General features: G+C 37.5%; 1 pseudogene; it reads right to left on the bottom strand.

The window, feature by feature from the left end:
* Positions 1–34,522: 34,522 nt before the first annotated feature.
* On the bottom strand, positions 34,523–58,524 carry LOC149142934 (PI-PLC X domain-containing protein At5g67130-like; annotated as a pseudogene).
* Between the last annotated feature and the right edge of the window lie 13,565 nt (positions 58,525–72,089).

Below are 72,089 nucleotides of genomic sequence, written 5' to 3'. Positions count from 1 at the left end.
GATGATGTTGGTGATGGAATTATTTCCAAAGGTTGCATCCTCTAAATTAGTATCATCAGTGGTCGAATTTTATGAATTCATATACAGAGGCCCTCTGTTAGGGAAGATTGGTTCAAATATTTAGGAGCTCACTAATACTATCGATTGGCGGTTTTAGTATGTGATCCAACATTGTCCCCTTCTCATGTTTAATGAGCTTCTTCTAACAAAGGAGTACAAGGTTAGGGCTTATCATTATTATGTACCAGCCCATTTTTTGTGTGAGCATGACTTGTTGAAGAATAGGTCCAAGTTCAAAGATGAGGTAATAGAAAGCACATCTTAAAACTCTGGAATTGCCTTGTTCTAGTAATATTTTGTTCTGTAGCATTCCTTTCATGTGCCTGAGATCTATCTTAATAATGAAATGGACACTTTTAAGGAATAACCTGAATCTTTTTATACCTTTCTTTACTATTAGAATTTCTTTAAGGGAAGGATAAATTTTCCTAGCGTCTGAGAATGTGCCAGAGGCATATGCACACACTTCTTCCATTCTGCCATGTTTTTGCAATAAGATTGCTACCCAACAGTAATCTGAGGCATCTGTTTCAAGAATGAATGGTAGATCACTGTGGGGAAGAGCCAAAAGGTGGTAGCTATTTGATTTTATGCTTTATTTTTCTGACTGCTTTGGTCAACTGATCACTCCAACTGCTGCCTTTTTATAATCTTTGTTGCAGAAGCTTTGTATCTGCTACCTTCTCTAGATAAAATTGCCTGATGTAATTCAAACATCCTAGAAATATTTGCACAGTCTTAACATCTGGCAGATAGTCTGGAAAATTTGATAGAGAATTCAATACATGTGGTCCTAATTCTATTTTCCCTTGGGATATGATTAAACCCAAGTACTCAATCCGGGTTTGTGCAATGATGAACTTATCTCGAGAGGTAGAGAGAACTAGACCATGCTTGAAAACAACTTGATAAAATATCTCTAAGTGTTTCTTATGTTCACTAATATCTTTGTTGAAATTAACAAATCATCTATGTAGACAATAAGAATAATCTTTGAAAAGATCTTCCATTCTCTTTTGAAATTCTGATGGAGCATTCTTCAAACCAAATGGCATAATTCTCCATTGAAATTGTCATCCAGGTACGACGAATGTTGTTTTATATCTATCCTCAAGATTAATGCCAATTTGCCAAAACCCACTTTTAAGGTCAAACTTACTAAACATATTTTCTTTGGCGATCTTTGATAACAACATTTCTTCATTAGGCAGAGGATATTTAATGGGCACAAGAGCTTCATTCAGATATTTGTAGTTGATAACTAAACTCTTTTTTCCACGTTTTTGTTCTGAGTGCTTGTTGACATAAAATGTTGGACATGCCCAAGAACTCTTGCATGGTTCTATCAGTTTTCCTTCTATCAAACTGTTAATTCCTGCTTTGCAAAGCTCTTGTGCAAACGGGCTCATGTGATTTGTTGATGCCTTTTGTTCTTTAACAAAGCTTTCTTTTTGAAATGGAAATGAAACAAAATATTTTCCTTGAACTAGAATGTTTCAGGGAGTTCTGTTGTACAATCATTTTTCAATTTGTTTACAATATCAAACAAAATGACAAGGCCATGGATTTCTGCATGCTTGACAATTTTTTGTATCTTGGAAATATTTGTTACTACTTCATCAACATTCTTACCTCATCAGGTTTTACCCTGAGTGTGTATTTACTCTTAGCAGGGACTTGCACCTTTTCACCTTGAATGCTGAAAATTATCAAATTCTCTTCAATGGTGATTGGCATGAATTTCTTCATAGAATTTGTCCAAGTAACATATCAGCATTAGTATCATAATTATATAAAGTGACATATACTTCCTATGAACCTAAGAGTTTTGGAAATTCTGGAGCAATATATGTAATTTTTATTAGTTGTTTGTTAACTGCTCTAAATTGGACTTGAGTGGGTTTCAATAGTAAGCAGGAATGGCCTTGAATTTTCAACAACTACTCATAGCTTCAGTATCAATCTGAACATTAAGAGTATATTCTTTGTAGCCTGGAACTCTTTTTTTTACATGGATGACCATCTTATCATCAATACCACTAATGTCATGAATGTCTTTATTAATGTATTGATTAGATGACTATTACACAATAATTTGTCAGTGTCCTCATCTCAGTCCCTCTACTGTGTCATGTGTCAAATAAACATGTTCATATTTTCCCACCAATGTAAGAAGATTAAGCAAATGCTCTCTAATGCTGCAAATTGACCCTCATTCCCTAAGTTTCTACCTCATCACGCGTAAAACGTTAATATCTGTGATGGTCCTCTGTAAAAAATAGTCTCATCGTGACCCCGTCGAAGGTGTACACCAGTTTCCCACAACGGTCGATTTTTAAGTCCCGGTGCGAGGCTATTAACTATGTATTGCGACAATCAGTCTGCATGCATTGCCTCCTAGTGATGCCATTGCTAAGACTTAGTTCACAGCCAAAGACGATCCAGATTGCGCGAATTTGTTCCAATAGTCAGCCTTATGGATGTCTCTAGACCTGGTTGTTGGGTAAGTTTGGGTCGCTTTTCCCCCTCTAGGATGGTAGTTCCGTCTTTTGTGCTACCTTCTTTGAGGATAAGCTCCCTCTCCCTCATTTCATGGAGGATCCTTCTCCTATAAAATCACTCACCATTGCTATGATCTACTAGTTCTTTTGGTTGGGGCAGTGCTGCTAGTGCTTTTGAGTTTGGTAGATAGCTTTGGTGTGAGTGTGACAAGTGTGGGCTTGTTGAATAGTTTGCAAGAGGTTGTGGAGTGCCCTTAACCTTCTATTAAAGCTTGTGAGTGAGAGAGAGATATTATTCATTTGGGAGACTGTCTAGTCAATTTAGTGTCTTAAATTTCTCTACATAAATTATCAATCCAGGTATCATAAACTGATGAAGTGTGGTGCACCATATGTGCTTAGTTAACTTTTTTCTTACTTCATTGTTTTATAGATTTTATTTTGTTTTGGGGTTTTGTTCTTGTTGATCTCCTAAAGTGTCTAATGCAAATGGACATCCTATTTTAAGGTCTTAAGAATACTTTTAAAAGTCAAGTATGTATGTAGATTTCAAGACAAGGTTTATGTCCCTAATGGTAACTTCCAAAACTTAGCACTTCAAAAGATCTTGTGATGCAGGAAAGTGTTCCCTCTACGGACAAAGGTAACTCCTCTAGCCCTAGAGTGGGTCTAGTCACAAACAAGGACAAATCAACAATAGCTTTCCTTAAATAGTCATATTTGGAGGCCTACCTCAACTGGTGGTCGATGGAGTTCCGTTGCGCTGCTCCAGCTCCCACTTCCTTCTCCTAATGAGTAATCAATCTGAAACAATGCAAAGGAAATACAACAAAGCACATAACTGGAACAACAATGATCTATTTACTCACAAAGTCAAGAAGTCATGAGCTATCAAGTACATTGCATACAAGACATAGGAAAACATCATTGATTGCATTAATTATGAAAAAAGAGTAAGCTTACAACCAAAGTCTTGACATCACAAGCCTTCTTAGAGGGATCCAGCCAACATGTTCCTCAAGCATTCACTCTTTGAAGATGGATCTCCCAACATACAAGTCTCTCTCACTCACAAGTTTTACACAAGATTAATGGCACTTCACAACCTTCCTCAAGCTATCAACAATCCCACACTTGTCACACTCACACCAGCTATCTAGAAAAATCACAAACACTAACAGCACTGCTCCACTAGCCCACTATCAGCAACCATTCCAAAAAACTCTCCAAAAAATAGCAGTGCATAGCAATGGTGAGAGTTTAAATAGGAGAAGGAGTCTCCATGAAAGGTGGAAGACTGAGCTTATCTCCAAGGAAGGTAGCACAAATGATGGAACAGTCACGCCAGAGAAAGGAGGGCGACATAAACTATGCCAACAACCAGGTCTAGAGTCGTATGGAAGGCCGACTGTTGGAACAAATTCGCCCAATCTGGATTATCGCGGGTACATAACTGGTCTTCCGCGCTGACATCACTATTGAATAACGTATCTAGTCAGGTCATCGCCAAAGATTACAAACGATAGTCGTGCTGGCATATAAAATCGAACCATCATAGGAATCAGGTGTACTTCCGTGATGGCAGCGCTTCTGGGCTGTTTTGGAGTGCCCTTCAATGCGTTTATTTAGCCAACAGACGCGATGAGGCAGAAACCTTTGGAAAAGTGGGTCATTTGGCAACATCAGAGAGCATTTGTCTAACATGAGCATGAATGAATTTGGACACATGACACAGTAGGAAGACTGGGATGAAGACAGTGACAAATTACTGTGTAACAAATGCCCCCTAAAGTATGAAGCCTGAGAGAGAGGGAGGGGTGAAATGCTTTACGAAACTGACTGAGCTGTAACACCATCTGGAAGAACCTGCATGCAAGTACAACTGATATCGCTAATAATGAAATACATGTAGTCTAGGCATGAGTGCAACCATCCAAAAGACATACAAAATAGGTCTGTGGTATGGACGCAACCATCCAGCCAATGTGACCATGATGATGATAAAGGTATGGTTGCAGCCATCCATGAAGACTCAAGTATGGTCGTAGCCATCCATTAGTGAGTCATGTAATCATAAACCAATCCACGCAGCCCGAACATATGTAATCTGAGTTTGGGGTCTTGAACCCATCCGATCATAATACAAATCCTAACATGCGAATATATGTGCTGAGGTCGAGCATGATAGAAAGTTCCTTGATTACCGGTCAATGATGAAAACCTTTAACAAGCGTGAGAGAAACCACCAATAATGCCAATGGTTCTCAAGGTACTAGCTAGCACAATACATGAAGTGTGAAGAAGGAGCTAAAGTCGAACACTTGTGGAATCACCCAATCAACGACCAATGATGAAAGTCGATCGTCAAGTGCGAAGAACTTGCCATTAAGGCATGCAAGCTCTAAGGTACCAAAGGGGATCTCTAGATCAATCTCCTGGATAATGAGCTGATTTCGACAGGAGACGACCCATCGCAGGAGGGCCATAATGTTTCCCCCATCAATGACATGAGATAAGGAACAAGTGGAAAATGGTGAAACAGAGTATCGGAGGAGAAGGCGAAGGTGTAAACTACAAAAGGATTAAACTCTTGAACATGTCGATGACACGACTTCAAAGGGTGGCAGCATTTAGATACCAAGGAATCAGAGGCTCGATGGAGATGACATGAATCAGATGGAATGAGGCTAAATGACAACCAAAACCCACGGAGGCCAAATGACGATGTATGGATGTCCCAACCCGACAAGAAGCAAAAGTGTCGATGTTCAAGAGTGACTAGCTGCCATAGACAATCAATGATAAACCTGTTGTTGAGTTCAACCTAGTAATATTTTAACGAGCCCTAGGAAGGAGAAGCTCGAGTCTCGTCATGGTGATGAATCCAATGTCGTCAGGGTTTAATGAGTCTGACATAGGTAAAACTCGGAGACTTTTTCATTTTTAGAGAGTTTGAAAAAGACACGGAAAAGAAAACTCCAGGGGGGTCCTTTTTCGTAAATTTGTGTCTCTTGAGCCCGAAAAAGTATAAAGTGATACTCGAAAGAACCGCCTGACCATTACGATCAAGGAGTACTTTTCATAACTAGTGATCTCGACCCGAAAGAGTAGAAAAGCAATCGAAACCACGTCGGTTCGTAACCAATAACAAACTCGAAACGACAAAGGCCCGGCAATCTTTTCGTTTTTACACGATCGGAAAAGAGCTTAAATTCAACCACCTCTTATTTCTTTTAATGAGTCAAGAGGGAAAACTCGGCAATCTTTTTGTCTTTAAAGTTGGAAAAGAGCTTAAATTAGACCTCCATTTTTATTCTCTTTAACGAGTCAGAAAGGGAAAAATACTCGGCAATCTTTTCACCACTCATCACTACAGTTCCTTAGGAAAGGATAAACAATCAAGTGAAAGCATATGATTAGCCAAAGAGATGGTGGCGATGGAATGAAACAACCAAGGCTCATCTAGCAAAATTTAGTGGATAAACGGAAATCATGAGGTGTAAATCAAGTATGGGTTTATTTTTACACAAGCTTGAACCATGGAGAACTCTGCTTGGATTCAGTTTCATGTTTACACAAGCTTGAAATGAAAAACTATGCTTGTTATAAGTTCGCATGCCCCTAGCATAATGACATAAATTGAGGTACATGCCCCCCAAGCTTCATTGCATTCATCGAGGTGGATGGACTGAAGGTTCACTTTCAAGATCTTGGAAAGACTCAACTTGGATTTTACGAGATCTTAAGCAAAGACTCGATTTGGAAAGGGAGGTGTTTCATTTTTTAATGAGGTTGACAAAGTGAAAAAGAACTATCCTCATAAGACTTGTTTCATTTTTTAACGAGCTTGACACAAGACAAGGAACTATGCTCAAGACTCCTTGTTTCATTTTTGAACGAGGTTGACACAAGATAAGAACCATCCTCAGACACCTTGTTTCGTTTTTTAACGAGGTCAACACAAGATCAGAACTATCCTTGGGGCTCTTTGCTTATGGGCCATACGAGAACATGGCTCCCAAGAGGTCATCACGGGATGGAAGAAATGCACTCTGGGAGGAATACATGTCATGAGGCACTAATGACAGATTAGGTTCCAATGCCTCCAGTACATGATGTACGAGACCATCTACATGATCATTAGCAGAGGCGGGGACAGAACGGGTAGCCACATAATTGACCTGTGGCAAGGAAGGCACTGCTTGCGAGCAAGAACTGAGAGGGGATGACAACTACACAGGAGGCATCGGGGGACTAAAGAATGATAATTGATCTATGGTCAACATTCTTCCGTCGTGTGGAAAATAGACCACACGGAAAAGTGAAGAGACGAGGGCCCCCATGGCATAAACATAGTCATGGCCAAGGAGAAGACTGAAATCTAAAGCACCCTTGACAACCATGATGTCTATATAGACGGTTTTGCCCCCCAAAGTAACAGGAAACTTTGGGAGGATCCCTAAATGTTGACTGGTTCCTCCGTCAAATGCCAACAGATGCTGTGTGACTGGCACAAGCTGTGGGGAGCCCAAAGCTTGCCAAGTAGTGGAAGGCATAAGACTGACAGATGCACCCTCATCCAAGACAGTGCCAGGTACTGCCTTATCATAGGAATGTACTGTAATCTAAAAAGGAACATGGGATGGAAGGCAGAATGTAGTCAAATGACTCCAGTCAAAGGAAACAACCGAACTACTTGGTGGGGGAATTGTATGATTTCCCCCCTGCTCTACAGGAACCGATGAAGGACTCTCTTGATCAGCGAGGATAGGAGGGTCGTTCTCGGAATTTGATGAGATGAGGAGAACATGAGCATGATGCTCTTCCGAAACAGAGTGATCAATAGGTGGTGAACCCAAGTCGAGACTCTCTCCAACCAATGGTTGGTCTGGAATAGGCTTAGCATAGCCAGGCTTAGAAGGAGGAGGACGGACAAGAGAAGAAGCTAAGTCAATCTCTTTGGCAATCGGGAGAGGGTCTGAAGAGAGCCTCTGATAACCAACGAGAAGTTGGGGTGAAGAAGCTGTAAGACTTTCGAAAACGGCAGAAGCTTTATCCATGAGCAGACAAAGGTGAAGGGGATGGTTGCCTTCACATAGGCTACAGGGGAATCAAATCTTCCCTTTCTTCTTACCACTGCCAGTTGATAGGGTGGCATCGTCATGAGATTCAGAGGACAATGAGGGATGAGCCGGATCGCGAGACCATACGTCTAAGATCCTAGGAATACCAAGACAATCACGAAGAATATAGTCACCCTTGCACAATTTACAAGGAAACTTAACCTTACGCATAGGAGCAAAAGGTGGCCTGACCTAAGATGTACTCAGAGCAATAGCTACACAGATGGCCTTGCATTTATCGGACTTCTTCTTCTTCTTCTTCTTCTTAGTCTCCTGGTTACTAGATGTGAAACTTTCACCAGGCAAAGGAGGAGAGGAGGAGGAAGAAACAGGGGAAGAAGGCGTAGGCTCAACCTTGGAATCATCGTGTCATGGTTCAGACGAAGAAAATGGTGGAATAGGAGTCATGACACTCGGGACCACCAAGGTTGAAAACAACCATACGGGCAAACCGATGGTTAACCCAGGCAAAGACAATGTTGCCATATACGGAGCACCGACATTTCCAAAAGGCAGAAATTGACCAGGATTTCCATCTAGGGGAAGACCTTGGCCGGTAGACTCGGGGAATGTTGCCATTGAGAAGAAGCCTGAAAAACACTCTTCTCACAACCAAGAACTCGAACTATTTCCAGGAATATTTCGTGGGCAGTAAATTTTATGACGCAGGAACAAAACTTGACCTTTTCATGTTTCAAGAGTCAAGAAAAGGACGAAAAGGTGACTCTCTCTCTTTCAAGGTTTAATGAGCCTGAAAGGACAAGTGCTCATATGGACCTTTTCTTTTAAGGAGTCTGAAAAGGAACGAAAGTGACTACTCTAGAGAACTAGGCAAAAGGTTTACCAAACAAACTGTAAAACTGCATATACACCTTGGCAGTCATATGGAAACCAAGGACTTTCCGTACGGCAGTCAATCTTCCCGAATGTTGTGTTCGGTGCATTATGGTTTGTAAGGCGGCAGACACGGCTTCCTAAGGATAAAGGGTGATAACCTAGTGGGGTCTCCCAGCATATACTCGACGGTACATGGGAGCACAATTCCGTGCTAGACCACTATTGAGTCACAGAAGGAGGAATCACCCAACCTTGAGTGGAAACAAAAGTGACTAGGTTTAACGACGTCGGAGCACGTCTCTAGCCTAGAACTCTAAATAGTGTGCGTTATGTTCCAATGCATTGTTAGATTTATTCAGTTCATTTTAAAGTTGATCTTGAATTATGTTTTAGTTTTCAGGCCCTACCGTATGTATTCAACAAATCCTAGGATGTAGCTAGAATGAGTAAAGCATCTTTCATTTCAATGAACACCTGCTCATAGAAAGGTAGAGAGCTCATTCCGAAACCAAGACAAGCAAATTCAAACACTAAGAAACACAATGCATCAATACACTAATCTCACGATGCATTGATACTACTAATGAAAGATTTAAAATTTGCTTTCCAATTTCTCAAATGTGAAAATTCGTAATGCAAATGTACTTTCACTTTTGTATGCTAAATGAATGCAAACTTTTAATTATCCTCCATTTTTTGTGAATTTAAAGAGACAAACAAGCAAGTGTGAACTGATTGATCCAAACAATTGTGATCTATGCTTGGTAGCGAATAAATCGAATCAACATAAAAAATTGGTTCAATAATCGACACTAAAAATCAACCAAAAAGAAAAGAAGCAGTGAAAAAGCCTCAAGCAAATCAATAAGATGGTTGTGGATGAACCTTGAACAGACAAGTAACCCAAGCAAACGGTTTCTCGACGAAACTTCTAAAGGGCTAGGTCACATGGTCTAAAAAACACAAGAATCACTCAAATGAAATCAAAGAGACAGTACCCTAACCAAAAGCAATTAAAACAAGCTAGTGAGAGACAAGAAACAATAGGGGATAAGAAAGATTGATGAATTCAGGAGGTAAAGTCATAAAAACAACTTTATAGGAATCATCGCAAGTGTTACACTAACAATTAGAGATGTCATCGCTAAATGAGATACCATCGCTAGTGATGGACAGACAACTAGAGATGTCAGCGCAAGTTTTACATTGACAACCTGAGATGATCATGGAAATACACCTATTTTCCGCGATGATGTGATTTCGAGAGTCGTCACAAGAATTAAGCTAGCAACCCAAGATCATCGCGGGTAAAAAGCTACAAAGTGGTGATGACATCGCAACTGTTAGGATTTTTTCCGCGATGTTGTTCAAAAACAATGACAAATGAACAAAAACTCCCGAACCAAAGCCAGTCAAGCCTTCAATCAAATAGAGGTATTTCCCAGATCAACCCAGGAAACTCAAAAGACTGATAATTAATCCCCAAACTTCAAAAGAGAGCAAAACACAAATCAAGACAAGAGTAAACAAGAAAAGAACAAAGGCCAAATTTTCTCCCTACCAGAGTCGCCAACTTGTGATGCAGGAAATTGTTCCATCTGCGGACAGAGGCAAACCCTCTAGCCCTAGAGTGGGTCTAGTCACAAACAAGGACAAATCAACAATAGCTTTCCTTAAATAGTCATACTTGGAGGCCTACCTCAACCGGTGGTCGATGGAGTTCCGTTGCGCTGCTCTAGCTTCCGCTTCCTTCTCCTAATGACTAATCAATTTGAAACAATGCAAAGGAAATACAACAAAGCACGTAACCGGAACAACGATGATCTATTTACTCACAAAGTCAAGAAGTCATGAGCTATCAAGTACATTGCATACAAGACATAGGAAAACATCATTGATTGCATTAATTATGAAAAAAGAGTAAGCTTACAACCAAAGTCTTGATGTCACAAGCCTTCTCAGAGGGATCTAGCCAACATGTTCCTCAAGCACTCACTCTTTGAAGATGGATCTCCCAACATACAAGTCTCTCTCACTCACAAGTTTTACACAAGATTAAGGGCACTTCACAACCTTCCTCAAGCTATCAACAATCCCACACTTGTCACACTCACACCAGCTATCTAGCAAACTCACAAACACTAACAACACTGCTCCACTAGCCCACTATCAGCAACCATTCCAAAAAACTCTCCAAAAACTAGCAGTGCATAGCAATGGTGAGAGTTTAAATAGGAGAAGGAGTCTCCACGAAAGGTGGAAGAGTGAGTTTATCTCCAAGGAAGTGTTGACAGCCCGGAAATCGGGTCAACATCAAGGGGGATACCCACCCGGTCCGGAACCTGGTTGGCGGCTCCTTGCCCGTTTGGTGTAGCGGGTCCGACTGGGGATAATGGGACCAGTTTCCCAATCTAAGGGGTGTGTGTGTGTGTAGAGTTTGATGATGCTAATCTAGAAGTAATTTTAAGCTAATTTAATTCTAAACTCTAAACTGACTCTATGCTACTGTAATCTAACAAAAACAAAACATCTAATCTACACTAACCCGGGGTAGAATTATTTCATTATGCGATCTAAAAGGATTTCATACAATAACTGGTAATAAAGATCATTCAGCTATCATAAGAATATAAATCAATTAAGATAAACCATTCTGCATAAGAAGTTAGGCAAAACAGTTGTGAACAACATATCGCATAATAAGTTATTCATATGTCAAGCACAAATAAATGACTCCACCATACAAAAGTGCCAAATGGTAACCCACACATTCATACATTAACATATTAACAACTCAGCTGTATATCACTCTAAGAATATAAGCAGAAATTCGTCAAGAGATAAAAGTACCATTTATGACTGATTTTCACTCACAAACCTCAAGCAATAATGATTTATCTCTACTTACTTCTAACGTCTACTAAGAGTACAGAAGTGCAACATCAGTAGTAGACATTAAAATGCAAACACAAATAAATCTCGATCCATCCATTCATCAAAAACCCCCTCCGAGGGTGCAAAAGTGCATGTTCTGAGGACAAGTTTTTTGACAAATTTCCGGACCCTTCTCCAAATGCCATGAGAAGGGTTAAATACTACTAACTAATTAATCTTAATTACACAAATTTAGGAAACGGCTTCAAATGACCGCCCTTTTACTAAAACAAATTTATTTCTAAAAATTGAATCTAATTTCTAACCGTTTCTGTATCTGCTCCTTAGTGCTGTAAGCAATGCAACGTTCACCTGGAAAGAGTTGGCTGGTTGTCTTTTCCTTTCGTTCGAGCGATAAAAGTAGAAATAACAAGAGCTTGCACCTTTTTCTGACAAACTAGGAGATATTTTTGAAAATCTTTCTCTGGCTAGGTGTATTCGCTGTGTGTATACTTAGTGTAACCCAGATTTCTTTCAAACTGATTGTGCTGTTGCTATTTCGGTTTCCGGCCGTGCGAATGACTCAATGAGTTAGGGATTTCGTTGCCTGAACAATCTTCTGTATTGAAACTTGCTTCCGTTCTTTGTTCCAGGCTTTTCTGGAGCGTCTTCCCTCTTTAGCGTTTTTCTTTTTGCTTTACCCAGTCTGAGCTTCAGGATCTTTTGCAAACATGCTGCTTTTGTCCACGGTTGACTTTGAGTCTTGGATAGTCTATTTCCATCAGTATCTGTTGAGTGATACTTCGGAATCCGCGGTTCTGCTGCATGCGGCAACCATTTGCGAAGGCATCTTCTCTTTGTTCTCCTAGTATTGGCTCTTTCCCCTTTTCCTTAGATGTTTCCTGCATATCGATTTATATTAGTTGCTGCCTTACAGTTTACGTAAAGGAAAAGAAGAATTACGAAAAGATTGACATTAAAGCATTAAGTTCTAATGAATGCATAATCATGACACTCATAATGACTTGACTCTTCAAAAAACGCAACACAATCATTCTTGGATATTCAGGCGTACAATCATTAATTTCCCTTAAGGTGCGCGCTCAATTTTGGGTTTACAGACTATGTCGAGGAAATCTTGCGATGAGTGATTCTGCGATTCGCATCGCAGTATCGAGGATTGTGATGTCAAGAAGTGTCATCGCAGGGATTGATAGTCTCATTCATCGCAGATCGCAAATCGCAGGATCGCAGATCGCGAGATCGCGTTTTTCATTTAACCACTGTGTGCTGCTTATGCGATGTTGCGATATGCGACGTCGCATATCGGCCGTCGGCGATTCCTTCAGATTTTTCATTTAAGGGCGCTTTCAATATATGCGATGCGATGAATTTCGCGTCGCTTCTTCGCAGCTTATTTATGCGCATAGGAAACGCTTCACTCTCTCTTCGCGATGCGATCTAGCTTTAGGGAGTTAAAATACAAAAATTTTGATAAAAATATTTTTTGGATTTTTTGCTAAGGGTCCCCCTTTGCTTGGTGTTATTGCTAATATCAAACAAAGAGGGGGGTTGTTGGTGACCACAACAATGGCGATTCACTGTGAAGAACCAGTTATCTCTGCTTTTCTATTGAATTTCTACTTCCGAAATAGAAAAATTTTCATATGTCTAAATTTTGTTATGGACAGATAGAGTACGTTACCCCTTATCCTATCAACGATACTTTGTCTCAACCTTTTCATATTCCAATTGTCTGCTTCCTCAGGCTTAGTTCTTGCATTCATACCAGACATTAGTTGGTCTTTTTAAAGATAAAATAAGGTCTTCTCTGCGTACTGGCTTTTTAAAATATGCTCATTTGTCATAGGTAGAGCCTCTGTTGCCCGCAAGCGTCCATAGCCTCGACAAGGTTACCATATTATCCAGCAATGATCCTCTTTCCTGCTTGAGGTTATTTACAACATTTCAGAGAAAAAATCCTTTTTGACACTTTTTCCTTTTTTTATTCTCTAAAGAACAATGTCTTGGTTTGGTGGCCAAATTATGACACAGTCATTCACTTGATTTACACTTTTGCTGAACAAGCTGGCTCGTGATGAGACCCCTTGTCTTTTGATTGCAACAATCTTGAGTCGTTGCCCTGTTTTGATAGACAGTATTGGCAAAGTCAGCAAGTTATAATATATGTGATCATGATAAGCCGGCTCGTGATGAGACCTCTTATTCTTTGAGATATTGTGTTTTCTCGGATTGTTCCTCTAAATGCTGCGATTTACTTTAGCAGGGAGGAAGTCATTGTTTTTCCTTAAGAAAGCTCTGGACGACAATAATAGAGTTTGAAAACAGCAGCTTTACAGAGAATATTTATTTTATTATTGATGATACCTTTCATTGTGCTGACATGAAACAATTTTTTTACCAAAGGTTGCTTTCATCAAAGTTTTTCTTTTAAGGTTGAAACTAACATCATATTCAGGCTAAAGTTAACTCTACTTGTCAATAATAAAAATCAGATTTTTCGAAAAGTTTTGCTATTTGTACAAGCGAAATCAAAATCTGATAGAGAATTGGTGTGCTCTTTCATGAATCCTTTTAAATGATCATTTACAACTGGTTTTATTTATAAGAAAGAGAAAAACAAATAAAAACTAAAACTATCCTACAAAAATAGAAGAATGATCTTCTATGGGAAATATATTTTAAGAATCTGTCCATTCACAGGCAAAGAATCTCTTCTACCTGCCAAATCCTGCAACACAAACGTCGATGGGCCTATGACTTCTACAATCTGAAAAGGACCAAGCCATAGCTTCTGAAATTTCGTATTGTTGCCCTTTTCTTCATGAGCCTTATCCCATTTTAAAACTAAATCTCCCATCTGAAAGTTTTTTCTGGTCATTATGCTTGAGTCAAAAGAGGATTTTATTAGCGCTTGGTGGTGAGCATGGGTTTTCTTAGCTTGTTCTCGTTGTTCTTCTAGTTTGATTATTTCCATTTGTCTCAGCTGTAAGGAGGAAGTAGGTACTTCATCGATGTATTGTACTAAAGACAAAGAGGGAATGACTAGGTGAGTTGGAAGAACCACTTCTTTCCCATAAACTAAATTAAAGGGAGAAGTGCCGATTGAAGCTTTCTTCTTAATTCTATCTGCCCATAAAGCATTTACCAGCGCTTTGTGCCAATTTTTTTGGTTTTGGTCGACTGTCTTTTTAATAATCCTGATTAGGTTCTTGTTTGTCGATTCAGCCAACCCATTACCTTGTGGATAGTAGTTGGCAGAATACTTCAGTTTGAACCCTCTTTTAAGTGCAAACTCAGTCATTGTATTTCCAGAAAAGTATGAGGCATTATCAAACATTAAGGCCGTTGGCAATCCAAACCTAGTGATGATAAATTGATCTATGAATTCAATAATGTTTTCAGAATTAGTTGTCTTGAGAGGAAATGCTTCTACCCATTTAGTAAAATAATCTGTTGCCATGAGGATATACCTATGCTGCTTAGAAGAGTGAGGAACGATCTCACCTATTATGTCCAAGCCCCATTGGCTGAATGGTTGCTCGATGTTAACCAGCTGCAGTGGCATGGACGATTTCTTTTGTCTCCCTGCAGCAGTCTGGCAGACTTGGCATTTCCTTACATAATTGTATGTGTCTTTGAACAGCGTGGGCCAATAATATCCTGCACGTAAAATTTTATGTGCAGTAGCTTCTCTAGCATAGTGTCCACCTGCTGGTCCATCGTGGAGTTCCTGCAAAACCTTTTCGGCTTCAGTTTTCTCAAGACACCTAAGAAGTATAGAATCGTAATTCCTTTTAAACAGAACATCATTTATGAGCTGGTATTGTTTAGCTTTCAATCTCAGAGCTCTTTTCTTAGTGTGGTCCAGGTGTGATGGAGCATACCCGTTCTTAAGATAATAAATGGTGTCAGCATATAAGGATTCTGCGTCGTTTAGGTTTACCTCATATGTATGTACCTCTTCAGATGAGTTCTCAGGAATTTGCGATGCTCCAGCTAACATCGTGCATAAGCCTTGACCTCTTACGATGTTTGCTGGCTTGATCTCAAGATCGTATTCTTGTAAAGCGGTAATCCAATTTGCTCTCTTTTCGCCCACATCCTTCTGTACCAGAAGGTTTCTTACCGCTGGAAACGGTACTATGACTTTGGTATGGGCTTTAAGTAAGAAAGGTCTGAAATATTTGATCGCTTTGAAAACAGCATATGCCTGTTTCTCCACGTCTGAATAATTGAGCTCAGCACCTTGTAAGTTCGAGCTAAAGAATGCGATTTGAGCTTCCGCCTTCTCTTGATTTGCTTGAGTTAAAATCGCAGCATAAGATTTCTCTGAGGCAAAAGTGTATAAGATAAAAGATTCTGAAAAATTTGGGGTAGCTAAAGATGGAGCGTTAATGATAGCTTGTTTGATCAAGTTGAATGCTTCGTGCTCATCTTGACACCATTTAAAATTTGAATTCTTTTTTATCATATTTTGTAAAGGAGAAATAATACGTGAAAAATCCGGGACAAACCTTTTTACAAAATTGATTTGTCCAAGGAAAGATTGCATGGCCTTTTTGTTATGGGGCATGGATATTTCGGAAATTTCTTTGATTCTATCAGGTTCAATGTGAATACCAGATTTCGACACTATGAATCCTAGCAGTTTCCCTTCACTTAATGCAAAAAAAGATTTCTTTGGGTTAAGTGAAATCCCATACCTTAAACATCTTTGAAAGATTTGTTTCAAGTCTTTGATATGGTTGCTTCGCTTCTTAGAGTACACTGTTATATCATCCAGGTAAATCACTACCGATTTATTGACTAAACCTTTAAACGTGATGTCCATGGCTCTCTGAAAGGTAGCGCCAGCATTGATTAGACCAAATGGCATCTTTCGATATGCATATGTGCCCCATTTGGTTCGGAATGTGGTTTTCAACTGATCATCGGGATGTATCCTGAAAATCCATCCAGAAAAGACATTAATTCTGAGCCTGCTACTGCCTGTAATATTTGCTCCATAGGTGGGAGGGGAAAATTGTCTTTTTGACAGGCTTTGTTGAGATTCCGGAAATCGATACAGATCCTAATATCTCCGTTTTTCTTTCTAACGGGCACCATATTGGATACCCATTTGGAAAGTCTGATGGGGAAAATTATTCTGGCTCTCAACAACTTATTTAACTCAGTCTTTATCTGATTTTCTAAGTTGGGGTGGATTTTTCTGAGCTTCTGCTGGACAAGTTTTTCATTGTCAATCATAGGGATAGTGTGTTGAATGATAGAAGTGTTGTATATCTTCAGCTCATCGTAATTCCATGCAAAAACGTTTTTGTATTGTCTCAGAAGACGGATATATGCTGATTTTTCTTCAGGGGCTAGGCCGTGGCCTAGATTAACGTTTTGTGGCTTCTGATCGGTCCCTAGGTTCACTAATTCATAGTTCAGAGTAGAACTGTAGAGTTTAGAATTGGCGGACCTTTTAAACCGACTTTTCAAATCATATAAGTCTTCTAACTTAACCACAGATTTAGGTATAGCATTATCAGTGCTATTTTGTTGTATTTGGTGATCATGATGGTCTTCGTCAATTATTTGATTTGAGTAGGATCCTTCAGAAGTGAGGAAGTTTACAATGTCAGGATCGTCGTTGAATACTCTCCAGTTGGTGATGTTGTCAGGGATGGATGGTCTAAAGATTAATTCTATTGAGAATCTATCTAGACTAAAATCTTCGGAGGGAATAAGTCTAGAGGCTACGTTAGCTAACAGGTCTGTGCTTGCATTTTGGAGTCTTGGGATTGACGAAATATTGAATGCTATGACATGTGTAGTCAGATCTTGTACTAAAGATTGATAGTGCTTTAAATGACTTGACAGGCAATGTATGGTGTTACGTACCTGTTTGACGACAATCTCAGAATCTCCAAAGACTTGAAGATACTTAACATTCAACCCGATTGCTTTGTATAGGCCTTGCACCAAGGCTTCGTACTCCGCTGTATTGTTTGTGCAATCGAACTCAAGTCTGCATGTAAGAATGATCTTGTTTCCGTCTAGGCTAATCAGAATGCATCCTGCTCCTGCTCCCTCGTTAGATTTGGAGCCATCAAAATATAATTTCCAAAACAAAGATGTATTTACAGGGTTATCTAAAAAATTAAAACACTTTGAATCATCAGTTTGGGAAAAACTTTCAACTTGGGACAAAACTGAATTTTCTAAGTAAGGTGAGGTGTGAGCATTGAAATTTCCGAGGAAAGAATCTACCGAGTAATTTCCTATGATGCTGCTATTGTATGCTATTGCTTCATTCTCTCCTTCCAATTCTGTCCTATGTACTTTTGGTGCAACTCTCGTTCAACCTTTATCTGATTCGGTTTACCGTTGTAGGGTAACCACATGTGCGACCAGTCGGCTGAGAAATATCCGCAGAGTTTTTCGGACCAATCCCTGCTAAGAATCAAACCATAGAATTCAGGGATATCAGCTACTAGAATGTCGATAAATTGGCATACCTTCGGGTTAGACGACAATCTTATGGTCACTTGATTAAGTTCACCAATCACTTCGACTTGAGATCGATCAAGTTGAACTATGCGCACTGCGTATTTTTGTGGTTGAACATTCAATTTGGCACATATTGATCTGAATAAAATATTCGTTGAAGCACCAGAATCAACCAAGCAATTGTGCACATTTTTATTGAAAATTTCATAAGTGAGAAGAAAAGGAGGAGTATGAGATCTTGATCTTCCTCCAATCAAGGCGATGTCATTTGGATCAATCTTATTGATTGTGTTGGTTGGAGGTCTTCCCATGTTGTGGGAAGCTACGGCTGTAGGTAAAGATGTAGTAGGCACGACGTGTAATTCCTTCATCATTATTTTCTGTTGATGTTTCAATTTGCTCAACTCGTAAAGAGTGATATTAGCCCTAGTCTTTTTCATGTCATCGATAATGTTATACTCCATTTCATCCGACACTATCAGTGTTCTTGATGGAGGTGCTTGATCTGATTGGACTGGGCTAAAATGGGTCGCTCTAGCGGTTGTTTTCTTTGTTGCGACCTTATCTTTTGTTGCAGGGCTTGCGCCCTTCTGTTTAGGGGTAGTTTGGGGAGGATCAAGCTGGTTTTTGCTTCGTGTGCTAACCGGGAATGCTTCTTGATCTTCTTCTTGTGGGAGGATGAAATCCCACATTCCTTGTAGTTCCACAACTTCTTCATCATCGGTCTGCCCTTCAGTGGCATTCTCTTCTTCTTGTTCTTCTTCAGATTCAACGTTTGAGACAGCATTGGGTGGTCTGACATCCATGGGAGGATTTCTTTTAAAAGCTCTGTAGGGCTTTTTTGAAGAAGTTTCTGCTACTTGTTTTTTATGTCAATCATCTCATTGGACATGGCCTTTAACACTTTTTTTAATCCTTCCAAATCGAAAGGATCTTTCGTTTGTTTCTTCTTAGTGTCTTCTTTGAAAGAGATTTTCTTAGATTTACGTTCTTCTATTGCAGATCTCTTTTCTAGGGCCACTACGCGCTTTTCTACTGCTAACGCCTCCGTCAAGTTTTCAACTAAGGTCGTCTTGTTTGCCCTATCTACGAAGATAGCCAAGTTTGATGGTAAGGCCGTGATATACCATTCACATCTTACTTCCTCGCTGGGTTGAGAAGCAGCGGGAATTTTGTTGAGGATCTTATTGAACCGTAAATTGAAATCTTTAATGGGTTCTCTAGCCTTAGCTTTAAGATTGGATAGGTCATTAATCAATGTCGTTGCTGATCTATCATCACTGAACTTGGTAAGGAATTGACTTTGAAAAATGTCCCAACTTGTGATGGACCTAGAAGGTAACGAAAAGTACCATGACCCAGCTGTTCCTTGCATTGTATAGGGAAAAAGTCGAACAACAGCATCTTCGTTGGTAACTCCATTTAGATTAACAGAAAGCATGAAATTATTGATATGCTCTTCAGCTAGCATGCCTGTTTCTGGATTGAATTTAGGTAGCCATTTCTCAGGATGGGCCGGTATTGGACTCAGGGGTGGAGGCATTAAAACCGCCCCAGGGTTGTTCCATGGAGACTGGGCCATCGTTGAGCTGCTAGTTAATGAAAGTGCAGGGGATGATCCCTTATGCTGAGAAGATGAAGATATTATGATCTTTGATGATTGAAGAGGAAGGGTTGTGGAAGATGGATGGGTGATTTGGGATGAAGATGTGGGTGGTTGACTTCGCAGAGAGGGAGTTGAAATGGACGAAGTAGATGAAAGAGTCGCACTGTCAGACTCTGGTGGTGTTTTCATTGCTCTTTTCCTTGTGGGGAGAGGAAGTTCAGTTGGCTGGATGCTAAACTTTTCACTCTTCAATCTGGTCAGGGGATGAGCAGGATGTATTGCGAAGTCACGCTGATTTGAGATTTATCAGACCACTGATTGAAAATAGAGAATCCCTGGAGTTTACGAATCAGAGTTTGAATTTCAGGGGGTTCAATGATAAGTTGGTCTGATATATTAGGGTATGTAGCAGTGGTGGATATTCGAGCGACTTCTAACTCCGGGTTTAACCGTAGTGGAGAAGTCGGGGGAGTTGATGAGGGTGATTTACTCTCAGAATGGTATTTAGATTTTGATTTAGGTGCCATTCATAGTTCGTGCCCTCCTTCTAGCGCCAAATATGTTGAGGGCCCGGAAATCGGGTCAACAACAAGGGGGATACCCACCCGGTCCGGAACCTGGTTGGCGGCTCCTTGCCCGTTTGGTGTAGAGGGTCCGACTGGGGATAATGGGACCAGTTTCCCAATCTAAGGGGTGTGTGTGTGTGTAGAGTTTGATGATGCTAATCTAGAAGTAATTTTAAGCTAATTTAATTCTAAACTCTAAACTGACTCTATGCTACTGTAATCTAACAAAAACAAAACATCTTATCTACACTAACCCGGGGTAGAATTCTTTCATTATGCGATCTAAAAAGATTTCATACAATAACTGGTAATAAAGATCATTCAGCTATCATAAGAATATAAATCAATTAAGATAAACCATTCTGCATAAGAAGTTAGGCAAAACAGTTGTGAACAGCATATCGCATAATAAGTTATTCATATGTCAAGCACAAATAAATGACTCCACCGTACAAAAGTGCCAAATGGTAACCCACACATTCATACATTAACATATCAACAACTCAGCTGTATATCACTCTAAGAATATAAGCAGAAATTCATCAAGAGATAAAAGTACCATTTATGACTGATTTTCACTCACAAACCTCAAGCAATAATGATTTATCTCTACTTACTTCTAACGTCTACTAAGAGTACAGAAGTGCAACATCAGTAGCAGACATTAAAATGCAAACACAAATAAATCTCGATCCATCCATTCATCAAAAACCCCCTCCGAGGGTGCAAAAGTGCATGTTCTGAGGACAAGTTTTTTGACAAATTTCCGGACCCTTCTCCAAATGCCATGAGAAGGGTTAAATACTACTAACTAATTAATCTTAATTACACAAATTTAGGAAACGGCTTCAAATGACTACCCTTTTACTAAAACAAATTTATTTCTAAAAATTGAATCTAATTTCTAACTGTTTCTGTATCTGCTCCTTAGTGCTGTAAGCAATGCAACGTTCGCCTGGAAAGAGTCGGCTGGTTGTCTTTTCCTTTCGTTCGAGCGATAAAAGTAGAAATAACAAGAGCTGGCACCTTTTTCTGACAAACTAGGAGATATTTTTGAAAATCTTTCTCTGGCTGGGTGTATTCGCTGTGTGTATACTTAGTGTAACCCAGATTTCTTTCAAACTGATTGTGCTGTTGCTATTTCGGTTTCCGGCCGTGCGAATGACTCAATGAGTTAGGGATTTCGTTGCCTGAACAATCTTCTGTATTGAAACTTGCTTCCGTTCTTTGTTCCAGGCTTTTCTGGAGCGTCTTCCCTCTTTAGCATTTTTCTTTTTGCTTTACCCAGTCTGAGCTTCAGGATCTTTTGCAAACATGCTTCTTTTGTGCGCCTTTGACTCTGAGTCTTGGATAGTCTATTTCCATCAGTATCTGTTGAGTGGTACTTCGGAATCCGCAGTTCTGCTACATGCGGCAACCATTTGCGAAGGCATCTTCTCTCTGTTCTCCTAGTATTGGCGCTTTCCCCTTTTCCTTAGATGTTTCCTGCATATCGATTTATATTAGTTGCTGCCTTACAGTTTACGCAAAGGAAAAGAAGAATTATGAAAAGATTGACATGAAAACATTAAGTTCTAATGAATGCATAATCATGACACTCATAATGACTTGACTCTTCGAAAAACGCAACACAATAATTCTTGGATATTCAGGCGTACAATCATTAATTTCCCTTAAGGTGCGCGCTCAATTTTGGGTTTACAGACTATGTCAAGGAAATCTTGCGATGAGTGATTCTGCGATTCGCATCGCAGTATCGAGGATTGTGATGTCAAGAAGTGTCATCACAGGGATTGATAGTCTCATTCATCGCAGATCGCAAATCGCAGGATCGCAGATCGCAGATCGCAGATCGCGAGATCGCGTTTTTCACTTAACCACTGTGTGCTGCTTATGCGATGTTGCGATATGCGACGTCGCATATCGGCCGTCGGCGATTCCTTCAGATTTTTCATTTAAGGGTGCTTTTAATATATGCGATGCGATGAATTTTGCGTCGCTTCTTCGCAGCTTATTTATGCGCATAGGAAATGCTTCACTCTCTCTTCACGATGCGAACTAGCTTTAGGGAGTTAAAATACAAAAATTTTGATAAAAATATTTTTTGGATTTTTTGTTAAGGGTCCCCCTTTGCTTGGTGTTATTGCTAATATCAAACAAAGAGGGGGGTTGTTGGTGACCACAACAGGAAGGTAGCACAAATGACGAAACAACCACGCCAAAGAACGGAGGACAACATAAACTATGCCAACAACCAGGTTTGGAGTCATCTGGAAGGCCAACTGTTGGAACAAATTCACCCAATGTGGATCATCGCGGATACATAACTGGTCTTCCACGCTGACATCTCTATTGAATAATGTAGCTAGTCAGGTCATCACCAAAGATTACAAACGACAGTCGCGCTGGCCTATAAAATCGAACCATCGCGGGAATCAGGTGTACTTCCACGATGGCAGTGCTTCTGGGCTATTTTGGAGCGCCCTTAAGCGCATTTATTTAGCCAACAGACACGATGAGGCGGAAACCTTTGGAAAAGTGGGTCATTTGGCAACATCAGAGAGCATTTGTCTAACATGAGCATGAATGACTTTGGACACATGACACAGTAGGAAGACTGGGATGAAGACAATGACAAATTACTGTGTAACAAATCTCAAAACATGTTATCGATGAAATTAGTACTTAAACAAGAATGGAAATGTGCTGCTATTCATATCAAACAAATGATGAACTACTGATCATGAAATCACTATCTCTACTATTTATCTAAATACAGAAATAATAGTTAAGCTATTGCACTCAACAAATCAAAAACTGCAAACTAATACAAGTAAAATCAAATCACACCATTCACAGTCCGATAGCTCACCAGGTAGTCTAAGCTATGGCTTTAGGAGATAACGTCAATGATATGAGGAATTTGATATCTAATTGCAAAAAAATAAAGCTAAAATCAAATCACATCATTCATAGTTCGATAGCTCGCTAGGTAGTCTAAGCTATGGCTTTAGGAGATAACGTCAATGATATGAGGAATTTGATATCTAATTGCAAAAAAATAAAGCTAAAATCAAATCACATCATTCATAGTCCGATAGCTCGCTAGGTAGTCTAAGCTATGGCTTTAGGAGATAACGTCAATGATATGAGGAATTTGATATCTAATTGCAGAAAAATAAAGCTAAAATCAAATCACATCATTCATAGTCCGATAGCTTGCCAGGTAGTCTAAGCTATGGCTTTAGGAGATAATGTCAATGATATGAGGAATTTGATATCTAATTGCAGAAAAATAAAGCTAAAATCAAATCACATCATTCATAGCCTGATAGCTTGCCAAGTAGTCTAAGCTATGGCTTTAGGAGATAACGTCAATGATATGAGGAATTTGATATCTAAACAAACTAACAAAGCAAATGAATAAGAATGAAATCAAAGCATAACTGAAATTGAAAAGCTAAAAAGCCAAAGTCAGCAGAGAGGAAAATCTCATGTCACTATTTGATGCAAAAACATGTAAAGAAAAACTAATCTACAATCAACCAGTTGAACACACTTACATGAATTAAAATTGCATGAATGGAAAATTTAATCTATCAAACTTGAAAGCAATCAAATGACATAATGAAATCAAAGCAAGATTACAAAATGAAATCTACTCTACCTTACATTCTAATATGCTCTATGACATCTACTTCACATCTCCTTCCATGTTGAGAACATCAAAGCTTTATTCAAATTCTTCAAAATTACAAAGTACAACAAAGCTCTCCAAAGCTTTCAAAAGCCATCAAGGAAGAACTACAAACTCCAAGCTAAGCTAAGACTCACAAGCTAAGCTCTAAACTCTAAGCTAACAAATGAAGGAGAAAGATCTCCTATTTATACAAAAAAATGAGAAGCCATCTCATTAATGAGAGTCCATGAATCTCTCCCTCTACCTCTAGAGTCCTAATCAAAATAGGAACTGATAAGACACATGTCTTCTTAGAGTTTCAATACAATTAGGAGATGTGACACATATCCTCATGATCCCATGATTCTTTCCACTCAAATTCGAATTTGGCCTTAGAGTGCCACATAAGGGTCTTCTAGAAGTTTCCTTTTGACCTACACATGTCAACAATCTCAACCCACTTGTTAGGTATAAGCATATGCACATTATTTTCTAATTTTTAACCACAAATTCACTTAAAAAGGCTAAGAATTAATAAAGTTTGGAAAAACATAAATGTGGCCCAATGATAATGAAAGTGGGATGAATGTAGTGACATAGTAGTGAAATGGAGGTGAAATGGAGGTGATTTAATGGACATAATAGTGAAAGTGTAATGGAAATGAATGACATTTTCAAGACCCAACAGAGACCCATCTTTGAGAGTGAATGCTTGAAGAAACATACTAGCTGGACCCTCCGATGAGGCTTGCGACATCAAGACATGGTTGTAAGATTTGCTCTTGATTCATTATTAATACAATCAATGATGTTTTCCTATGTCTTGTATGTAATTTACTTGATAGCTCATGATTTCTTGACTTTATGAGTAAATAGAACATTGTTGTTCTTGGTTACATGCTTAGTTGTTTCCTTGTGGTGTTTCAGGTTGATTTCTCATTAAGGAGAAGGAAACGGAAGCTAGAGTAGTGCAATGGAACTTCATCAACCACCGGTTTGAGGTAGGCCTCCAACGATGACTATTTAAGGGAATCAATTGTTGTTTTGTCTTTGCTGTGACTAGACCCACTCTAGGGCTAGAAGGGTTGCCTCTATCTACAGAGGGAACACTTTTCTACTTCACAAGTTGGCCACTCCACTGGGGAGTCCCTTGTATGTTTTTTCTTGTTTGCATTTGCTTGGTTTTGATTTAGTGTCTCTTGAATTTTGGGGTCAAACCATTAGTCTTTTGGGTCACCTAGGTCAATCTAGGAAATCCCTTTACTATCTGGGAGAATAGTCTGGTCTTTGTTTGGGAGTTTTCATTCATTCTCCATCGTTTTTAAGTTCGTCACTGAAAAAAGCTTAACAGTTGCACTGAAGCCACCCTGTCTCTATTTTACAATCCTGTGCATTGCTGAAACCTATCGTATAGCTGTGACGATTCCTGAAATCGGCTCATCATAGAAGAGACATGTACTCTCGTGACGACGTCGCTCTGTTGCTACAGCTAGTGGCTGATCATCCCTAGTTGCTGGTGTTACGCTCGCAATGATTCCTGTAGAGTTGTTTTTTCAATTCTACCTCCTAAATTCACCAGTCTTGTTAATCCCCTGCTGTCTTTCTCTTGCCCATTAGTTTGTTTTAATTGCTTCTGGTTAAGATACTCTCTCTTTGGTTTCATTGAGTGAATCTTGTATTTTTGGCTTTGTGACCTAGTTTTTTCAAATTTTTGAATTATTTGGCTTGGTTGCTTGTCTGTCCAAGGTTCATCTGCAACCGTCTTGTTGATTTGTTTGAGGATTTTTCATTGCTTGTCTCTTGCTGGTTGATTTTTAGTGACAATTATTGAACCAATTTTTGGTGTTGATTTGATTTTTTCACTACCAAGCATAGATCACAATTGTTTGGATCGATCAGTTTACGCTTGCTTGTTTGTCTTTTTGAAATCAAAGCTATCAAAATCAAAAGATTGCATTCATTTAGTATATGAAAGTGAAAGTATATTTGCATTTCAAAGTTTTCATGTTTGAGAAATTGGAAAGCAAACTTAAAATCTATCATTAGTAGTATCGATGCACTATAGGATTGATGTGTTTATGCATTGTGTCTCTTAGCTGATCTTGGTTTTACCTTGGTTTGGGAATGATCTCTCTACCCTCTTGTAAGTAGGTGTTCATTGAAATGAAAGATGCTTTATTCATTCTAGCTGCATCCAAGGTTTTTGATATACATACGGTAAGGCCTGGAAACTAAAACATAATTCAAGATCAACTCTAAAATGAACTGAATGAACTTAACAACGCATTGGAACATAACACACATTATTTAGAGGTCTAGGCTAGAGACGTGCTCCATCATCGTTAAACCTAGTTACTATTGCTTTCACTTAAGGTTGGGTGATTCCTCCTTTTGTGACTCAATAGCTGCTAGTACAGACTTGTGCTCCCAGTACCATCGAGTATATGTTGGGAGACCCCACTAGGTTATCATCCTATATCCTTAGGAAGTCGTGTCTGCCGCCTTGCAAACCGTAACGCACCGAACACAACATTCGGGAAGATTGATTGTCATACGGGAAGTCCTTGGTTTTCATATGATCACCAAGGTGTATATGCAGTTTTACGGGTTGTTTGGTAAACCTTTTGCCTAGTTCTCCAGAGTAGTCACTTTTGTTCCTTTTCAAACTCCTTAAAAGAAAAGGTCCATCTGAGCACTTGTCCTTTTAGGCTCATTAAATATTCGAAGGCAACTAGAGTCATATTTTTGTCCTTTTCTCGACTCTCTAAAGGTGAAAAGGTCAAGTTTTGTTCCTGTGTCTTAAAATTTATTCGGCCACGTTCACACTTACCCTGTTAGATCTTGTTGCGTTTTAGTTTGCGTAGGGTTGTCTCCCTTACTTGATTAGTTTTTCCCTAGGGTTTTTGAGTTAAATCATCCTGGCAGAATCACTGATCCCATCTCCCATTCCAGGTGACCAAGGATCTCCATTTTCTATCGCTTCTAAGGTATCGGTTGCTAGTGATACTCTTCCTATCTTTCCGAGTGTCCAACCACTTAACTCTCACGCTCCAGAAGATGAGTCTTATGATATTCATTGGAACCCTGTTTGGGAGCCTTCTGAAGAAGACTTTCCCGTTACTCCTTCTGGTGTTTTGGTCCCGATGTCTTCCTCCGACATGGATGAGATGAACCCCATCCCAGGTGAAGAGACCTTTATGGCGAGTGGTGAAATCCCTATACCTACGGAGACTTCACCCTTTTGTGTCACCCCTCTTGGTATCACGTTGCCTCTATGCTATAATGCTTTGGCTGATATCATAGGTTCTAGATCTCCCCTTACAAGTTCCATGTGGTCTCGTACCATCACTCCGACTTCGGAGCCTTTTACACCCCAGATTCACAATGTGACTATCACATCTGTTCTGACTATTCCAACCATTTGTGTGGCTTCCTCAGCCCCCCGTTGTTAGTGCCATCATTGCATCTTTAGTTGTGACCACTATTGCCGGACCTTCAGCTGGTCCTCCAAATAGTGGCCCATCGGCCTCCACATCTGGGGTTGTTAATCCTAGCCTTAGTGCCCCACCTTCTTCTGGTTCCATTCCAGCAAGGGGGGCATATGATCAATATTTCCAAGCTCTTCAGAATCCGGATCCACAAAATCTGTTTCATTATTATGATTCTCGAGGAACCCATATTTATCACCCTGGACCCATAGCATCTCAACCTGCGGTTGAGGTTTCGGTTCCATTATCTGTTGCTTAGGGTACCACCACTTATCATGGTGGCCAAGCATAGCCTTCAAATTTTCAAGGTCCTCCCTACCAAGGTCAGTCGTCTTATGGGCATCCATCTCATGGACAACCATCTTACGGGCCACCTTATCCAAGGCAACCTGTTGGCCCACAAGGACAACCCTTCCAGGGACAACCTTCGGCCTTCAGTGGTTCCTCTTTCACATATTTCGGGCAACCTTCTGGTAACCCAGGACAACCTTACATCCAACAAGGCCAACCTGGTGCTCAGCAAGGTCACCCCTCTGGGCAAGTTGGTCAGCCTCAAATCCAACAAGGCCAACCAATTGTTCAGCCTGTTCAACCATCTGGTCAGTCAGGACAACCTTCGGTTGTGCAAGGTCAACCCAACACCCAGCAAGCTCAACCTTCTGGGAAAATGGGTCAGCCTCAATCTCAACCAGGTCAACCTTCTCTCCAGATGGCTCAACCTCAGTTTTCCCAAGGACATCCGTCTGGGCCCGCTCAATCGGGCACTCAAATGCTCGTTTCTTCTCAAGCTCCACCTGGTTTTCAGCCCTAGTCTGGGCTCTAGACCCAATCCGGTCCTCAAACTCAAGTTGGGTTCCAAACCCAACCTGCTTATCAGTTTGGAGCTCAGCCACCTTATGGTTTCCAACAGCCCCAAGGGAAAACTCAAATTGCCCCATACCAAAACTATCAACAGCAGCAGGTTAATCCTTATCAGAATTTTCAGCAACCGTATGTTTCTCCTGCGGGTCAAGTTGGTAATCAGTGGAACACTGGGGGTCAAATCCAAGGTCAATCATTTAGTTACATTTATAACCCCTATGGACAAAATCCCTATGGACAAAACCCTTATGGGCTGAATCTGTCCGGACAAAATCAACGAGGGAAACCAAGAACTGGATAGAACTCTGGCACTGTTTCTTACCCGCAGCCTTAGATGTCCTTCAATCCTCAATTACCCTTTTTGGCGACATCGAAATTGTCAGATGTGTCCAAACTGACCAATGACCCCATTCTTCATAATCCGTATTGGCCACCGGTTCCAACTAAGATCCCCGGTGATTTTCCCAAATTCGACGATAAGGCTGGGGAAGATCGCCAAGCTCATGTCATGACTTATCACCTATGGTGTTCATCAAATTCATGGCTTGATGATTCAATCCAACTCTGCCTATTCCAACGGACTCTCACTGGCTTTGCCGCAAAATGGTATATTGAGCTAGCTCGTAGAACTTTTCAGGACTTTAACTCGCTGGCTATGGCATTTTTAACTCATTTTCAATTGCCGATTCGATATGAAATAGGCACACATCTCCTGACATCCTTGAAACAAGATACGACCACGCATATCTCCAATCATATCCATGAATGGAGGAGGCGTCGTCATTTGATTAAGTTCTGGATCCCCGATCAGCTTCTGACTGACTGGTTCACGACCTCATTCGTCGGTCCGATAGCCCGGGACATTGCTATGGGGGCATGTGTAACTGAAGAGAAAGCTATCGCGCATGCTCAGTATCTCGACTTGGTTTACTCCCAGTCCGGTACGCTATATGATTATTTTCTTGATGCTCCGTGACTTGGAACTTCCAAAGCCCTACCAACACCATCTGTTGATGGTGTCATCGATTCTGTTAATGCGTCCTCCAAAAAATTTTCCGCGAACCCTGGGAAGCAAAAGTCTAACGCTCTGAATGAAAATGCTTCTTAAGATGTATCCAATTTTGGTAAAACTTCTGAGGTTAACGCCATTCAGTCCACCGCGGCGGACAAAACTTCAAAAGGAAAGAAGAAGGGAAAAGGAAAGAATAAAGCCGATCAACCAAAGCAGGATTCCCCTAAACCTCCGACCGAGGAAGGTGCCAAGCGCAAACCTAAGTATCCTTGTCTTATTTGTGATGAGGATCACTATACTAAAGACTACCCAAGGCGGTCTGAAGTTAGTCGTTTGTTAAAAGGTGCCCCTGGGACTCCTGCCATGCTGAAAGAGCCTTTTCCCTCACAGCAGACTCAAATGGTGGCTGATCCATCCTCTTCTCCCTTCGGCTCTCAAGTATTTATGGTTGGGAAAATTCCCATCCATATTAGTACACGGTCAAAAGAGTATCCTTCGCCTGCCAGGAAGGAAACTGAGGTCCCCTCCAGTGCTCCTTCGTCTAGTTCTGGTCTGCTCCATATCGAGCGACCTAGTACTGAGTCAGTCATTCGACCTCCTCCTAAAGGAGTGCTCCAGAAGTCTTCTTACAACCCTAATGCTCGTGCTGCACAACACTATAGCATCGTTGAGGACTTAGCCCAAGCTCCTTCAGCTATGTCTGCATTAGAGGTCCTCCAGAGTTGCCCCTCCCAGAGGAAGTCGTTGCTATCGGCCATCAGTGGCATTGACCCGACCGACTTGGATTTGATCACTTTTGACCTAGATAATCATGTACCGAGACTGCCTCACCAAATCGCCTTCCTTATTCAAGTCATCATCAATTCTAAGACTATTCACTGCACTGTTATTGATGAAGGTGCTTCTACTTGCATTATGTCTATTGCTTGTTGGAAGGCTATTGGTTCTCCGACTCTGAGTCAGTCTCCCAATACCTTGGAAGCCTTCGATGGGAGAGATTCCTGTCCTTATGGTATACTCCCGCGCCTTCCTATTACCCTGGAAGGGAAGATGGTCAAAGTGGAGGTCAAAGTTGTTGATACCAATTTAACTTACAACCTCCTTTTAGGACGAAGTTGGACATACACCATGTGAGCCGTGGCTTCATCTCTATTTCGTGTCCTTCATTTTCCCCATCAAGGGAAGATTATCACAGTAGACCAGTTGTCCTTCTTCACTTCTTCTTCTTCCAATCATAACGTGCATTTCGTGGAGCATACCTCCGTTCCATATGAGAGTGTGGGTGCTGGACTTTTTAAAGATCCTGCCCTTATGGGTGTTTTTTCACTCCCACCTCCCAACATCGCTCCCGTTCATATGATTTCTATCTGTTCTGACCCTTGGGTTCTTCCTCCTATTGATCGGATAGAATCTTGGGGCGATGTGATGCCATTGAGTCCTACCGAGCTCAACTATGTCGAGATTGTTTCTGTATCGGCTTCATCTCCTATACCTGCTCCTTCGAGCAGGGCTCTCGACTCGTACGTCCAATCCCCTTGGCTCGGAGATAGCACTTCTTCAAACCCTTTACAAGAAACCTTTCCTTCTGATGAAGCGATTATCGAGACTATGTCTTTTGAGGAACCCCCTTGGTCTGATCATCACCATCGTTCCTCGTTTCTCCCTACCCACAGGGCAATGCTTACTTGTCTTGAGCAGTTTGTTTCCTATGTCCCTCCCAATCCATTCAGACGCCTATTCAAATCCTTCAAGTTTTTTCTGAAGGAAATATGGGGAACATTACACAAACTCAGCCTATCGACATCTCTGTTAAACTAGGGGTTGTCGAGCACATTCATATCGGAGTAACCTGTACTCCAGAGGAGATTCAACTTTATACTAATCTTTTTCGAGAATTTCGTGATGTTTTCGCTTGGTCATACGAAGAGATGCCTGGCATCGATCCTAGCATCATGGTGCATGAAATACCTACGTATCTGGGTGCCAAACCTATTCGACAGTGTCTACGCCCCGTGCACCCCCAAAAGGCTGCAGCTATTAAAGCAGAAGTCAAAAATCTTCTTAAAGCTGGCTTTATTTACCCTATCCCGCTCACAGATTGGGTTTCTAATATTGTCCCTATGACCAAGAAACAGGGCACTATTAGGGTATGTGTTGATTATCGTGACATTAATTGTGCATGTCCCAAAGATAACTACCCTACACCTTTCATTGACCAGCTCATTGATGAGTGTGCCGGGAGTGAGATTTATTCATTTATGGATGGCTTTTCTGGTTATAACCAGATTAATATATCGCTTGCAGATCAACACAAGACCGCCTTTATCTGCCCGTGGGGTACTTTCACTTATAAAAAGCTCCCTTTCGGCCTAAAAAATGCTGGTGCTACCTTCCAGCACGCAATGTCTTACGCATTTCATGATATTCGACACATTATGCAGCCTTACCTGGATGACCTTCTGGCTCATTCAGCGAAACACCAAGACCATCCAAATCACCTTTGCGAAATTTTTCTTCGCTGTCGACACTATCGTATCTGTCTTAATCCGCATAAATGTGTCTTCTGCGTTGAATCTGGCAGACTTCTTGGGTTTTTCGTCTCCAAAGAGGGCATCCGCCTAGATCCCCTTAAGGTTGAAGCCATTCTAAATCTCCCTCCCCTTGCTTCTTTGCAGCAATTGCAGAGTCTGTAGGGCAAAGAGAATTTTTTATGCTGTTTTATTCCACACTATGCTGAAGTGGCCAAAGGCTATACATGGTTATTGAAGCGGGATACCCCTTTTGTTTAGGATACCGTTGCACAAGAGTCATTCTACTCCGTTGTTACGTATGTCTAATTATCACCGTGACTATACTCTTTATTTAACCGCCGCCGATAACACCATCGGCATGGTTCTGGTCCAAGACGATGATGATGGTGCTGAGCATGTGGTATATTATCTCAGTTGCAATCTACTTGATACAGAAACTCGATATGCCTATGTCGAGAAGTTGGCATTGGCTGCTATTCATGCTATCCAACGTTTTTGCCACTATATATTATTGCGCACCATGATGGTGATTTCTGACTGCAACCCAATGACGTACATCTTGTCACGTCAGCTACTAGGGGGCAAGTACTCAAAATGGATTGTCATCCTTCAAGAGTTTGACTTGGAGTTTACTACAGCCAAGTCTAAGAAGTCCCTCATTTTCACTGAGCTGCTTTGCTCCCTACCATCTGCTACTGCACCCTCTCGATCAGAGGACCATATCCTGGATGAATCTCTGTTCTTGATTAGCACCCTCGATCCTTGGTATGGGGATATTATTGTCTACCTTCAGACGTCCTCCTTTCATCCAGATTTGTCCAAGGATGCTCGGTGACATATTCGCCATCATTCTCAACCTTATTGCATTATTAGGGACACCCTGTACCGTCTCGACGTTGACTCTATTCTCCGTCGTTGTCTGACATTCGAGGAAGCCGAACGAGTTTTGAATGACTACCACTCTGGCACCTGTGGTGGTCATATGTCCGGATATGCTACTGCTCAGAAGATCCTCCGTGCTGGTTATTTTTGGCCATCTATTTTTAAGGATTGCATTCTTATCGTCTGCTCTTGTCATGCGTGCCAAATCTACCAACGGAAGCTGTGCGCACCTCTTGCTCCTTTACACCTTGTCATCACTGTCGGCCCTTTTTCCAAATGGGGCATTGATTATATGACCTGTAACCCTCGCTTGGCCGGGGGGCATGGGTATATCATCATTTCCATCGATTATTTCACGAAATGGGCTGAGGCGATGCCTACGCTATCTAATGACGGTAAGACAGCGGCACAATTTTTATTCAATCATGTCATTTCACAATTCGAAGTCCCTCAGGCCATCGTCACTGATCACGGTTCTCATTTCTGTAATCATATGATGATTGAGTTAACAACCCAGCTGGGCTTGCGGCATGATAGTTCAACGTCGTATTATCCTCAGGCCAATGGCCAAGTAGAAGCTATCAACAAAGTTTTGGTCATGATGCTTCAACGCACCATTGGCATGCACAAGTCCAACTGGCATTTGATGTTGTTTTCTACCTTATGGGCCTACCAAAATTCAGTGAAGGATGCTACTGGGTTCACCCCATTCCAATTGGTTTATGGTCTGGAGGCTACCCTTCTGATTGAATGTGAGATCCCTTCTCTTAAATTAGCCATTGAATTACTCTCAAACACTACTCCAGTAGAAGAACGTCTTCTTTACCTAGAACGATTAGACAAGACCCATCCGCTAGCCTCTCTAGTCATTGAAGCGCAGAAGAAGAGAGTGAAAACTCACTTCGACCAAGCTGTCAATCCTCGTTCTTTCGTTGAAGGAGATCTAGTCCTGCTCTATGATCAAGCGAATGATAAGCTGGGGGTAGGAAAATTCGAGCCTATGTGGCATGGGCCTTACATTGTGAAATGTGTTTTGCAAAATGGGGCATATGAGCTAATCGATTACAAAGGGAATCCTCTAGATAAGCCCCGAAATGGGCTTTATCTGAAAAAATATTATGCATGAATTTTGTGCATCTGATTTGTACATACGTGTGTTTTCAGCATGTGTGTTTTCAGTGTGTGTTTGCATGTTTGGCTTGGTGAGTAAGCATAATCACCGCTTATTGTGTCTTTTTACTTCTTGTGCACATGTTTGGTACACCTTACGTTGGTTTCGCTGATGGTGCCTTCCGTAGTACTCGAAATCTTTCTTCTGCGCAGTGGGTGATCTACGATCCTCACGTTGAGTTAGTAAACCTACAAGGGTTTGTTTGGGTTGCACCACAAACAATGTCGCTGAATATAGCGCTATCATTGAATTACTGACTGAGGCTGTCAACCTCGATATTCATGCATTGGTTGTGAACCTGGATTCTCAACTTGTTGTCCACCAGCTTAACGGGCGTTATTCCATCAGAGATCAACGGATTTTAAGGTTGTATTTATGTGTTAAATTACTGGAAAGGAATTTTGATTTTATTACATATCAACATATTCCAAGAAGATTAAACACATTAACTGATGCATTAGCAAATCATGTATTAGACAAAAATTTAAGCAACATGTAATCAAAATATTGTATAGAAGCATTTAGAACACAATAATGAACCATAGATAGCATGTATGTATATGTATATATATATCTATATATATATAGATATATATATATATATATATATATATATATATATATATATATATATATATATATATATATATCGTGTGGCGCACCGAGGCGCTCAAAAAATAAGTGTGTATGTCAAAAATAGAGTCTGTGTCCAATACATCCAAGACACATGTCTCTCAAAAATCAACAGAAAGTAAAACCTAGGTCTACTACAATGGGTTCTGCTTTCTATAATAGACCACTGCCCATGCAACTCATCTCAAGAGGCTAGGCACCCTAGGTGGCACTCCGACCGTATGTCTCTGGTACTCTATTGGGACCTCCTCGATCGCCCTGTAGTCCGAGATCCCATCAGTCAAGCCCTCAAGGTTACGGGCTATCTGCTCTACTGCATTGCCACCAGGACAAACCAGGGCCAGTTCCATGTTGCCCTGCAGGTCCCTCCATGCCTCAGAAGCTAGTCCTACCAGTCTCTTCGGTCCCACATCTGCAAGTTACATAAGAGACATTATTAAGACATATGCATAATAAAATCCAAAAAACATCATAAAAACAAAGCACATAAATAGTGTGGTGTTTCGATCAAGTGTTTTACCTCCTTCATCCCACTACATGCCAATAGGGAGTAGCATGTCGGGGTCTCCGCAGAAATCCGTGCCTGCGTACGGCCAATCCTCGACTATGACCTTCTGACGGTCTAGCCACTCTCAGAACAACATCCCCCATGATACCAGTCGACCGCCACCCCCTCGCGGCATAACATGTGCCCAGCGGGTGATGCGGGTCTCCCGTGGCCCAAGCATGTATAGGTCCATGTCCTGTAGCTAAAGAACTGGTACTCGCTCCAGCATGAGCAGGATCAGGATAGATCCATATTCGAACTATTTCATCTCCCCTCGTTGGCACTTTGTCAGCTGCCTCTTCATGTTAACGGCCACTGCTTCGGCCCAGTTATACATGGTCGAGTTAAGGCAATCAAGAGCTAGCTGAAGGTGAGTCTTTGTTGCCTCATGTTGGGCTTGAGAGCCCACCGTTCTTGTCACCATGAACAATACCGAGCAAAGAGTCAAGTCTTCCACTGTCGGGATTTGCAATTTCCCGCTAGTGGCTGATTTGCGTGCCCCTGGGCACACCCGTGCTATCAGCATATCTAGGGTCTCGCCGGCAACCCATTGACCCTCTAAGATCGGCCTCTCACCGCGACGAGACAACCCAGTCAAAAAATATATGTCCGTAGCATCAAATTCAATATCCTTGCCCCAGATGACGAATTTCCCGTCCGTCGGGTTCCATGAGCGGATTAACAACTCTAGCAGGTCAGGTTATGCTCGAAGATGTGGAGTGAGGAAGAATTTCAGCAATCCACACTCAAGTAGGGCTCTCCTGCACCTGGGATCATTAAATGCTTGTTCGTCATTAATATCATGAGTTCTTTCCTACCACATGAAAGCCATTTTTCCCTGTGTCAAAGGAAAAAATGATTAGAGCCCTTTTCATAAGCTTAAATGCATAAATTATAAAAAAATTTAAACTTTACAGTGCTGTCATAGTTGTTTTTCAAACAACGGCGACGGCTTGAGGTCAATCGTTCATTTTTTCCACGACCGTCATGGGAGTACATCTATCTCCCGTGACGATCCCAATGGTGGTATGTGTTAACACGCTCGGTCGTCACTAACCCGTGCGGATCTTCTGCGATGACCGAGAGGCGGATTTGGATTTTAAAATCCACCCAAAAACCACTTATCTAACATCAAATTGAATGAAAAAAGATTTGAAATGCAGCGCAAAGGGAAGATTACTTACTTGGTAAAGCCTCGGGCAAGATCGTTGACCATCGATGCCGGAATCAAGCTCGGGACCTCGCTCAGTTTTGCACACCAAAGGTAAAAACTCACAAGGTAAATGTAAAAATAAACTTACCATACCCCCCTTTTTATAGTGTTTTTTCAAAAAATTAAAATTTTACACTATATGGTTTGGGTTTTTCCCATTTATTTTGGAGTTTTGATTAGGGTTTTGAGTTTTTTAACCTAATATCCACACATATATTGTATTTATGTCGAATGGATCTTATGATGTGGTGTTTTTGTGCAGAAACACATATGGTGAGTACATGTCCTGATTCGTATACACTTGGTCCATGTTTTTCAAAAGTCCTCTTTAAGCTCTTTTCCGACTTAAAAGATGAAAATATTGCCAAGTTTTCCCTTTTGACTCATTGAACAGAATAAAAGGTGGTCCAGTTTGAGCTCTTTTCTGACCATATAAACATGAAAAGATCACCGGAATTTTGTCGTTTCAGGTTTGATATTAGTTACGAAACAATGTGTCTTCGATCACTTTTTTACTTTTTCGGATCGAGACTACTAATTATTAAAAGTACTCCTTGATCGTACTGGTCAAGCGGTTCTCTCGAGTATTATTTTATACCTTTTCAGGCTCGAGGCACACAAATTTACGAAAAAGGACCCCCTGTAGTTTTCTTTTCCATGTCTTTTTCAAACCCTCTAAACATGAAAAAGACTTCAAGTTTTCCCTATGTCAGACTCGTTAAACCCTGATGACATTGGACTCATCGCCATGAAAAGACTCTAGCTTCTCCTCCCTAGGGCTCATTAAACTATCACTAGGTTGGATTCGTCTGAAGGTCAAACTTGTATTACAAGCATATGCTATCCCCTTCAAGCTTGTTTCCAACAATAATTGGGGTACTCACTAGCAATGGTGGGGGAAAATTTGGAAGTCATCATTGGTTACCTGTGGCAGCTAGTCACTCGGGTTGGGTTATCCATACATCGTCATTTGGCCTTCCAGGGTTTTGGGTTGCCATTTTTCCTCATTCCATTCTAATCCATGTTGCCTCCATCGAGCCTCCGATCCCTTGGTACCTAAATGCTGCCACATTCTGGAGACGTGTCGCCGATATGTTCAAGAGTATAATCCTTCTACAGTTCACACCCTTACCTCCTCCTTTGATACTCCATTTCACCATCTACCACTTGTTCCTTATCTTATGTCATTGATGGGGGAAACATTATGGCCCTCCTACGATGGATCATCTCCTGTCAACATCAGCTCATTATCCAGGAGATTGGTCTAGAGATCCCTTTCGGTACCTTGGAGCTTGCATGCCTCAATGGCAAGTTCTGCGCGCCTAATAATAGGCTCTCACCATTGGTCTTCGATTGGGTGATTCCACGAGTGTTCGACTTCAGCTCATTTTTCACACTTAGTGGATTGTACTGGATAGTACCTTGAGAGCCATTGGCATTATTGGTGGTTTCTCTCGCACTTGTTAACGGTTTTCATCATTGACCGGTACTCAAGCGACTTTCTATCATGCTCGACCTCAGCACATTTGTTCGCATGCTAGAATTTGTACTATGATCGGTTGGGTTTCAAGACCCCGGACTAAGATTACATATGTTCGAGTTGCGTGGATTGGTTCGTGATTACATACATGACTCTTTGATGGATGGCTGCGACCATACCTTTGTCATTATCATGGTCTTGTCAACTGGGTGGCTGCGTCCATACCATAGACCAAGTTTCATATGTCTTTTGGATGGTTGCGCCCATGCCTAGACTACATGTATTTCACTATCAGAGATATCAGTTGTACTTGCGCCTACAGGTTCTTCCAGGTGGTATTCCAGTTCAGACAGTTTCGTAAAGCATTTCACCCCTCCCACTCTCTCGGGCTTCATGCTTTAGGGGGCATCTGTTACACAATAATTTGTCACTGTCCTCATCTCAGTCCCTCTACTATGTCATGTGTCAAATAAACATGTTCATATCTTCCCACCAATGCAAGAAGATTAAGCAAATGCTCTCTAATGCTGCAAATTGACCCTCATTCCCTAAGTTTTTGCCTCGTCGCGAGTAAAACCTTAATATCCACGATGGTCCTCTGTCATAAATGGTCTCATCGCGACCCCATCGCAGGTGTACACCTGTTTCCTGTGACGGTCGATTTTCAAGTCCCGGTGCGAGGCTATTAACTATGTATCGTGATGATCGGTCTGCATGCATTGCCTCCTAGCGATGCCGTCACTGAGACTTAGTTCATGACCAACAACGATCCAGATTGGGTGAATTTGTTCCAACAGTCAGCCTTCTAGATGTCTCTAGACCTAGTTGTTGGGTCAGTTTGGGTCGCTTTTCCCCCTCTAGGATGGTAGTTCCATCTTTTGTGCTACCTTCTTTGAGGATAAGTTGCCTATCCCTCATTTCATGGAGGCTCCTTCTCCTATAAAATCACTCTCCATTGCTATGATCTGCTAGTTCTTTTAGTTGGGGCAATGCTGCTAGTGCTTTTGAGTTTGGTAGATAGCTTTGGTGTGAGTGTGACAAGTGTGGGCTTGCTGAATAGTTTGCAAGAGGTTGTGGAGTGCCCTTAACCTTGTATTAAAGCTTGTGAGTGAGAGAGAGATATTATTCATTTGGGAGACCCATCCTTGAGAGTGAATGCTTGAAGAAACATACTGGCTGGACCCTCCAAGAAGGCTTGCGACGTCAAGACTTGGTTGTAAGCTTTGCTCTTGATTCATTATTAATACAATCAATGATGTTTTCCTATGTCTTGTATGTAAGTTACTTGATAGCTCATGATTTATTGACTTTATGAGTAAATAGATCATTGTTGTTCTCGGTTACGTGCTCTATTGTTTCCTTGTGGTGTTTTAGGTTGACTGCTCATTAAGGAGAAGGAAACGAAAGCTGGAGCATTGCAACGGAACTTCATTAACCACTGGTTTGAGGTAGGCCTCTAACGATGACTATTTAAGGGAATCAATTGTTGTTTTGTCTTTGCTGTGACTAGACCCACTCTAGGGCTAGAGGGGTTGCCTCTGTCCGTAGAGGCAACACTTTCCTACTTCACAATGACAATAATGGAGTTTGAGAGGAAAGGAAAGTAGAAGAAACAAACTATCAATTCAGACTATCAAGTCCTTGCATGTTGGCTTGAATCCATTGTGCAATCTGCTTCATCTGGTTTCTGTCTCTTTGGAGATCTTCTTCTACCCTTTTAATTTAGTCCAATAATTTTTCTATAGTATTATCAGTGGATTCTTGTGATGCTTCTAGTGTTATATGCCAATCTGAAATCTCAAATTCTTCTTCATCAATTATTTTGTGAGGAATAGAAGCCTGCAACTGGTCAATCTTTTCTTAGAGACGTCTCCAAGGAATAATCAAGTTAGGATGAAGAGAGGCCTTTTGTCTCTAGATTTCTTCAATTTGATGTTGGAGATCATAAAATCAAAACATAAAACAATTGGACAGATATGTACATTCGTAGTTGTCACTATTATTATATGAAAGAGAAACTTTTTGGAATTTTTCATCAATGTCATAGCTATTATCTCAATCAGTACTATGTATAGAAAATCATTCAAATCATAATCATTATGAGAAACTAGGTCCCAATCAGCTGGGTCATAAGAGGATTTAAAAAATTCGGCAATATTTTTTTGGATCCCTTTCTTTCCTTTGTTGGGACATCTGTTAGCCCAATGACCAGTTTGACCACAAATAAAACATTTGGACTACTTAGATGGTTTAGACCTTTTCTTGAAAACAAATCGTGATCTTCTGGCTATAGGAGATCTTGAACTATATTGCTTTTTCATAGTAGTAGGAGGTCGAGACCTGCAAGAACACTTACCACTTTGGTCTTTTTGAGAACCCTTTCTAGAATGGTTCTTATAACAGCCAAAATGATATGTTTAAGTAAAGGATTCATAGATGGTGGGGCTAAAATGCAACTGCTTTTCAAAATTCTTACGAGTTTTGTTGGCACACATTCATTCTTGAGAATGGTGAGAATATGTTGGTGAAGTGAAGCTAAAGACAATGTATCTATGGCAATGTGTTGTGTAGACAATGACTGTTGAACTAATTTAGGTATTTTTCCTGGCATGGAGGCTACATAGTGTTGAAGATAAGCCACATTATGGTGATCAAGGATTTTATAATAAATATTTTGCATTGTGCAATAATATTCTAATAATAAATCTAAATTGCACAATCTTTGACTCATAAATATTTGGGCATAATGTTCACTATCAGAGGAAATAAATCCCAGAAATTCATGGGAGAGAGCCATCAAGATATCTTCCAAAGGATCATCATTATCAAGAATTCTTGTTTGCTCTTCTTTCTTAAGCATTTCCCACCATAGTCTGGCATTCCCTATTAGGTTCCATGTGATTAATATGACTACCTCTTTCCATGAAGCTTTAGTGTCTACTTTATTCTAAGAAGCCCATGCATTAATCTGTTGTAGGAGAATTAATGTCTTATCCTTGTCTAGACAATCAAAATTGATAAAGAAAGTATTGTTTTGATTTCCAAATTTTGTTTGGACATTCATGTCATCTCTAACTTCTGCAGAGGCAAGATGTTGAGTCCAAGAATGGAATGGACTCTTTTTATGATGCAGGCTAACACCACATTCTGATGTCTTTGCAGTTTTGTTAGAAAATCTGAAAGAACTTGTTCTTTTCTGCTTCGTTGTAGAGGATCCACCTTCATCCCCTGACTGGCTTTCCATCTTTATTTCTCTCGTGTAAAATTCTAAAATATTCTTTTTCAAAAGGTTTAATTTTTCTCGTGCTAACTCGGTACCCTTTGCAAAGGCTGCAAACTAGATTTCATCTTTTTCATAAACTTTGAGAGAGAGACAGGATGAGGACTGGGAAGCTTTTATCAAGGTGAATTTAGGTCCTTCTTCTTCTATCTCAGAATATCTAGGGGGAGATCTTGGTCTACTCATAGCAGTTTCAAAACTTGTGATTGCTCTACTTATTACCCGTAATTGATCATTCATTGCTCTTAACTAATTTTCATGAGTATTCTTGTGAGCATACATTGTATCTATGCTCTGGTGGATATTTCTGACATTCTCTTTTAATTCTACAATGTCTCTTGCCATATCATCTATGTTTTGGGTCACACATACAAACATGTAGTTAGTATAACTCTGCATTTTTAAGTATTCTACTAGTTCAGACTCGGTGGCTAATCGATAATGCCGAAATTGCATATCGCTCTGTATAACACCATCTCTGAATTTAGGAGCACTATTACCGAGTTCTAGTCTCCTTTCCGAAAATTCTGCTTATGCATCTGTCTTTTCTCTAGGTAGACTGAACATTTTTTGGTCTCGAATAGGGAACATAATGCATTCAGGACAATCTGAATGTTGTCCTTGATGTGATGTAGAAGTGATGGTTTCGTATTTCTTTTTTGAATTTTATTTTTCTTTTTCATGAAAATATACACAATTTGGTAACTGACAATGATTATGGCTAGTTGAAGATACTGACAGTCTGGGTGGTATTTGTACAGAACGAGGGACTCTGACTGACTGACTTCTTGGTAATTTTTTTGTGCGAAGTAGTCGGTTGGAACCGTAAACTGGTACTACGATTAGGGTTTGGAATTAACTTTAATTGGTTTGGAGATGAAGAGCTTGCTAGCTGTGGATACTTCTGAGACATTGAAGTATACTCACTATTCCATTCAAATGGTAGACTTAGTTCACAAAATCCTACTTGCAACGGAGTAGTATTACGAGGACCAGCAATGCCACCTTCTTTTAATGCTCGCTGTGATAGATTGGGATGTAGTGGAGGCTTAGTAGAGGAGACAAATCGAATATAGACATTAGATTTGGAGTTGGTCTATTTGTGTATGAGGGGCAGTATCATATCCATGGAACTGTATGTAAGCTTGGATAAATTCATTAATGTATGGATCTGTAAGCGACACTTGGTATCTTGGGATGACTGAAGACCAAACAGGACCATTATTTAAGGGACTTTGGAATCCTCCTATCAATGTGTCTTCAAACTTATTATGTCTGGTATCAAGAACACAAGTTAGGCATGAGTTATCTAACCTTGGTTGTACAAGAGGATTAATCCCAAATTGTATGAGTCTGATATGTATGTATTTGTAATCATGACTCAAACCCCATTTTACATCCCTGAATATTCGACATCTAGACAGACATCGGTGCTGTCAAATAATTGACCGCATCCATGTTCGTCTGATTGCCGAAATCAACAATTAAGATAAAGATACCCAATTGAAATGGAAAGAAGAATTCACTGACATTTTAAGGCAATTTAAGATAATGTACAAAATTATAAACCCAGATATTAGGATGAGGATTGGCACTCCTTTGCATCAAATTGTTACTGGCCAACCCATAAGTCTATAAAACATTAGATTTTAAATTTGAAACCAAACAAAGACGCTGACAATGCAACCCATGCCGATGCCAACCAACTTCAACGCACTTGACTTTAGAAATCATGAAAAACACATGTAGAGAATTATAGAACTTTTTCCACCTTCTATAAATTTCTAATTTGCCTTTAGACATGCAAGAAACACAAGAATTGCCATGTAATATTAAATGTGACTTCTTCTCCATTGTTTGTTTTGCTTCTGTCTCTATTGTCTGTAATTTATTTTTTCATTTAAATCATTTAATTCCCATCAACTGGTATTAGAGCTGAGGGTTGTGAGTGTGGAGATTGTCGTCGATTTTTTATGCTTGTGGTGAACGTGGAGCTGCATGAATGAAAAGAGATCCTGGTCAGCAGAGACAGTGACCTGAGCTGCGAGTGATATTGTTGCTTTCCCGAAGTCAAACACTGCTGGTGTGAACGTTGAGGACACTCATGAATTGTTATGTGTGTGTCTAACATTGTGTGGAGCCCAACTGAGGGACAATGAAGGGCAGGTTCACAGTGTGAATCGAGTGAGTCTGACGTTGTGTAGAGCCCAACTGAGGGACAATGAAGCACAGATTCAAAGTGTCAATTGTGTGAGCCAAGTGGGCTACCAGTTGAAATATGGATGGGTTCCTCCATTGTTGATTGAGCTAAAGAGATTTGAAGCAACCTTTGCGTGGAGTTTACCTGAATTTTGTCGAGCATCAAGGCTAATAATCTAATAAAACACCTGCCACGTACTGTTGTAAGGTTGTCGGCCCTTCCATTTTCAGAAGTTTTAAATTCCAGATCTCGAGCACAAATGATCGGCACTAGGAGAGGCATTTGGATTCGCTTTAGGTTGTCATAAGGTCCCTTTTAACTTTTTATTAAGGAAGTGGAAAGTGGTATATGTTTTATAATTAATTCGAAACATATATAATTATATATTTTTATAATTATGGTCAATGAATTTGGCACATTTTTTAATTATTATTATTAAAAAAAAGAAAACGTTCATCTTTTGTTAGATGAAATTTTTGAAGAGATTTAACCCGATAATGCACCATCATAGTTGGTTCTCAGATTTTCTAGGCTTCATAAGCCTCCACAAAGATATCCTCCTTCAAACTATATCTTATTAACTCGTGAAGGTGGGCCTAATTGTTTTCAAGAGGCTTGTAAAGTTCAGCACAATAAAGAATGAAAGAAAGCAATGGAGGAAGAAATGAACTCTTTGCTTAAAAATAAAACTGGAGAATTGGTGAAGCTCCCTAAAGGTAGAAAGGTCCTACAAAACAAATGGGTATAGAAGATTAAGCATGAATGTGATGAAAAAAAGAGAGGTATAAAGAAAGTTTGGTTGTGAAGGGATTTGTCTAAAAAGAAGTATTGACTTCACTGAGCTTTTCTCACCCGTTGTCAAAATGTCATCCATTAGGGTCATTCTTGGTCTTGTTGCTGCTTTAGACTTAGTATGTGAACAATTAGATGTAAAAACCGCTTTCCTTCATGGTGCATTAGAGGAATAAATTTATATGGAGTAGCCATAAGGCTTCATAGAAAAAGGCAAAGAAGATCTAGTTTGCAAGTTGAAAAAGAGCCTATATGGGTTGAAACAAGCACCTTGCCAATGTTATATGAAATTTGATTCATTCATGTTGGAACATGGTTTTCACATGTTGGAAGATGATTATTGTGTGTATATCAGGAGGTATGATCAAGGAAAGTATATCATATTACTATTATATGTGGATGACATGTTGATTGTTGGGCATGATAAGAATATGATCAATAGGTTGAAGAAAGATTTGGGCAGAAAATTTGCAATGACAGATTTGGGTTCATCATAACAAATCTTGGGCATGAGGATCGTGCGTGACAAGAAAACAAAAGATTGCAACCAATCTTGGGCATGAGGATCATGCATGACAAGAAAAATAAAAGAATGCATGGTTGTCACAAGAAAAATATATCATGAAGGTGCTTGACATGTTTAATATGAAGGATTCCAATCCAGTTGGTACACCCCTTGTAACCCACTTCAAGCTGAGTGAGTTATGTTCTAGTGATGACAAGGAGAAGGAAGAAATGAACAAGATTTCTTATGCTTCAACAGTTGGCAGCTTGATGTATGCCATGGTATGTACACAAGTAGACATTGCATATTCAGTTGGAGTAGTGAGTAGGTTCCTTGCCAATCCAGACAAACAACATTGACAAGCAGTAAAATGGATTTTGAGGTATCTCAAGGGTACTAGTCATTTATGTTTATGTTTTGGTCATAATAATACTATGTTTCAAGAATTTACAGATACAGATATGGCTAGAGATATAGACACTTGAAAACCCACAACAAATTATTTGTATACATTTATAGATGCACCAATACCTTAAGTGTCAAAGCTACAAAAATAGTAACCCTCTTTACAACAAAATTGTTGTAATAGATTACATAACTACAACAAAAACTTGTAAAAAATGTTATAATTTTTGCATTTGAATCCTCTGATTCCCATTCGAAGTTGCTCCCGATTCAAAAGTAATGCTAGCCATTTGAAATTCTTCGAAATGGCCTATACTAGTTAAATAAATGCAAGATGGTAATGGCAAACAATTTTTTGATTGATTGGCTTTGCTCGTAGATAATGCATCTTTGGAGCTGGCTTGCAACTTTAGTATTAAGATAATGCATGTATCATGTATATATATAGGGCTGACACTTGCAGATTTGAATAGAGTCAAACATTAAAGTCAGTTAAATCGCACGCGAGGCGGCCAGAGGGAAAATTTCAATGATCCGCTGAAATAATTAGATGCATTCATTAATGAATGATAAAGTGGACTTTCCAGAATTCATCGGTAAAATATATAAAGTGGATTCTCGTCAGAATTTGGGGAATTTGGCCATGTTTTTCTAAGAAATTTGACTATAGAAGTAATTAATATCATCATTATCAAAAACTGTCGTGGCCAATCAAAATTTTGAACGTCGAAAGCTTAGCCAGGTTTCCAAAAATATCAATCAAATTTATTTCATAATTTTGAAAGTGGAAAGCTTCCAAAAATATCAATCAAATTTATTTCAGTGGAAAGCTTAACCAGGTTTCCAAAAATATCAATGAAATAAAATGGAAACTTCACGTCAATACGCTACTCTCTTTGGGGTCCATTTGTAATTTGTTGAATTTTTCCTGCACACGCTATTGAAACTTTCAAAATTGTATTTTTATTTTTTTAATCGAAGTCGAGCGAGTCAACATAAATACGTGTCGTTCTCATTAAATTGTGAGACCCTCCTGTATCTGAGTGGTTTATGGTGTGATTTTTTAGAGTTCTGGTGCCGAAATCTTGTGGAAAAAATTGAGGTGAAATTTTGATTTGTGTTATTTAAATTAATTTTTTGATTATATATAGATTCAGCATCATGAAAAATCCCTAGAACACTTCTATTGTGCAAAGTTTACCTATCAAATTTGTGATTTCAATAAATTCTTGTCAGATTTTAGAAAAATTAAACTAGAAAAATCCACCAAAAAAAACTTCCAAAAAATCACACTAAAAACAACTCCACACATATCTTTTCCCAAACCATTTCTTCATGCAACTCGAACTTGGATTTGACCAATGATCAACTCCTTCGTGTAAAAACCTAGTCCGAAGAAAAATTCTCAATGTTACTTCTTCCAGCGATGACAACTTTCATAATGATCGTTCCCTAACTTCATTTGCCAATTTAATTTATTTTTATTATTATTATGCAGCCATGGTTAATGGTTACCTTCCACCACCTTTTTTTAATCCTACCTCAACGTTTTCTTTCCTATCAAACTTTACAATTATTTTTTAATTATTAGCCCTTGTCTCACGCCTAGGGACTATAGCTTGTGCATGGCTATCCAATCAAATTTACCTCACATCAATATTATTATATTAGTGTGTCAATATCATTATATTAGTTTATAAATTATTTTTTTCAAAATAATTTATTGTTTTTAGGATATTTTTTAAGTATGTATTTATTTGTTTATTAGCACAATCATATTAATAAATGTGGTTGATATATATAGATCAATATCATATTTTAATGTCAATTGACGTATAAAAAGTGGAAAATTTTGGATTTAAGAGATCTGTGGTTTGTATCTTTTAAATCAGAGACCGGAGAATCCACAATATGAACATTTTTATACCAACGTTTCAAATCCCAAGTGGGATCCATCATCAGGATTGAAGAATGATGATAAAAGAAGAGCAAATAAGGGAATAAATACTAATGAGGAAGAATTTTTCAAGGAAGAACACACTGTCGGCTAAAATCTTTTAATTTTTTTTTTTTTTTAAGAGAAAGAAACATAGTTCATAACCTAATTATAAAACTAGGGACAATAAGAAATAAATTAATATATTAAACGAATTTAATATATTTAAATCATATTAATAATTATAAATGATTAATATTTGTAATTAATTAATATAATAATTCATATATTAATTAATATAATAAAATTAATTATTTATTATAAAATAATTCATTAACTATTATTATAATAATAATTAATTAATATAATAATTAATATAATGATTATTATATAAATTAAATTAATATATATAAATCATATTAATAATAATAATAATAAATAATTAATGTTTATAGAATTTATATAATAATTAATATAATAATTATTATATAAGTTAAATTAATATATATAACTCATGTTAATATTAATAATCATAAATAATTAATATTTAAAGTAATTAATATAATAATTAATATATTAAATAATAGCTATATATAGAAATCAATATATTATAGTATTTTAATGATATAAAACTGGACCAAAAAATGGAAAAGGAGAGGGGAGATAACTTACCTGAGGGGTTACCTGGGGATGGGATGGCGACTTTTAATTTTCTTGATCAAGGGAAGCCAGCTTCCACTAATTTCCATACCATTGTCTCTGTTCAGATTCTGAGGATGCTTAATAATTTCAAGTGCTTCTCTGATCTTTCGTCTTTGATGCTGCTCTTCTCTTGCGATAATTGATGCGTTTTCCAGGCAGATATGGTGCTTAGTCTTCAAGGAGTGTTCTGCCAATGCTGAGGTACGAGATCTTCCATTCCTAATATCAGCGCCATGTTCTTTGAGCCTTGTCTGGAGGGAGCGACCTGTTTCACCTATGTAGCTTTTTCCACAAGAACAGTCTATTTTATAGACTCCTTTAAGCTGAAGATTGTCAATATCATCTTTAACAGACTTCAAACCTTGTCTGATAGTACCAGAAGCTGAGAAATGAGTGATAATGTTTTTCTTTCTTAGGATTTTAGCGATTTTGTCTGTAACACCATGGATATAAGGTAGAAAAATCTTACTACATTGAGGTTGGTCTTGTGCCTTAGTGTATATCAACCGCATTTAGTAATGTGATTGTGCTAGTTGATGGCAGATATGTACGGGATGGATTTGTTGACCATGGTTGATGTCTTTGATCATGGTTGAAGACGTTAACCAAGCTTGAAGAGGATTGACCAAGATTGATCGAGTATGACCATAGTTAACCATTAATGCAACAATGTAGATTCATCGAGTATGACCATGGTTAACCATTAATGTAACAATGTAGATTGGTTGAGTATGACCATGGTTAACCATTAATATAGCAATGTATTAATGTTACATCAATTTAACAATGTAACATTATTGTTGGCCATTGTTATATTGTTACATTAATATTGACCACTATTGATCAATATCGACCATGGTTGAGAATGGTTCATGTTACATTAATGTTACAAAGATGGTTGCACTAATGGTTGAAGTAAGTTGACGAGGTTGAACATGGTTGAAAATTGTCAACTATTGTTGGTCAAGGTAGCCCACTATTGAAGTCAGTTGACCTTAGCTGATAATGATTACCATGGCTGACCAGGGATTAAGAGAAAAGATTATGTTTAACCTTGGTTTACCATAATTGACCATTGTTACATGGTTTTAATAATGTTACATTAATGTTGACCATAGTTGATGTTCCATTAATATTAATGCCAATGCTACATTAGTGTAATAAAAGTGGTTACAGTGGGTTGATGGGGTTCACCATGGTTGAAGAGGATTGACCATTGTTTGACAAGTTGAACATGATTTACAATGATTACCATGGTTGAACTAAATTGACCATGATTGAAAATTATTAATATGGTTGACCTTAGTTGACCATAATTGACAATGATTACCATGGTTAATCAGGGGATAAGGGGAAGATTATGGTTGACCTTGGTTTACCATGGGTGACGAGGTTGACCGAGGATGAAATGTGTTGACTATGGATTAATATTGTTGACTAAGTTTGACCAAGGTCAACCATAAATATAAAAATGTATCTATGTTACATTAATCTAACAATGTAACATTAATATTGTTAGTTGTCACATTGTTACATTATTGTTGGCCATGGTTGATAATGTTTGATTTTACATTAATATTAATGCTAATATTACATTAATGATAAAAAATACATCGTCAACCATGGTAAACCCTAAGGCATTGTTATTGTTTAAATACATGAATGTTACAAAATTGGTTGACCACATTTACAAAAATGGTTTGACCATATTTGACCTTAGTTGACCATGGCTTCCCAAATTGTCTACGGTCTAAAATGGTTGACTATAGATAACTAAAGTTTATTGCGGTTAGCTTTGGTTGATTATGATTAAATATGGTTGAGTAAGGTTGTTTAAGGTTGACCCTCGTTAACCATGGATGACCATGTTTGACAATAATTGAAGAAGGTCGGCCATGGTTGACTAGGTTGATGAGTATGGACCACGGTTGACCAAGGGTTGATGAGGATTGACCATAGGTGACTATGAATGGCCATTGGTGACACGGATTGACAATGACCAATTATGGTTAACTGTGGTTGACCACTAATGATCATATTAGCTAACGGTTGACCATTATTGAGTTGGGTGACTATGGTTGAACTTCTTGTCCATTTTTTACCATGGGCAAGTTCTAAGCTTACAAGAGCATGGTGGACGATGGTTGACTATGGGTGAACATGGTTGACCATGGATGATCATGGTGGCCATAGTTTATTATGGTGACTATGGTTGACCATACTTTTATACGATTTTACGATGGTTGACCATACTTTTATATGATTTTACGATGGTTGGCCATACTTTCCTATAATAGATTATGGTTTCCCTTGTTGACAATGGTTGACCATGTTTAACCATTCTAACCATGTTTAAATGTGGTTAGCCATCATGAGTGGGTAGAGCATGGGTTATTCTAGGTCAACTATGGTAACCCAAGATGACCATGGTTGATCATGGTTGACCAAGGTTGACTATAGCTAACTAAGGTTGTGTATGGTAGAACATGGATGACAATGAGTGACAATGTTTGACCATGGTTGACTTTATCTAACTATGGTTGACCATAGTTGAGATTGTCAATCATGGTTTAATATGGTCAACATATGGTTTATTATGGGCGTACATCGTAATTAAGGATTGTTAGTGTTTACTATAGATTATTTTGGTAAACCATTGTTTACCATGATACCCATGTTGACTATGGTTAACCATTTTCAACCATGTTGCCCATGGGTGGCCAATATTAACCATGATGACTAGGGAGACCATTATTGAAAATAGTTTGATCATATTTGACTTTAGTTGAACACTGTTTCCCAAGTTGTCTATGGTGTACGATGGTTGACTATTGCTAACTAAGGTTGATAATGGTTTACTAAGGTTGAATATGGTTAACTATGGTTGACTATAGTCAACACATCTTTGAGTAAGGTTAATTAAGGTTGAACGTTATTGACTATAGATGGCCATTCTTGATAATGGTTGAAGAGGGTCAACCATGGTTGACATTATTGAATTGTTTCAAGCATGGTTAAACATGGTTGAATAAGATTGAGTAGGTTGACTATGGTTGATTATGGTTAATCATGTTTTATATATTGGATATGTCAATTATGGTTGATTTGTAGAATGTGATGACTATAACTAACTATGTTGATGATGTTGACTATGGTCAATAATGTCACAATGGTTGACCATTGTGACCATGATTGACCATGTTGACTATAGTTAACTATCTTTAATGATGAGGACTATGTTAAAGTATATCAACCATGGTCAACCCATAGTAAAATGCATATGCCATATGTTTTTTAGCACAATGCGATGATATGTATTGTTGGTGCAATGATGTTTAATGTTAATCACATTGTGACATGTTGATTATTCGTAACATTGTGACATTGTCCGTCACATTGTGACATTGTTTGTTGTTCATCACATTGCAATGACATTTATTGTGTCACATTATGATGTAGATATTATTTGTCACATTGCAACATCATTTTGTTCATCAAAATGAAAACAACTTTAAAGTTATTAAATTTATATTATAGGCCACATTGTGATGATGTTCATTTTTCATAATATTGTGACGTCATTTCTTACTCTACACAATATGACAATGTTGATTATTCCTAACATTGTGACATTGCTCATCACACTATGACATTGGTTGTTGTTTGTCACATTGTCATGGTAGTTATTGTTTGTCATATTATGATTATGGATATTATTCATCACATTATAATGGTGTTTGTTATCATAGTGCAACATCATTTGTTGTTTTTCATAGTATAAATAATATTAAAATAATTAAATTTATATTGTGAACAATATAAAGTTAAAGTAATATTAAAGCTATATTATAATACAATTATAAAAGTTAAATTAAAAATTAAATATTGCAACACTTGGATATTAATGAATATAAAATTAAATATTAGGTATTAAATTTATTATATAAATTTATTATAAACTTTAATGAATATATTATGTTTATACCCTTGTTGACATTGAGCATGTTAAATATGATGCTTATGGTTGAATATGGCTGAAAATGATGCCTAGGTTAACAATGGTTGAGTATTATTTATCATTGTTTACCTATAGATGATTGTGGTTGACCATGATGCCCATAGTGACTATGGTTCACCATGGCACCAATGTTGACTATGGTTGGTGTTAGAACACGTTGACCATCCAAATTAGGTATGTCAACTTTTGACAATGATTGACCGTAGTTGATGCTTTGCCCATGGTTGACCATGTTGTCTAAAGTTAATTATGCTTGACAATGGTTGTCCATACATAACCATGTTTGACCATGGTTGGCTATGTTTTTTCCATTGTTGAACATGGTTGACCATGATGACAATGATGGGACATAGTTGACTATGTTTGAGCATGTTTTATGTGGTTGACCATGTTGTGATATATTGTTTTATTGAGAACATTCTAATTGTGGATTATGTGTGTCACTTTGTGACATTGGAATATGTTTGCAATATTGCAATGTCGGATTAGGTTAGTCACATTGTAGCATTGGGCTATGTTCATCCCATTGCGATGTTGGGGTTTTATACATATGTCACAATAAAGAGTTTTGTATGTCACCATGTGACATTAGGTAATGTCCATTGTGCTGTAATGTTGTGATATGCTTGTCATGTGATGTCAGGTTTTCTTAGATTGCACCACAATGTGGACTCGATGAAGGGTGAAGGGTTATGCTTAATGGGATATAGGGATATCTTCATCACAATGTCACGTGGGTGATTTTTTTCACTTTGAAACATTATATTTGTTCATCACATTGAAATATCAAATTATTATGTATTATTGTTGTTAATATTAATGTTAATGTTATTACATTAATGTTATTAATGATGCTACTATTATTTTTTGTAAGTTGGCTTTGGGTCCTTCTATTTCTTTAAAAAGAAAGATTGTACATGCAAGTTCAAAAAAGAACCAGATGGTCTCAACCTTCCCAAAGGGAAACCAAGTCTGTTGACCATCTAGTGGAGTCATATCCTAACAAAAATTTAAATGTCTCAACGAAGTCTTGAAAAGCTAAAAATAATGAGATATCATGTTGACCTCTATCACTATATTGACAATGCCCAAGGGCTTCTAACTGTAAGTAAAAAACACTAATCATCAGACGACTCAATAAGAGTTGGATCCTTTGTAGTGGATCCTTACTGGGCTAGGAGGAATGCATGGAATGTGAGTTTCAATTCTTGCAAGTCACCCATGCACTTGATTCATATTAAACTTCACCTATTATATATCTTGTTGGAGCAAGGCCAACTCTTCCTGTGTCTACAAGGGGTCTCCTGCTATCACTGCCATAACTTTGGCCATCAAGGCATTCATTCTCTAATATAGAAGCAATTTATGAGTGTATAGATTCCTTCTCCCTCTAGTGTGTCTCGAGTTTGCCAAAATATTACCCCAGTATCGCACTAACGCAGCCATGATTGACTCAGGTTCATAATTCAACATTTCCTCCCACTCTTCCAACTTGGAGCCTACTGGGTTCGAGGAGGAATCCCTATATAAGGTGACAACCTCCACCTGTGAGTGGAACCTCCCTCCATGACCCCTCCCTCTACTAGCTTGGTGTTTACCGTCACCTCAACTTGTGTTGGTGAACTTCCACCCTCGGCCTCGACCTCGGCTAGGATTGGTATTATTACAGTGCCTTAGACCCAGACGAGCCATGTCCATCCATGTAAAATAATTATTTGTGTTCTCAAAGCTATACCTTAATGTCTAGTCGCTAGAGGTTGATCGAGATCTTGTGCCCCAATCCAGATTCTGGTTGGAATCTTCTACAAGTGCTAACTGAATTGCCAAGGATTGGATATGCCATGTAAAAATTATGTTATCTGTAGGAAAAATTCAAACTGAGATAGCATTGAACCTTCTAAGAGAGGGAATCCTGATAAACAAACAATATCGTGGAGCAGGTTCATGTACATTGAATAACCATACAAACATACTATAAATTGGAGAATTAAAACTTCATTTGAAAGAGGGCTTCCCAATATATCATCTATGACCCCAACCTAGTGAAAGAGGAGAGGATATCAGTTTGGGCAATTCCTGTACCTCATCTAGGATCTACAAACTAAACCTCCAGCCTGGGAGATAACCATAACCAAATAAGTTCTTGGACCATATAACAAAATCATAAAAAACCCATCCTCCCTAATGTAGGAATCACAAATTCATTCCGATGGGCGAGGAGTAGGACCAAAAATTCAAGTTCAAGCCTTTCTCGAGGCTACTTGGATAAACACACACTAAGGATGGTAAAAGGTCCCAGAACAAAGATAACCAGACATAGAAACCTAATTCCAGGCATAACATGAGACTAGTTGTCGATTCTCACGCCAGGAAATTAGCCATTCAAATAAATCACCGACATCCAAGTAACACATAAGAATCAAAGGGAGGGAAAATGCAAGCATAAAATACCCACATGCATCCATACCCTACTGCCACACCTAATCTATCCTAAAACTAGAGGGTTTCCCATCCTCCTCTGGTCCTGCCTTTCTCCTTGCATCCCACCTCTCAACAAGATTAAGAAGCATCTCTAGAAAACACCAAAAATGATACATGCCCACCAACTTACTCCACCCTTCAAGATTTCACCTCATGGAACATGCATCCTCAATTACACCCGTGTACTTCACCATACCATTACACATACAAGTGCATGTGAGGGGGTGGCCATGCCACCCCTCAAAATTTATTACTCTTGGTCTTCTAACCATGGCGGTGTTAGGCCCACAATGAATTCCTTCTTGGCTTGCACCCTTATCGGGGAAATGATGCTACTATCATCATCATCATCATCATCATCATCAATATTCTTGATATAATATTGACGTTAATATCATTGAGTAAATTTTATTAATAATAGTAATATTAATCATAAATTAATGTTATTAATGTTATTAATATAAATATTATTATAATTCGTAGTCTAATGAGGCCACAATTTCGCTTAGAAAACAATAAAAATTCTGGCAAGAGTTTGAAAAACGTTTAGTAGATTTTTTTTGGAAATCTTGGTTATAGCTATTATGCTTCAGGATTTTGGGTGCCCCAGGGGTTCTTAGTGGTGTTGAATCCATTTCCACTATCAAAAAAATAATTCAAACACTCTTATATATAATTAATTTATTAATATTATTAATAATTGTGTTATTAATAATATTATATTTTTCATAATAATAATATTATTAATATAATTAAATTAATATTAATTGAGGTGCTCTACAACCAATATAGTGTTTATGTGTGGGTGTTAGATGTTATATGTAAATATTTGCTCACCATAGTGAATCGACACACAGATTGGAGAGAAGACAAGCAATGTCCCATGCCCTTGCTCATTGATCTCATTTTTGGCATTATAACTATACCGACAACCACCACAGTAAAATTCCAAAAGACCCTTTATGAATTCAATTAAAATAGTTTAACCTTATACAGTTGGTAAAAACCCTCATCATGGATAACCATCAATCTAAAGGAAACTTGTTATATCTCATATTTCCTTGTTTTATATACTTTTATGTGACCCAACTTTTTGTTTATTAGTCATACCCTCTTACCTACTTAAGTTTGGGTAAGGACATTTAATTGGCGAGATACGATATGACTTGTGTATCAATTATTTGCATGCTCACTTTTAACTTTTGAATGTCCTTTGAACATTATGTTGAGGTTTGTTATTACAATGGTGGGATAATGAAATTTGCATTGGATGCACACTCTTTTGGTTGGAGTGAGGACACTAATCTAGTAAGAAACTTCATTTCTTTGTAGATTGTCTTCTAAAATGTTTTCTTAAGATATTTTTATTCAAGTTATCACACTTTGGTTATTGGAATTTAGATTCTGTGTGATCAATTTTCTTACAATTTCTACATTTTTTTTATGTCCTTAATATCAAGGGTCTTGTTTTCTCTTGGGTTTCTATTGTAGCTGCTACAACAACCCCAAAAAATTTCGACTCTTTCAAAATTTTGGAGACACCCCATACTTGATTTCTTATCTCCCTTTGCCTTTGGTTTCCTAGGGTTTTGTCCCTTCTCTAACCTATCTATGGTTTCCAAAAGACCTAGCAAGCTTGACTCTAAGGGGCCAAAACTTGGTTTTTCTCACTAGGCCCAAAATCGCAATTAACCACTCAAAACTGAAATGTGACCTTCCCTTAGTCTATACACTTTTCCAAGTCGTTGGTCACAATTTGGAAGCATAGTCATTTGTCAAATATGATCTTATTTTGTGACCTATGACCTGCGACCCATCTAAACCTATCACAAGCGACCAAGTGATTGCACATTTTTCTTATTCCAGGTGACAAGTCACAAGTCACACCTTTGGGCATGAGACTTGACTTGCGATGTGCAAGTCACACCTTTTCTTATGACCTGTGACTTGACTTGCATCCCCTCATTGTCGGGGAGTAAAGTCAATGAGGAGAGCTAGTCTAAATATTCACTCATGCAATTTTCATACAAATTCTAAGATGTGTAATGCATACAATACCATTGCTAAGATTCCATCAAAATATCTCCAATAATCATTAGCACATAGAAAATCTAGACAATAATCATTCCATACAATATTCATAAAATAAATTCCAATATAAGAAATAACTTTTAATATATATGCATGAATCAATCCTTTATTTCTCCAAAATGACATCTCCAATACTAACGAATAACTCTTTTTTCATATAACAACTTCCCACCGTCTTAGGTTTTCCCGACTCAACTTATCAATTAAAATGGATTTGTCCCAAAGCTGGAGATCTGTAGTAAATGCAAGAGGAATACCTTGTCTAAAGCTTTGTAGTAAATGCCAGAGGAATACCCTGTCTAGAGCTCTGTAGTAAATGAAAGAGGAATACTTCCTTCCATTTTTCTCTGCAAATGGGACAAATCAGGTTGTCGTGCTTTACATTTGAAGCAATACACAGAAAATGGAATGTGTGAGAACATTCTGCGGTGAATATTGCATGGTGTGAAAATAAAAATAGAACAATGATCAGAAACTAATGTGAATGCAACAATCTAAGTTTAACATGGATCAATAAAATTTAACCTCTCTGTGAATGTCATAAAACCCACTAAGGTTGAAGATTGGGGTTTGTGTAAATTCAAAAAACCAAACCCACTTTCACTTTAGGACCATTGTTGTGAAAAGAAAAATAAAACAATGATCAAAAATAGATGTGAATGTAACAATCCTAGTTTAACATGGATCAATAAAATTTAACCTCTATGTGTATGTCATAAAACCCACCAAGGTTAAAGATTGGTCTGTGTAAATTGAAAAAAATGAAGTGATAAATTGCACTTGAAAGAAATCCATTGCTAAGAAATTAGCCCATCGGTTTCCTGTAACCTGGTGACACATGCTCAAAATGTTTAAGAGTGCATCAAAATTTTCTACGTAGGATTTGGATACACTAGGTTGATCTGGGAAGAAATTCTCGAGAACCAACGACTAGGATTTTGAGCTTAGATTCTTCGATTCAACGTGATTAGTGTTGGATCCTGCTACCAAACCAACATCCCCATCTACCAAAATAACTTCTCATCAATCCCTCCCTATACATCATTAAAGGCATGGGATAGGTTTTGTAAAACTTACATTGATTTTCCACCACATAGTTCCATTGATAAGAAATTCCCTCTGAAGCCTCTTTGGAAGCTATTGAGGTGAATACTATAAGGCGATATTTTTTCACGACCATGTCACTCACAGTGAGCCAATCACTGCCATATTTGGGCATGGCAGACACTGGGTACCAATACTTCATCAAATCAGCTTCGGTGAAGACTTTGGTCAAACCTTTGGTAGCTTTGACATAGTCCTTGATGAATATGGTGATGATTTCAAAGGGATTGGCTGCCAGAAATGCTTGAATCTCCTTCAATGTATTCACAACTGGCATCTGTAACAGAACCATATTCCAAATAAACAAAATATTTAAATATTGGTTTAGTTAAATTTAAACAGGGTTGACAAAATCTATAATCAATTGTAATCTATCAATGTATTTAATGCTTGACATGGCTAGGTTCAAATATCTTAAATGAAATAGACCTCAATATGAGTAAGACTGGTTTAACTTTACATCCAAGGCTTTAGTTTCACTGGTTACCATCAATATTATTGAGCATTTGGGTAAATTCAAATCTCCTGAATAATGTGGACCTGGAGGTATGGTGCATTGATTTACAGTGAAAAATAACACCCTAACAACCTGAATAACACTTCGAATGTGGAAAATTATGCTCAAACATATTTAATTTAAACAATAAAAAAATTTGCAGTAGTTAATTAAGGGACTTGGGATTTTAACCTACAAAAGTTGTGAAATTGTAGCAATTTCCTCCAAAGTATTAATAGACCCAAACATCATTCTCATAATCATACATGTCCAACATTAGCCCTCTAGCACCATTCTACAAAAAATTCCCCAAATTAAATACCCTAATTGCTTGAAGTCTCGGCTAAATTCCCAACGATTCAAATACCCTAATTGCCTTGAAATATTTTACAGGCCATACATACATTTAACTGATCTGTAACGCTAACTTCTTGGTTATTGTAAGTGAATCTTTGGACACCCGTCTATGATTCTTCTTTGACGATTGCATAAGAATTGTGGGTCATCAACCATGAGTATTTATTGAAAGGTAGGTCACCCACCTAAACAAAAATAAAAGAAAATGTCAATGATTTGCAGAGAAATTAAATGAAAATCAATCAGAATATTTCAAAGTTGAGAATGATGCCTTTAAAGTTGGATTTGTAGTATTAGTCCTGGTGCATCTGTAACTCGAGTCGCCCACTAAACTACACAATATGCATTGAAGACCCATGACACAGTCACTATCCTTTGTACAAATATCATGGACCTGTTGGGAAAAAAAGGGAGAAACGAATGAGAATACCCTCTTATTTCCTTGATTGATTCTAAGATTATTACAGCCAAAATAGCAGATGTGGGTTATGTGATTTGATCCCACAACCTGACAACTCCCACTGGAACAAGTTGCTCCTACACCACTCGTGGGCAAGAGCACAATTGCAGCCATGAACAAGACGATGCATCATCTGCAAACACATTGCACATGTACTTATGGAAATCCTAATACCAGTCCTCAACATGCTTATCTAGAGCAGGGAGGCAACAAAACCAAACCTTCAGTCAAGGGATCATTTTCAATATTCCTCACCCTTGGGCTCGCACTAGTGCTGCATTGCAACTGTGGGCAGCACTGAGACTGAAAACACATCCTGAGACTCGAACTCGAGACAACCGATGAAAGAGAAGACTGAACTCAGAGATCGGAGATGAAATCCAAGAGTTGTGAGATCCTGCCATGTGGTAAAAATTGATTTGACAGAGTAGGACGAAAATTAAATGCTCTGATTGACCAAATCTTCCCAGCCAAAGCCCGTAGAGGAACACCTTCGATGTAATTATATTTTTAGAATGTGGTATGTATATTGTAATTGTTTTGAAATCAAATTATCTTTAATTTATTACTTTTATGTAATTTTTAATATAATTTTCAAATAAATATACATTAAATTAAATACTTAAAAATTAGTTAAAAATATTCTAACTTTTCAAAATGTTATATTTTAATTTTATAATTAATTAGAAAAATAACATAATTAGCATATTCTAATTTTATATTTAATTAAAAAGGAAAAATATAATATAAAAGAAAGAAATTGATATGATTAAATTTCATGTGGTTTGAATATCTATTTTCAAAAATAAAAAATATAATTATCCCATATCCACTCATGGAATCTTTGTGCAAACTTCCTGAATGCAATGATAGACAAGTTGTCTCTAATCGTATCAGCAGAGATCAAAGGGACAAAAGAGGAATTGATGTCCGGGAAATCTTGCTAGGAAAAGTTGTCGTGTTCTTCAGAGTTGGCTACCCCCACAAAACTAAGAGCCCAACAAATCATTGTCTTTATATAAGATAATGTGAATGGTAAGTGAAATAACAGCCTCGGTATAGGCATGAGACAATAGTAGCCTACAAGCTGACGGACTTAGGGCGCACTGTCAGAGTCAATTTTGCAGGTGTTAGATAATATTGTCTTAAATTGATATGGTTTTATCTTAATTGTTAACTGTCTTAAATGAGTTTCATCTTAATTTCCATTGTCTTAAGTGGCCATTGTCTTAAATATAAAGTTTTGTCTTAAAATATTTTGTGAAATTGTTTGTGTCTTAAATAAAAAAAATTGTCTTAAACTATTACAACCACGTCAAAAATATTACAGCACTAAAAAAAATAAGGCTTCATAAATATAACAAAAAATATGATTGCAACACTAAAAATGTTTTACCAATGCACACATTTACCTCATTAACCATGTATAAAAAAGTTATGAGTCAACTTTAACTTGAGAAAAAAAAGAATTACACATCTTATTGTAAAATGGACCATTTTGCTAAATAATTTTTTCTTATGTATAAATGAATGTTATAAATAATAATGAGGAACTTATCATGGAGGAACTTATTAGAATTGGAATAATTTCAAATCCTAAGAAATTGGTGGGCATGGAGCCACTTGGCATTAATAATTTTTTTTAAATTTATTAAAAGTAATTGACCATTTTGCTAAATAAAATTTGCTTATATATAAATGAATGTTATAAATAATAATGAGGAACTTATCATGGAGGAACTTATTAGAATTGGAATAATCTAAAATCCCTAGGAAATTGATGGGTGGGGAGACACTTGGCACGAATCTAATTTTTTAGCTTGTCTAACTTTTTAAATTTATTAAAATTCAATGCAACCTAACAAACTTTGTAACACACTACAACCCTTGATAAGCATTCAGACCAAGCATATGTTGAGCATATTCCCTTGAGAATCAATCTAGGCTGTGAATTAAAATAAAAATAAAAATCAACAGATCCTCATCCACCTTAAGTTGAAATAATAAGCGTTAGGCAAATATTTTTGTCTCAAACTTTTTTTGTCTTAAATATAAAATTTTGTCTTAAAATATTTTTGTAGAAAACTGTTTTTGTCTTAAATATAAAGTTTTGTATACAAATATTTTTGTCTCAAATTATTTTGTCTCAAATTATTTTGTCTTAAATATAAAATTTTGTCTTAAAATATTTTTGTCTCAAACTTTTATTTTAAATTTTATATTTAAGACAATTCAATTGATATTAAATTTTAATCTAAAATAACTAAAATAAAAAGTGATTTTTTAAGACAAAATATTTTTTGTCTTAAAAAAATGTCTTAAAAATTCCCTTCCTATAATAGTGAAGCCTATAATAGTGAAATCAACATTGTGAAAACATTTATGGTAATGAGTGTTGAAATTTCAAAACAAATTAGGGTTACCATTGGTGAAAAGAGATTAAAGTTATCATTGGTAGTGGTTTGGGCAAGTTGCTAAAAAGAGATTAGGGTTATCATTGATAGTGGTTTCATCCAAAGTTATCGAATTAGTTTTAATGATAAAATATTTTGTTCGCATAGGTTACATTATTATCTCTTAAGCGTTGACATTCACACTATTCTTAATTTGACCAAAAATTAAATAACATTTTCTAATGTGAACATTGCAAAAATAAATTAATTTATTTTTATATATCTTTTAATTCTATTGTTTTGTTTTGGATGTTGATTGGTTAATCTAGTTGGGGTCTTGTTTTATATTTTATAATCATTTTTTAGATGTTCATTGTATAGGTTGAGTGTTAGTTCATAAATGCCAAAAAAAATTAGTGTTATTAATGATGTTATGGAAGCCTGATGTGACACCTGGGATTTGTTGGACTTAGTATGGTTTTAATAAATAGTATGGTACTTACATATTACCATTTCTCTGCGGTAATAATTTAGGGTGATGTATTTATGATTTCTCTGCGGTAATAATTTACGATTTCTCTGTGGTAATAATTTACGACCTGCAGTCATAATTTACGATCTCTCTGCGGTAAAAATTCACGATCTCTCTATGATAATAGAAAAACAATCCGGGGCATGTGCGTCTACGGTCCAGCTTGCTGATATCAGGTGCACACATTCCTTATATTTTTCTAATACATACCTTCTCATATATTTTCAAGTATGAATAATTCACCACAATTACCAAAGATTACTAAAGGTAGACCTAGCACGGTTACTCTACAGAGCCTCTATAAGTATATAGAGTCTTTAGAGAAACATAGATAAGAAAGAGAAGTCAAGCTACAAACAGAGTTAGCAACCATGCTGGAAAATAAATTCACATCTCTTGAAGACAAGATCCAAAAACAAATAGAAAATAAAATAGAACTATTGGAGAATAAGATGGAGATAATGGAGACTAGGTTGCAGGTTATAGAAAAACAAAACCAAGATATGAACCAAACATCCTAGCAAGTAGATGTTGATACTTTAGAGAGTCTTAAAATCAAGGACATGATTAAAGAGCTAGAAGAAAAAGTTAATAGCATCCTCACCCTAAATAGTGTGGTAGATAAATTAGATATGAAACCAATTAAAGATGAAATGAAAAAATTGATAGAATTAGACCATGAGCGTAACAAAAGGGCCTTGAACCTTATAATCTTTGGTGTGAAAGAGGAGGTAGATGAGGATACTTTAGCCATAGCCCAGACAGAGCTACATAATAGATTACAAATTGAAACAACGTGTCTCACAGAAGCAACAAGGTTGGTAAAACTAACTGAGAATAAATGAAGGCTAATCCAAATAAAGGTGAGCTCTAATGGCCATAAGTATGACATACTTAGTAAAACCTCAAGTCTAAAAGCAACGAGAATATTTATAAATGAAGATCTCATTCCAAAAGATCAAGAAAAATTCAGAAATGAGGTTCAAAAGGTAAAGGAAGCTAGGAAGGAAGGAAAATGGGCAATAATAAGAAATAGAAAAGCCGTTATTCGAGATAGAAACCAGAAAGATAATAATAAATAGCAATTCAACATGCTTGGGATTCTTTCTTGGAATTGTCGGGGCTTTCCATGGAACAAAGGCCCCAAGCTAAGTTTGATCTCGAATAATGTTGATATTATTTTGCTTGTTGAAACTTGGGAGCACGAAGAATCTAAGGTCCCTAACATAGATGGCTTTACATTATGGTCTACCTGTAATAAGTGATCCTCCCGTAGAGGCATTGGGGGTATAGCTTGTTACATTAAGAAGAACATCTCTCCCCGTGCTAGGATTTATAAAAAATACCATTACAACCAATATAGTTGGATCGAAATCTAACATTTATGGTAAAAAGACCTACATAGCAATCTATTATTTCCCCCCCATCAATTCTAACTTCTATAAGAAAAAGAATCTAGATAAAAATAGTACTTACAATGGTTTAGAGAATGATATTTGTAGTCTAAGGAATGAAGGCAATATCCTTTTAATGGGTGACTTTAATGCTCGAACTTCAAGCAACCAAGCTATTCTTCTAAGCAATCATTCCAACCCTATTCCTCCTTGGTTAGACAAAGACCTTCCTTTGGCTAGCCGGTACAAAAGGAGCTCTGAAGACCTCAGGGAGAATTTGTTTGGGTTAGAGCTAGTCAAGCTCTGTAGTGCTCAGGATCTCATAATTTGCAACAGTCTAAAGAAGTGACAAAATTCTAGCCAGATGACCTACATCCATGGGCTTGGTAGCAGCGTGGTATACTATGTTAACTATGATCTCCCTCTATACAATGAAATAACAAATTTTGACATCTTAAACAACCATGAGCCTGACTCTGATCATAGGTCTTTATTTATAACTCTCAATTTTGTCATGCATAGAGATCCCATAGAAGATAGTCCTTATAGCCAAAAGAAGTTAATCTTTGATAGAAATAAAAAGGATCTCTTTCTAAATGAATTAAAACTAATTTGCTTCCTTTATCTAATATAGACAACATAGAAGATCTATATCATAATTTTACCACAACCCTCTCATATTCTATTAACAAGCTCTCAATTGAAGTTTCAAGTAGTAAAAGAAATAGCAAAACCAACCCATGGTATGACAAAGATTGTGAAAGTGTGAGGAGAGCAATTAAGGAAGTTGTTGATGAATCTCTTAAAATTGGCAAGATAAAAATATACAAAGCCCTAACTAAAAGGAAAAAAAAGGTAATATATTTGTAAAAGACAAGAGAATCTCTTACACCTCTCTAAGGTATCTCCTAAGAAATTCTAGAGGCAGATTCTAACTAGGAAAAATGAAGATAATAATAAAATTGCTTTACACGACTGGAATTCCTATCTTAAAAAGCTTTATGAATCTCCAAATGTCATGGATAACTTTGAAACCCTGCTCACAACAAAATAAGTTTTCTCATTAGAAGACATTGATTTTGGGGTTAATTGCTTGGCTAATGGGAAAGCTAAGGACATTGAAGGTTACCAGGTGGAAATATTAAAAATTGGAGGTCTTACCCTCATCCCCCACATTCACAAGCTTTTCAATCAAGCGGTCAAGCAAGGGTTCCTTAAACCATGGACTCAAAGCCTCATTATCCCCATTTTTAAAAGTGGGGATACAAATAACCCCTCTAATTATCGGACAATTATGATCAACCCTCTCCTAGCCAAGTTATATGGTATTATTTTGGAAAGGAAGTTGAGCATATGGCTTGAAAGTGAAGGTAAGCGAGCTAGAGGCCAAGTGGGTTTTAGAAAGAAGCACTCAACAACAGACCAACTCATTACACTTAGGATCATTATGGAGGAATGCCACAATGATAAATCCAATCTCTTTTGTGTCTTTGTGGACTTTAGAAAGGCTTTTGATACAGTTCCTAGAAACAACCTTTGGAACATATTAGAAGAGCTAAAGGTTCATTTTGAGTTGAGAGCTACCGCTATAAGGTTATACGAGAATGTAATTGCCAAGTTAAAGAGAAATGAGGGGTGGTCAAAAGATATTAAGTGTAATATCAGATTTAAACAAGGTTGCCCCCTCTCCCCTACCCTATTTGGCATTTACATCGACAAGCTAGAAGGTTGTTTAGAGGAAGAAGGATGTGCTGGCACGATCTTAGCTGGGATAGTCATCATCCTTCTTCTCTACGCTAATGATATTGTTCTTCTCGCAAGGTGCCCATCTGATCTTAATAAGCAACTTATACTTCTTAAGGATTTCTGCTCTACCATGGGTATGATTGTTAACACTGACAAAACAAAAGTTATGATTATCAAATCCAGGAAGGGCACTTACACTAATTTTATGTATGACAATAATAACTTGGAGGAAGTGTCTTGGTGAAAGGTGATTAAAGTTATCATTGGTAGTGGTTTGGGAAAGTTGCTAAAAAGAGATTAGGGTTATCATTGATAGTGGTTTCATCCAAAGTTATCGAATTAGTTTTAATGATAAAATATTTCGCTCGCATAGGCTACATTATTATCTCTTAGGCGTTGACATTCACACTATTCTTAATTTGACAAAAAATTAAATAACATTTTCTAATGTGAACATTGCAAAAATAAATTAATTTATTTTTATATATCTTTTAATTCTATTGTTTTGTTTTGGATGGTGATTGGTTAATCTGGTTGGGGTCTTGTTTTATATTTTAAAATCATTTTTTAGTTTTTCGTTGTATAGGTTGAGTGTTAGTTCAAAAAAATTAGTGTTATTAATGATGTTATGGAAGCCTGATGTGACACCCAAGATTTGTTGGACTTAGTATGGTTTTAATAAATAGTATGGTACTTACATATTACCATTTCTCTACGGTAATAATTTAGGGTGATGTATTTATGATCTCTCTGCAGTAATAGTTTACGATTTCTCTGTGGTAATAATTTACGATCCATAGTCATAATTTATGATCTCTCTGCGGTAAAAATTCATGATCTCTCTGCGGTAATAAAAAAACAATCTGGGGCATGTGCGTCTGCGGTCTAGCTTGTTGATATTAGGTGCACACATTCCTTATATTTTTCTAATACATATCTTCTCATATATTTTCAAGGATGAATAATTCACCACAATTACCAAAGATTACTAAAGGTATACCTAGCACAGTTACTCTACAGAGCCTCTATGAGTATATAGAGTCTTTAGAGAAACATAGAGAAGAAAGAGAAGTCAAGCTACAAATAGAGTTAGCAGCCATGCTGGAAAATAAATTCACGTCTCTTGAAGACAAGATCCAAAAACAAATAGGAAATAAAATATAACTATTGGAGAATAAGATGGAGACAATGCAAACTAGGTTGCAGGTTATAGAAAACCAAGATATGAACAAAACATCCCAACAAGTAGATGTTGATACTTTAGAGAGTCTTAAAATGAAGGACATGATTAAAGAGCTAGAAGAAAAAGTTAATAGCTGCCTCACCATAAATAGTGTGGCAAGTAAATTAGATATCAAACCAATTAAAGATGAAATGAAAAAATTGATAGAATTAGACCATGAGTGTAACAAAAGGGCCTTGACCCTTATAATCTTCAGTGTGAAAGAGGAGGTAGATGAGGATACTTTAGCCATAGCCCAGATAGAATTACATAATAGATTACAAATTGAAACAACGTGTCTCACAGAAGCAACAAGGTTGGGAAAACTAACTGAGAATAAAGGAAAGCTAATCCGAATAAAGGTGAGCTCTAGTGACCATAAGTATGACATACTTAGTAAAACCTCAAGTCTAAAAGGAACGAGAATATTTATAAATGAAGATCTCATTCCAGAAGATCAAGAAAAACTCAGAAAGGAGGTTCAAAAGGTAAAGGAAGCTAGGAAGGAAGGAAAATGGGCAATAATAAGAAATAGAAAAGTCGTTATTCGAGATAGAAACCAAAAAGATAATAATAAATAGCAATTCAACATGCTTGGGATTCTTTCTTGGAACTGTCAGGGCTTTCCATGGAACAAAGGCCCCAAGTTAAGTTGGATCTCGAATAATGTTGATATTATTTTGCTTGTTGAAACTTGGGAGCACAAAGAATCTAAGGTCCCTAACATAGATGGCTTTACATTATTGTCTACTAAGCGATCCTCCTGTAGAGGCATTAGGGGTATAGCTTGTTAGATTTAAGAAGAACATCTCTCCCCATGCTAGGATTTATAAAAAAGACCCTTACAACCAATATAGTTGGATCGAAATCTAACATTTATGATAAAAAGACCTACATAGCAATCTATTATTTCCCCCCCATCAATTCTAACTTCTATAAGAAAAAGAATCTAGATAAAAATAGTCCTTACAATGGTTTAGAGAATGATATTTCTAGCCTAAGGAATGAAGGCAATATCCTTTTAATGGGTGACTTTAATGCTCGAACTTCAAGAAACCAAGCTATTCTTCTAAGCAATCATTCCAACCCTAATCCTCTTTGGTTAGACAAAGACCTTCCTTTGGCTAGCCGGTACAAAAGGAGCTCTGAAGACCTCGGGGAGAATTTGTTTGGGTTGGAGCTAGTCAAGCTCTGTAGTGCTCAGGATCTCATAATTTGCAACGGTCTAAAGAAGTGGCCAAATTCTAGCCAGATGACCTGCATCCATGGGCTTGGTAGCAGCGTGGTAGACTATGTTAACTCTGATCTCCCTCTATACAACGAAATAACAAATTTTGACATCTTAAACAATTACGAGCCTGACTCTGATCATAGGCCTTTACTTATAACTCTCAATTTTGTCATGCATAGAGATCCCATAGAAGATAATCCTTATAGCCAAAAGAAGTTAATCTTTGATAGAAATAAAAAGGATCTCTTTCTAAATGAATTAAAAGCTAATTTGCTTCCTTTATCTAATATAGAGAACATAGAAGATCTCTATCATAATTTTACTACAACCCTCTCATATTCTATTAAAAAGTTCTCGATTGAGGTTTCAAGTAGTAAAAGAAATAGCAAAACCAACCCATGGTATGATAAAGATTGTAAAAGTGCGAGGAGATCAATTAAGGAAGTTGTTGATGAATCTCTTAAAATTGGCAAGATAAAAATATACAGAGCCCTAACTAAAAGGAAAAAAAGGCAATTTATTTGTAAAAGACAAGAGAATCTCTTACACCTCTCTAAGGTAGCTCCTAAGAAATTCTGGAGGCAGATTCTAACTAGGAAAACTAAAGATAATAACAAAATTGCTTTACACGACTGGAATTCCTATCTTAAAAATATTTATGAATCTCCAAATGTCATGGATAGCTTTGAAACCCTGCTCACAGCGAAATAAGTTTTCTCATTAGAAGACATTGATTTTGGGGTTAATTGCTTGGCTAATGGGAAAGCTAAGGACATTGAAGGTTACCAGGTGGAAATCTTAAAAATTGGAGGTCATACCCTCATCCCCCACATTAACAAGCTTTTCAATCAAGCGGTCAAGCAAGGGTTCCTTAAACCATGGACTCAAAGCTTCATTATCCCCATTTTTAAAAGTGGGGATACAAATAACCCCTCTAATTATCGGACAGTTATGATCAACCCTCTCGTAGCCAAGTTATATGGTATTATTTTGGAAAGGAAGTTGAGCATACGGCTTGAAAGTGAAGGTCAGCGGGCTAAAGGCCAAGTGGGTTTTAGAAAGAAGCACTCAACAACAGACCACCTTGTTACGCTTAGGATCATTGTGGAGGAATGCCACAATGATAAATCCAATCTCTTTTGTTGCTTTGTGGACTTTAGAAGAGCCTTCGATACAGTTCCTAGAAACAACCTTTGGAATAGATTAGAAGAGCTAAAGGTTCATTTTGAGTTGAGAGCTGCCGCTATAAGGTTATACGAGAATGTAATTGCCAAGTTAAAGAGAAATGAGGGGTGGTCAGAAGATATTAAGTGTTATATCAGAGTTAAACAAGGTTGCCCCCTCTCCCCTACCATATTTGGCATTTACATCGACAAGCTAGAAGGTTGTTTAGAGGAAGTAGGATGGCTGGCACGATCTTAGCTGGGATAGTCATCATCCTTCTTCTCTACGTTGACGATATTGTTCTTCTCGCAAGGTGCCCATCTGATCTAATAAGCAACTTATACTTAAGGATTTATGCTCTATCATGGGTATGATTGTTAACAATGACAAAACAAAAATTATGATTATCAAATCGAGGAAGGGCACTTATACTAATTTTATGTATGATAATAGTAACTTGGAGGAAGTGTCTTCTTACAGGTACCTAGGAATTGATATTCATCACAAGCTCAACTAGAACTACAACATTAAGAAAAAGATTAATGGGGGATGGAAAGCTTATTTTGGTCTTGAAAATAATTGTAGAACGACAAACCTCATAATGTGGGATAGAAAGAAGTTCCTCTTTGAAACTTTAGTCACTCCGGTTAACTTTTATGGATGTGAGGTTTGGGGTTGTAGCATCTCTAGAGAATCCTGGAGAAAGATTGAGCCAATCCAGAAGCGTTTTATGACGTATAACCTCAAAATTAAAAGCAACACACCCTATCATATTCTCCTTATAGAAGTGGGTCTTTCCCTTATTGAGAGCCTAGCTATGACTAGGCTTTTTTTGTACAAGCAAAAACTCAATAAAATAGGAGGCCATAGACTTCCTAAGCTAGCTTTAAATTCCAGCCAAAACCACCTAAGGCTCAAACGAGGTTGGTATAAAGACACCAGGGCTTGGTTAAACCATTGGGAGATTGACGAGAATGTTGCATTGAAAAACATTAATAACATTAAAAATATTATTACTTCTAAGTTCAAAGAAAAAATATGGTGTGAGAAAGATTTAGCAGCTAAAAGAAAATCAAGATATTATAAGGAGGTCATGAACCCCACCCTAGAAGATCAAAAGTATCTCTCTGTTTTAACTAGCTCAAAGAAGAAAATTAGTATAGCCAAGATTAGAACGAACTCTCATGAGCTCCATAGTGAAATGGGTCATTGGGCAATTCCTAAAACACCATGGATGGAAAGGTTCTGCCATCTCTATAAGAATACAAACATTGAGGATGAAAATCACTTCCTCTTAGAGTGCCTCGCATACAACCACATTAGATCTCAATTTCAAAATCTTTGTTGCAATATTGACCTTCCTAGCCTTTTACGTTGTCAAAATTACAGTGAGCTTGGGAGGCTTCTCTCCAAGATTTTTGAGCATAGGAATAAAATCTTAAATCAAACTAAATAATTCATTTCTTTAGGTCCGATAGACCAAAGTTTGGTCTCAGTGGACGTTAACCATCATCATCATCATCATCAATAAATAATTTTATGAAATTATTTAAATGAACAATAGATTTTTTTTATTATGTTTTATATTTGAAGTCTTTTAATATATTATTTCAGTAAAATTATTTTTTTATTAATAAATAATATTACTTAAATAGTTTTTTAAAAATAAAATTAATAAAATATAATTAAACCTTCAATTATATTATTACAAATTTTAATTAATTATTTTTATAATTATTACTTTCATAAAATCATTATTTATATATTAATATTATTGAAATTTTTTATTATATTATTTTTAATTAATATTTATTATGAATATAATGTTAAATAAATTTATGGTATATAATATTTTTATAATTTCAAAAGTTAAAAAAAAAAATCATTATTCTTTAATCATTTAAGGATATTTTTATGAATCTGATCCACGATAATCATGAATATATTTTAGTTATTATTTATTACACAATAAATTTAAATTTATTGTTTAAATTTAAATTTAAAAGTTTTTAAATTTCCACCTTTTATATTTTATATATTTAATACATAATAAACATATATTTAATACATAATAAACAGTAAATAAGAATATTAGATTATTATTATATTTATTTTTATGGTTGATTGTTAGTAAATCTTTCTCTGTATTTATTGTTGAAAAGAATTACATATATCACGAGACCAAAATGTTTGTTGCAAAATGGTGTACAAATGTCTCAAAAACTATTATAACATTTTGTCCAAATGTAATTGTGTCCTTCTTGCGATATGTAACTTTAGTTTTTTATTAGTTTTTACTTTAATTTAGTTATATTTAAAGTAAGATGAAGGTACTAGGTAATTTACATTTATTTTTTAAATCTTTTAAATAAAAAAATATTTTATTATCATTAAAGTAAATTATACAATTAATGAGTCTATAAATAATTTTTATTGCTTGAAACTTATAGTGAAAAATAGTTACTTTGATTCCAATTTTTTAAATAATTATCGATGAAACAATTATTGATTCAAATTTTATTAATTCTTATAATTATATAAATTAAATTGTAAATAAATATGAAAAATAATAGTGAATTCATACATTATAATTAATCTTTTGTAAAATTATTTGGTCAAAAGAATATTAGTTATGAAACAACAAATTTAGAAAAGATGATTAACTAAAAGTTAATATAATCAAACTTAGCCTTTTAAGCACAAATATTTAAAACTAAGGCTTATACTTTGCCTATTATTATGAATACATCTCCCTAATTCATACATTATAACTAACATTTTGTAAAATTATTTGGTCAAAAGAATATTAGTTATGAAACAACAAATTTAAAAAAGATAATTAACTAAATGTTAATATAATCAAACTTAACCTTTCAACCACAAATATTTAAAACTAAGGCTTATACTTTGCCCATGATTATAAATACAACTACCCAAATCATCTTCAATGAAAACTTCGTTTTTTACTCTAAACTTAACTATATTTAAACTAAACAAAAATATTTACTATATACTCCTTTTGCCATCCTTTTGCCAATGACACAGTTAATTTATACCTAATGACGCAGGAAAGAAATATTTTTTGCTACTACCTATAGAGCTAAAAAGTATTTGTTTGCTCCTTTAACCAAATAGCTCATCGAAATGAAATGCATGAGTTACGAATAGACCAGGGAGTGACAATTTAAGGATCCCTGCACGTGAAATAATTATGTTGACTCACTTGAATTTAAAAAAAAAAAAAATACAATATACCAGAAGTTTCAATCGCGTGCGGAGAAAAAAAATCACAAATCAACAGACTTGGAAATACATATAAACTTCCCTTCTAGCCAGCATTTGCATTTTCCTTTTCTCTGCCTCTCGTGCAACTTGACTTACTTCCAGGTCTAACTCTATTAGTCAAAATCAGGCACCCGCGGCCCTATATATACATAATACATGCAGTATCCTAAGACTAAACCTGTCTGTTAAGTTCAGATCAATCTGTCTACAAGGCAAGCCAATCAATCAAAAATTGGTTTGCCATTATAACCCTGCATCTAACTAGTATTAGCCACTTCGAAGAATTTCAAATGGCTGCGTTTCTGTTGAATCGGGAGCAGCCTCTACTGTGCGTTGTGGGTTGGCCAGTAACAACTTGATCCGAAGGACGGCCAATCCTCATCCCAATGTCTGGGCTTATGATTTTGTACATTCTCTTAAATGCAGTTGTCTATAATGCTATTTTTTGGAAGCTTTTTTCATGGGTTTTTCCGGTCAAAATCCGGCAGCAATTTATTGGAATAGCAAGTTTGATAGCTAGTTTCTGCAAAATCAAAGCCTTCCAGGGGTTTTTCAGGGTGCTGAATCCAAATATGCAATTAAAAAACCATTTTAACTGCAACAAATCAAGATTTAACCTCAATTTCTTCCGCTGGATTCCGTAACCAAAATCTCTAAAAAGTCGATTATAAGCAACTCCCTCTTAAATCGCGTTACAATGTCAGTAAATTTT

Source organism: Pinus tabuliformis, chromosome X (assembly GCF_031772625.1).
Source record: "Pinus tabuliformis cultivar Carrire ecotype Pingquan chromosome X, CPIR1, whole genome shotgun sequence".
Classification (NCBI taxonomy): domain Eukaryota; kingdom Viridiplantae; phylum Streptophyta; class Pinopsida; order Pinales; family Pinaceae; genus Pinus; species Pinus tabuliformis.
Note: the sequence above shows the minus strand (reverse complement) of the source record. Positions and strands in the feature narration are given on the sequence as shown.